This window comes from Rosa rugosa, chromosome 2 (genome assembly GCF_958449725.1).
Source record: "Rosa rugosa chromosome 2, drRosRugo1.1, whole genome shotgun sequence".
Taxonomy (NCBI): Eukaryota; Viridiplantae; Streptophyta; class Magnoliopsida; order Rosales; family Rosaceae; genus Rosa; species Rosa rugosa.
Window position 1 is genome coordinate 11,079,600 of NC_084821.1, and position 72,089 is coordinate 11,151,688.

Genomic DNA, 72,089 nt, shown 5'->3' on the forward strand with positions numbered 1-72,089 from the left:
AGTTCATGGCAAATGAGATGTCCGGTCTTGTGCATTGAGCTAAGTACAATAATGCGCCTATTGTACTAAGTAAAGCACTCTTGCCTCTAGCACATCTTCGTCATCATCCTTTGGACGAAAAGGATCCTTTTCAGGATCAAGACTACGGACGATCATGGGGGTGCTTCAAGGTTTGACCTTGTCAAAATGCCTAAGCATCTATCAACACGATGCTCAAGTTCCAAACCGAGACATAATCGTGTTCTCCCAAAATCCTTCATCTCAAACTCGGATTTCTAGTGTTCAGCGGTTTCCCTTAACTCTTTAAGGGCTTCTAATGAAGATCATGTCCAACATGAACCGCGATAGAATCCGAAACTTGTTATGGAAAACGCGTGGGCATATCCCTTCCCAATCAAGTAGTCATCTTAGTGAGCGTTTCAACCTCTTTGTAAAATGCGCCCCGTGGTCTAGAGCCACTTGACTTGGGTAAATGAAGTTCACCATGAACCTTCATGTATATTCCGTATCTAGATCCCTATAGAGATACGTAGTGACCACATTTGTAAGCTGCATGTTCAGTTATTCAGAAACTACCAAACTAACAGGGTAGTGGAGTGTAATGGCATCCATTACGAGAGAATATGTCTCATCGTAGTCGTTTCCAGGGCGTTTTATGAGAAGCCTTGCGCCATAAGGCGAGATTACCATCTCTTTTTCTCACTACGCTTTCTAACGAAGACCCATTAGTCAATAGGTTTTATGTCAGGAGGTGTTGGCATCACTAGCTCAGAAAACCTTCCTCTTCGTTAGAGAATCCATCTTAACCTGGATCGCATCTTTCCATTTAGGCCAAATCTCTCTACGTTGGCATTCACTCATCAACGGAGCGTGGTTCGATATCATCTGACTCAACAAACTCATGCGCATGCGCAACTACATCATCATTATGATGGAGTTTCTATCCCACGTCTCATGTACACTAGTGTAAGTTTCATAGAGCTCTATATTCTCAGGAATAGGTTCTGACGTTGAGGCGTCCCCCAAAGATAACCATAACCCGGAAGATACTCATGAGACGGATTTTGAGTGTCGATGATCAAAGGATTGGAGTGTGCCAAAGTATCCTTCGAAACCCACGGGCCTCCCATGCATCCTAGCTGGGGTCATGGCCTGTAACGCCAGAGTGCCACTCTCTATGGCGTTGGCGCCATGCCTACCTCTGTGTAGGGTGGCGCTACGTCCTCTCGTAGGGACGTCCATCCTTGCAGGCATGTTTGCAGCATATTTGTGTGATCTCGTCACTTTAACAGGGATCGAAATGAGACATAGTGGGGACAGACTAGGAGAATTCCTGTCATTCCTGTTGAACATTCGTGTTCTTATCTCCCCCTAACGACGGGAAGACTGTCTCATCAAAGTGACATCCGCAAATCTAGCGGTAAGGAGATCGCCTAGCAAGGGCATTAAGTGGCGGACGATTGTTGGAATCTCAAATCCAACGTAGTTGCCCATTCGTCTGTAAGGACCCATCATAGAGCGCTGTGGCGGCGCAATTGGCACATAAATGGCACACTCAAAGATGCATAAGTACAATACTTGTACCCAGCCACTAGCTGTAACGCAGAGATACATTGAGTGGCGGTGGGTCGTAGACGAATTAGCATAGCTGCATGCGATATTGCATCACCCCAAGCGGATTATAAGGAGATTGGTGCGCATTACCAATGTCCGGACTACCATCGTAGTCGTTTCCGCGAGACCATTTGGGTGTGTACATGGGAATATGATGTCCAACATCAGTCCCATTGTAATAACCATCGAAAGTCTTCGATGTAAACTCTCTAGCATCGTCAAGTCCAATTGACGGAATAGGATGATCCGGGGAGTGAGCCCGTTATCATATGATATTTTCTAGGAGTGTAGCATAAGCAGCATTACAAGTGGACAATGGCACAACACGTGGCCAGCGTGTTTGCATGTAAACCAACATTATGAGATATTTAAACGTCCGCAAGTTGGTTGAATCAGTCCACAGAATCCATACGAATTCTATGTAAGAACAGAATGAGTATTGTCATATCCTTTGCATAGGACGGTCTCAGTCCTAGTTTCCCTAATGAACGGGCTTTGTAAAACGAGCGAGAGGCTTTAGAAGCAACCAATGAGAATTTTGGTTGGGCCTGAGCGTCTGAAACGCTATTTTGAAGCAAGTTGGTGATTGCATCATCACCTGGGGCGCAATCACCATGATGGACGCCATCCATGGCGTCATGGATAAGGACTACGCCAGCCCTAAGCTGGTGGTGGACGGAGGCAGTGCCCTAGGCAGCAGCGTCGGTCACACTTAGTCCAGGAATCAACTTTTGATTCATGCTTCATTTCGCTCGAGAGAAAAGATGTCCATGTGAAGTCTTTCGTAGACGGATCATCATATCATGACTAGGATGACCTATCCTGTCTTGACAAAGCCAATATGTGTCTAAATCCAAGAGATCTTCTCTCATAACTTTTATTGGATTAATAGCTCGAATAGTGACATAGAGTCCACTAGAGAGACACATAAACTTCTCTAAGATGCGCCTTTGTTCGCAATCATTATAGGTATTGCAAAGGAACTCATTTCCGTTCTCTATATGCGTTTTCGCATGGAATCCGTTGGCTATTTATAGGTGCGATTGGCCCTAGGAGCGTAGAGAGTTTCTGTGACAGTAATTAAGGTGCCATTTGGCAAGTGGAACTTGGGCTATTCCATGTCCTTGAATTAATATTGATGGCCCAGCCATCGTAGTCACAAAAGTCATATGCTCAGAATCAAAAATGGAGTCATAATGAAAAGAACTCTAAATTTTATTCATAAGCCAACGGAGTTACATCATTGTCTCTTTGACCAAAGAAAATCTAATCCAAAATGCTAGCTAATGCAAAACAATGGTAGTCGTTTGACTTCTTTCGGTAACTCCAAAATAAATATGACCAGGTGAGTAGAGAGATGTCGGTGGAGCAAAGCTCGCTTAAGTACCACTTATCTCAAAACCTTCCTAGACATCACACTCATTTTGGATGAGCCTATGTGAAGAAAAACTAAACCAATAGCATTTAGTACATAGTGTGGCAATTGCCTATTACATCTCTTGGAAAATAAAGACTTAAACAGAATTGGCGATCTATTGATCCCAGCCAAATTTGTAGTCTTCAACCCTTTACTCTAGATCATCTTCTTGATCTTCTTGTTCCACATAGTGAGCTTCTCTTGCTTCACAATATGCTTTGTAGGCGGTGACAATTTCTTCATGAGCTCTACAAATGTGTGCCCAATGATCAGACACTCCACATCGAGAACATACATCTCTTTGCTCAAACTCCATTGATTGAGGCGCTTTGAAAGCGTCATTTAGATGGCTCTTAGTGTTGGTGGCGCCACCAACATGGCCAGAGGCGTTGCCTCCCTCTCTTTTTCCACGTTGACCTCTTCGGTTCCATGTTCGCCTATATTGGCGGTTACCTTCCCAAGTAGAGCGATTATATGGACCAGAACGTCCCAAAGTATCCCTAAGGTTAGGGTTTCGCTCTTGGCGTCTTCTCTTAGGGGCGCGACTATAATTGGATTCCGGAATATGCTCTATTTCCACGGATCTCGAATTATAGTTCTTCACAAGGATGTTGTCATGCTTTTCAGCGACATTCATAGTTCCAATGAGCTCATGAAACCTTGTGATCCGTCCTGCAGCAATATCGATTCGATAGTTCTTAGCAACCATCAATGCAGAAACGGGGAAGGTAGAGAGAGTCTTCTCAATCAACATCGCATTTGTGATCTCTTTACCACATAATTCCATTAAGGATTTAATGCGAAGTGCTTCCGAGTTATAGTCAAGAACTGACTTGAAATCACAGAAGCGGAGGCTATGCCATCTCACTTCTAGGTCAGGAAGCCGGGAGTCACGGACGTTGCCAAATCTTTCTTCGAGTGAGACCCACAGCCTTCTGGGGTCTTCTTCATTCATACACTCGGACTGGAGCGAATCATCCATATGACGAGTCATTAGGATGATGGCTTTCGCCTTATTTGCCTCTAAGGCTGCTCTATTTGCTGCCAAAGCTTGAGCTTGCTCAACAGTTAGCACGTCCTGGCTAGGCTCGAGAATCGTATCCAGGATTCCATCGGCCTTGAGATGCTGGCGGACATCACGAACCCACCTGTGATATTCAGAGCCAGTTGTTCCCAACGGAGCAAAGTCCAATTTGTTCAGGTTACTCATCCTGAAAGAGAACAAGAAATTAGGGTTAGTTTTGGAGCGTGAAAGGCTACCACGAAAACATATAAAATTTCTGAGCGTAGTCGCTTCCAAGAAATTAGGAATTTCCGAGCGTAGTCGCTTCCAAGAAATTAGGAATTTCCGAGCGTAGTCACTTCCAAGAAATTCGATTCCAAGAGGGGTTGGATTAGATCGAACAATGATGTGTGTGGTCGATCGTTTTCTTCTCAACAAACTCTTAAGTTTGGAGGACTCTACAAGCTCCAAGCTTGGAGTGAGCACGAACCCCCACAGTTCGGCTTTTGGTCTCCCCTATGAAGAAGAAAGGGGGGTAGAAGAAGGGAGGTTGAAAGTCCCTGAGAAAAGAAGAGAAATTGAATTTAAAAACTCTAAAAAACGGGAACGTTTAGTAAAAAATACCTCGAAATAAGTCGCCGGAAATTTTGGCCGGAAAAGTGGCCAGAAAAAGGTTGACCGGCGTTGACCTGAGGGTTGACCGGCGTTGACCGATGTTGACCGGAGGTGCTGACGTGGCAGGCAGAGGGACGCTGACTGTGTGCCTGCGTGGATGATGACGTGGCTCGGGCTGGACCCCTTCTGCTTCTGGGCTTCTTCCTGCTACTGGGCCTAGGCTGCACAGCTGCTTCTGGGCTGCAGCTTCTCCTTCCTCCTTTTTTTTTTCTTTTCTTTTCCTTCTGCCGGTTTTTCTGTCGGACTTTCAGTCGGCCGGTTCAGCAATGTTTTTGCCGGTTTTTGCTATAATTGTTCCGATTCTGAAATCATCTGGTGGAGGAGCTTCTTTGGATAAAATTTCGTGGAAATCTGAGGTCCGGAAGATGGTGAACCGGTGGAATATTTGCTGCGAGTTGTATGGAGCTTCCGGTGGCCGGTTCGGTGGGTTTCCGGCCGGTTCTTGGGGTGAGGCCGCCGGTTCTGGACTCCTGGGATTGAGTTCTTCAATGTGTGAGGTGGAGGCAGAAAAGGCTTCAAGTTTTTGTATTCAGATTCAAGGTTTTTAGCTTCTTGAATCAAGGTTTGGCTATTTGTTTCAGGGTTAGGGCTTCGTGCTGATAACGTGTTGTAGAGAAACTGAATTTGAGAGGAATTTGCTGTGTATTCTCATTGATAATAGGAGCCTCTTTATATAGAGGATTACAATGCATAGAATCTCAATCGTACAAGGAAAGTAATCGTACATTGAATAGGAATCTAGATCATTCTAATTTAACCCTATTACCACTAGGTCAAGTAACCTAGAGTTTGGGCCAAACACAAATTAGGGTTTACTTGAACAAAAACAAGTTGTTTTTTTTTTTTTTTGAATAAAGGGCTGGTGCGGCTGCCCTCAAGCCTTGATTAATGAAACTGTCGAATACAAGGGGGGGGGGACATTGAGCCTAAACCCCTGATTACAATAAACACCTAGAGTATTTTCCGAAATAATATCAGAAATATCTACAGGAGACTTGTATTCTAACAAGCACCAACTAGCAAAGAGTGCATAATTAACTACTCCATTTTCTTTAATATAGCAGTGACATAGCAGAAAGATAACTCGATATGTAACCCTAGAAATTGAAAACAAGTTGTTATTGAGTGATAAAAAAAGAAGCGGCCAAACCCTAGACCGCCCTAAAGCCGCCGGCATGCGGTCTCCATCTCTCGGCGCTATGATACATATCAACATTCTGGTGTGGAATTGTCGAGGAATTGTAAACCATGAAACCCAACATGCACTCATTAACATGGTGCAAGCAAAAAACCCTAGTTTGATTTTTCTCTCTGAAACTCTAGCATAACCTAGTTTGATGAGTCTAGGGTGTATCTATTACCTGTGTGAGATGAGTCTAGAGGGGTGGCACTACTATGGAGAGCTGATACTCCGGTGCGATTGAGAACGTATGGTCCACACCATATTGATGCTGAGGTAGGTCAACTTGGATGGCAAGAAATTTGGCGATTCACTGGAATCTATGGATATGCACATCACAATCAACAACATCGTACATGGAACCTCATTCAAACCCTAACTGCTCAACCATGCTCTCGTGCCTTGGCTCATGACAGGGGAGTTTAATGAAATCTTAAGCAATGAAGACAAGTCAGGAGGAGTACCTAGAGCTATGGCACCTATGAATCTGTTATGGCAAACCATGACTGCATGTGATCTACATGATATGGGATATGTTGGTAGGAGATTTACTTGGTCCAACAGATACACCAAGGAAAATTGCTGAAAAGATTTTGTGTATTCCCTTGAGCTTGAGAGTGCTAGCTGACCGCTTAATTTGGAAACCAGAAAGACGAGGTTATTATTCTGTCAAATCTGCATAGTGGTGTGCTAGAACTTTGGTAACGGACAATGTACTTGTCTCCACCTCATCCGGAGACCCCTATAAACTCTTATGGCAGCGGCTTTGGAAGGAAAAAGTACCAGGTAAAGTCTTAAACTGTGTTTGGAGAGCATGTCAAGATCTCCTACCTACTTGAGGAAAACTAACTTCCAAGGGATATCAGGGTGAGCTAAAATGCATCTCATGCTCCCACCCTTTTGAAGATGTAGCACATGTTTTTTGTGCATGCTCTATTGCTAAAGAAATTATCACAGGTGCCCCCTTTCATTTACATGCTTTCATCTCTTCAATTTTTAATTTCAAGGAATGGATGCTTGAGCAAGCAGTGAATCTTCAAACTGATGTTTCCCAAAAATTACTCATGGTTTTATGGGGTATTTGGAAAAATCGACATGACACTTTCTGGTCAAGTAAACCTCAGACCGCTGATACGCTCAAAGCAAGCGCATAATTTAACCCTGAAAACATCGTTAGTAGTATAAGCAAATAGGGATCGTTCTATTCCGGGGATTGAGGGTACACCTGTCATTGTCAAAAAAAACAAATAAAGAATTAAAATAATAAAGTAAAAAGTATTATGTACAAAAATAAAATAAAGAATAAAAATATATACAAGTTAATATAAAAAGGGGGGTTTTGAGATTATAGAATTGGAATTAAAATTAAATGAAATAAAGAAAGTGTAAAAACACATATACAAGGGTGGAACACAAGAAACAAAGATCAAAACTACAATCATATGAATGAAATCCAATTACAATTCCTATAGTTGATTATCTATGTCATGAGAAATAAGTTGACCATGTGAAACATTCGAAGCAAATGATTTCCCATATTTTACTTTCCTTGAATATTTAATCTAAGTGAAAGCACCTAAATTAAACCTATTGAACATGCAATCATAGTCTAGAAAACTAGCTAATCAAGAACACATTCAATGCATGAAGAACAAAGAAATGATGTCAACCAAAGTGCACAACCTAGTATGAAAAAGTCCATCTATTTGCAATCCTCCTTAATTGATTTCGACTTTTGTTCAAAGCCTTTACTACTTAAATCTAGCACCAATTACATGCATATATCCTAAGTTGGCCATCAAAGAACACATACATATAAAAGTTTTCCATAATCCAAAATCAATTAAGCAATCTCACATAAGCAACATAAAAATCAACATAAAGAAATCACAATTTTTATTCAAACATAGAAATTGGGCTTAAACTTTGCCCTTAATGTTATTGTTAACTAGAAACAAATTCCTACGAAATTAAATAAGGAAAAAGAATGAATTACACCGTGAGTTGGAGATGGAGATGGAGTGCTTGAAACGTTGAAATCTTGAATCTTGGAAGCAAGCCTTCAAGGTGGACGATGGAGGATATGATATTCCCGGCTCCTTCTTCTTCTTCTTCTTCTTACTTGAAAACGCAGAATTTTGCAACTAGAGAATGGAGAGAAAAATGGAATGGAAATGGAGAGACAAAGAAGATGAAATGGATGAAGGAATGTGTTTAGAGTGAGAGGAGAAGGTGTTTATATAGGGAAGAAAAAGAAGAGTGAAATGATAAATGGAAGAAAAATAATGAAAGTGGTTTGTAAAATATGGAAAAGATGGAGTAATGATGAAATGAAAGCAAGGCATGAAGGTGTAGAAGTATGGAAGTGATGATGATCTATTGGAGCAGAAAAATATATCCAAGGAAAAAGAGAAAAGCATCTAGCTTTCTTCATGTGGGTAGGAAACATGAACATGTGATGTTGAGCTGTTTTTTAGATCAGTTTCTGCCCCTTTATTCCTTCAATTATTTCTCCAACAAGCATTCCCAATTTCACTATGACCTCTTCATAAAAAATGTTCCATTATGAGTGTAGATCACCCTGGTAAAATTTCAGATTTTTATTCCATGTGGTTGGGCCGAAAATGCTGCTGGACCTCTTACAGGTCCAGTTTTCCAGTTTTGCTTCTGTAGAAAATTGGGTTGATTGTTTGAAGGCCTTCCACTCAACAAAAGTTCTTGCACTCTTCATAAGAAATGATCCTTGGGCTGTCTAGAATGGATCTGGAAAGTTTCAGCTCATTTGAAGTTCATTTGGTCCGGCGGCCGCTCCTTCTTCCTTGCTTGGCTTGGTTTCTCCTAGCCGGAGTAGGAAAATGTGTAAAATTGACATTTTAGTACATTTCCATTTTTCTCCACCATTTATAGGTAAGTGTGGACCTAATGCTTATTTCACCATCATTTACTCCAATGTACCTAAGAAAATAGAAATTGAGTTAAAAATCGATTCGTTAAGGAATTAACTAAGCAAAATGTGAGGAATTAACTATTAAAATACCACATTAAAATGCTCCTATCAAATTCCCCCACACTTAGCTTTTGCTAGTCCCTTAGCAAAATCAAAAACTAACAAACCAAAAAGACTATGACACAAAACAAAGAAACCAACGAAAAAAATGACTAAGTATGGAAACAAAAACACAAAGACTCAAAGAAACCAAAAACGTAAAACACAAAGCAAAACACAAAGAAAAAAAAAAAAACGTCACACATAAAAGAGTAAATTCAAAGACAAAGACCAAGATGTTGACATCACAAAGACCTCTATTGCCCTTTAACATATTGTCTCAGAAATCTCTTACTTTCACAACACCAAGATTAGCACTCAACCAAGAATCAATGTTAAGCATTCGAGAGTTAATTAAAACATATGATCCACACATACACAAGTAGGACTTGGTTGTAATAATGGTGATTGGGGTTTAGCTTAGCATGCTTCAGACAAGTATGATTCATATCCTCACAAGGTATATCCACTTTTTCTTCTCTCAGATCAAGGCAATGCTTAAAAGCTTATAATCACTCATTTATATGTGAGAGAACATATTTTAAGGCAGTCAAATAGCTCACATATATAAGAAACGAAAAGCACTTTGTGAATATAATTTTTTTTTTCAAAAGATCTCATGAAGGATATCAACTACTTGCACGAATGGACCCAAGCCATAGGTTCAACTCTTGTAACTCATCTCCACATCAAAGGCTGTCCCATCTTAAGGATCAAGAAGGTCCTCTCAAAGGTTGTAATGGGGCTAAGGCTCAAGGTTTAAAGAAATGAAAGGTAAGGATTATCAAAGTGTCCTAAAAACCTAGTAGAGCTCATATGAATGTAGAGATCTCGAAATATTTCACCAAGGCATTGCAAAAACGTCACTTCCCCATAGAGGTAATATAAGAGGGCCAAATGTCTTCATGTTGGGCCCAATCTTCAATATAAACTTCCCTTGAACTCTAGTGAAATGGACAAAGGCCAAATTTTTCTGTAGTGGGCCTTCAATTCAAAGCAAACTCCAAAATCACTAAGTATGGGGGATGAAAGTCCATAAACATATATATATTTTTTTTTTCTTTTTCTTTTTAGCCGTACACAATTTTTCTCTTTTCTTTTCATTTTTCACGGCTTCAACATATCTTTTTCTTTATGGACAAGTCTATCCCTACACTTGAACTTTCACCTCTTCTCAATCTTCATCCTTAGCACCAAACTCATGTAGTATGTCTCAAAAGATAGCTCCACTAAGTCCTTAGAACCAAGGGTAGGGTTGTAACTATACTAAGCTTCATGGTTAAGGATTTTAAGGGTGATGAACGAAAAGGCTCAAAGTAGGCTCAAAGGGGCTTATCTAGGGGGGTCCCACGACGAGCACAAATGGGGACACAAGTTTATTTGGCAATGGTGGTAATTCCTAGAGAACCTCTATCCCTTCCAGAATCAGGGCCATGTATTGATATCACGTCTCAACAAGCACAAGAGCAAATTCTAGCATTCTCTAGTCCATTAAACTTAATCTATGGCAAGCAGTCAATCAAGATGAAAGAATAATGAGATCATCAAAACATCGCCAAGAAATTAAGAATATATTTTTCATTTCACTCCAAGAAAAAGGGACATGGTTCAATTATCTCACATGGCTTTATGAATCACAACTCATCTTAACATGCTCATATTCTGTACCAAGGTCATGCAATCCATATCCACTACAAGGCACACATTTTTCATATATCTCAATTAACCAAAGAATACCATGTTTAAAATCATCTCAATGTTGTGATCCTCTTTTAGTCATGATTTCAGAGATATAGAATCATCCCAGACAGTTGAAAGGCATCCTAAGACTCAAAACAAAAACAAAAGCAACGAAATTTTTTATATTTCTGACATTTTTCGATTTTTTTGTTTTGTTTTCTTTTTATGACAAAAACTAACTACAAGCATTAATCCTTCCCCCCACACTTAAATCATACATTGTCCTCAATGTTAAACAAGTTAGAGCATGCAATGAACAATTATCATGTGAATGGAATGATTAACTCAAGAAAACCTAAAAACAAAAACTAAAAACGCAAATAACAAAGATACAATCAGAAAATAGTAATAGAGGAGATAGAGTTTAAGAGAGCAAATCTGCGTTGATGGCTCCTCCACAGCTACGGTTGAAATGGGTTGCCTCCCATGCAGCGCTTAATGTTTAAAGTCTTTCAGCCTAGACTTGTACCTCCATTTACTCCTTTGGAGGAGCGGTATGCGGGCGAGTGGCAGCCTTCTTGCTGGTTTCAGCCTTCGGAGGAGGGTTCTGATGGAGTGACATAAATAAAAAAAAAAAACGGGGGAGGCAAGGTTCGAAACCTTACCCTGCTACATGAAACCTTTGTCCCCAACCACTGGAGCACAAGCTGTGCTTAATATAATGTGTACAAATTTTATACTTATTATGTCATAAACGAACATAATAAAAATAAACGAGAGGCGAGGTTCGAACCTCAGACCTCTTGTACACGAACTTTACACTCAACCACTCGAGCACGGCTGCTCACGTTATTATCCATACCAATCCTTTTATTTAAACCAACTGTTTCAACTGTTTCAACAATTCGGCACAAAACATCCAAGACTGTTTCAGAAACTCGGCCCAACGTATCCAAAACTGTTACAGAAATCCGGCCCAACTCATCCAAAACTGTTTCAGAAACTCGGCCCATCAGGCCTCCACCCACAGCTACAGTGATGCCTTGATCCGAGACAGGCCCAAGTACGGCCCACTTGTGTCACGGCTTATCCCTTCCGTGATTTACGGCAGTCAAATCTGCTTTCGGCTACAGCTGTCCGCCACAGCGCCTCGAGATTCCCTCGGTCCCCTTACACGCTCTCCACGCGCCAACAACTTTTCCGGGTTTCAGGGCGACTTTAATCCAACGCGTAGAATGAATCACAGGAATCGTCCATCCAACGGTGGAGATCTGCTCACCTCGCTCTATAAATAGGTGCATTCTGAGGGCGCAACTGTTCACTCCAAAGGAACGAAAATCTCTCCTGAGTTCCAGCCCCTCTCTCCCAACTCTTCAGCTTTTCCTCTTCTTTCAAAACTCAAAATATTTCTTCTTCGATTCAATCCTTCTCTTCTGATCTTCTCTCCCATCTAGTTGATTCAATCCCATCTTTCCTCTGAACTTTCAGATCTCCAACACACCATCATCATCCTTAATCCCTTTAACAACAACTCCTTCAAACACTCGACAACTTTACTCTTCGATCTTCACATCCCCTCAACCCATCACCATGGAACCACGAACTCTGCAACTGATGGAGCTACAAACCCAGCAACAAATCGAGGATGGAGGAAACAACCAAGCAGCCGGGAGTAGTGCCAACACAGATTTCTGGCGAAGCCGTGCCAGGTGGGTTCCTACTCCAGATCAAATAAGGATCCTCAAGGATCTTTACTACGACAAGGGAGTTAAGCGCCCAACTACAGAGCATATTCACGAGATCTGTCTCCAGCTGAACCAGTATGGACATGTTGAGGGCAAGAACATTTATTTTTGGTTCCAGAATGTCAGGGCTCGAGAGAAGCAGATGAAGAGGTGCAATCAGGCTGCTCAAGTGCCCATGGGAACTAGTTCTCCTGGTACTGGTGGATCCATTGATCTCAATTTTGGGTCCACTGGTTCTACTGGTGCTGGTGGATCCATCGACATCAATTTTGGGCCAGCTGGTGGATCCATTGACATCAATTTTGGGTCCACTAGTTCTACTGATGATGGTAGATCCATTAATCTCAACTTTGGTTCCACCGATTCTACTGGTAATGAAGGATTTCTTGATTTAAATTTTGTTTCATATTCTTCCTCACACTTCAACACTAATACCAGTACAACTCTTTTGGCACAACAGGAGGACAAACATCCCTGCAACAACGAGGAGGAGATCACCAGGAGATTGAAACTCTTCCATTGTTCCCCATGCATGGTGAGGACATCTTGGGCATCATGAAGACTACTTCCGAGGGAGGTAGCGGTTATGGCGGTGACTCTCACATTTCCCTTGAGCTCAGCCTCAACTCCTACAGAGATGCAGACATGGCTTAGTATAGAGTATTATTATTATTATTATTATTATTATTATTATTTTTTTATTATTATTATTATTATTATTATTTTTTTTTTTGTAAATAGCTGAAATTAATAAGACTGAATGAATGCATTTTTTTTTATTTTTATTTTTTTTTTATTATTATTTTTTTTTTTAATTTTTTTTTTATTATTATTATTTTTTTTTTTTTGTAAAAAGCTGAATTTAATAAGACTGAATGAATGCATTTTATTTTATTTTTATTTTTATTTTTATTTTATTTTTATTTTTTTTTATTTTTTTTTATTATTATTAAAAAATATAGGACTCAAAAATATTTATAGGACACAAAATGAAAGACAAAAATATTTATAGGATTCAAAATGAAAGACAAAAATATAAATCCCTTCCCCCACACTTAAATATTGCATTATCCTCAATGTAATCAATTAAAAGCATGCAATGAAATAAGTAAGCATATAGGGATGGAATTTACGAAAATAACTACTAAAACAAAAAGAAAATGGAGGAGTAAAAGGGGAAGAGAAAGCAAATCTGATTATATTCTGAATTGGGTTGCCTCCCAAGCAGCGCTTGTATTTTACGTCTTGCAGCCAGACGGTACCTACATTAAATAAAGTTAGTAACTTAATATTAACAAAGAAATACAAAAAAAAATAAACAAGTAACTATGAATTACAAACTACAAGTATAATTTACAAGTATTTTGTACATAAGACACAAGTTAAGTACACAAGTGAGTATAAAACGTAAAAAGTATTTTTACAAGTATAAAGTGTGAAACAACAAAATAATTTACACGTAAAGAGTATGTACAAGTATTTCTTTTGTTATAAACATTATTGATATCAAATCTAATTCCAAGCGGTAAATCAAGTGGACGTGCGGCCCAAGTATAGTCGTCTAGACACAAAGTCCCTCCTACATCCGTTGGGCAACCTTACTGAAATGGCCAGGTAGGGGAGGGTGAACACGAGAGGAAAAATCCATTTTGGCATGAGCTAAGCCCATTTATAAGCACTTCTGGATTCAAAAACCCGTCATGAACGTTATCCCCTTCCTAGACACCATCTCACATAGGATATTCTTACTAGGATGTAAAAGGTCCTAAGTGTGTTAGACAGTTCAATGAATGTTAATAAAGGCCGCCCTCAACCTTAAGGGACCTGAACTAGGTACCAATAAGGGGTTTAGGCCAATATTAATAAACACGACTTCACCTATTCCTTCTTTTATTTACAACTCACAATTAAACTCGTATTCAACAATAAAAAAAAACAACCTAGTTAATTTAAACTAAGTATCAAACAGTTTATATACAACAATTATAAACAAAAACAAGTGATTTTTCAATCCCCGGCAACGGCGCCAAAAATTGATACGCTCAAAGCAAGCGCATAATTTAACCCTGAAAACATCGTTAGTAGTATAAGCAAATAGGGATCGTTCTATTCCGGGGATTGAGGGTACACCTGTCATTGTCAAAAAAAACAAATAAAGAATTAAAATAATAAAGTAAAAAGTATTATGTACAAAAATAAAATAAAGAATAAAAATATATACAAGTTAATATAAAAAGGGGGGTTTTGAGATTATAGAATTGGAATTAAAATTAAATGAAATAAAGAAAGTGTAAAAACACATATACAAGGGTGGAACACAAGAAACAAAGATCAAAACTACAATCATATGAATGAAATCCAATTACAATTCCTATAGTTGATTATCTATGTCATGAGAAATAAGTTGACCATGTGAAACATTCGAAGCAAATGATTTCCCATATTTTACTTTCCTTGAATATTTAATCTAAGTGAAAGCACCTAAATTAAACCTATTGAACATGCAATCATAGTCTAGAAAACTAGCTAATCAAGAACACATTCAATGCATGAAGAACAAAGAAATGATGTCAACCAAAGTGCACAACCTAGTATGAAAAAGTCCATCTATTTGCAATCCTCCTTAATTGATTTCGACTTTTGTTCAAAGCCTTTACTACTTAAATCTAGCACCAATTACATGCATATATCCTAAGTTGGCCATCAAAGAACACATACATATAAAAGTTTTCCATAATCCAAAATCAATTAAGCAATCTCACATAAGCAACATAAAAATCAACATAAAGAAATCACAATTTTTATTCAAACATAGAAATTGGGCTTAAACTTTGCCCTTAATGTTATTGTTAACTAGAAACAAATTCCTACGAAATTAAATAAGGAAAAAGAATGAATTACACCGTGAGTTGGAGATGGAGATGGAGTGCTTGAAACGTTGAAATCTTGAATCTTGGAAGCAAGCCTTCAAGGTGGACGATGGAGGATATGATATTCCCGGCTCCTTCTTCTTCTTCTTCTTCTTACTTGAAAACGCAGAATTTTGCAACTAGAGAATGGAGAGAAAAATGGAATGGAAATGGAGAGACAAAGAAGATGAAATGGATGAAGGAATGTGTTTAGAGTGAGAGGAGAAGGTGTTTATATAGGGAAGAAAAAGAAGAGTGAAATGATAAATGGAAGAAAAATAATGAAAGTGGTTTGTAAAATATGGAAAAGATGGAGTAATGATGAAATGAAAGCAAGGCATGAAGGTGTAGAAGTATGGAAGTGATGATGATCTATTGGAGCAGAAAAATATATCCAAGGAAAAAGAGAAAAGCATCTAGCTTTCTTCATGTGGGTAGGAAACATGAACATGTGATGTTGAGCTGTTTTTTAGATCAGTTTCTGCCCCTTTATTCCTTCAATTATTTCTCCAACAAGCATTCCCAATTTCACTATGACCTCTTCATAAAAAATGTTCCATTATGAGTGTAGATCACCCTGGTAAAATTTCAGATTTTTATTCCATGTGGTTGGGCCGAAAATGCTGCTGGACCTCTTACAGGTCCAGTTTTCCAGTTTTGCTTCTGTAGAAAATTGGGTTGATTGTTTGAAGGCCTTCCACTCAACAAAAGTTCTTGCACTCTTCATAAGAAATGATCCTTGGGCTGTCTAGAATGGATCTGGAAAGTTTCAGCTCATTTGAAGTTCATTTGGTCCGGCGGCCGCTCCTTCTTCCTTGCTTGGCTTGGTTTCTCCTAGCCGGAGTAGGAAAATGTGTAAAATTGACATTTTAGTACATTTCCATTTTTCTCCACCATTTATAGGTAAGTGTGGACCTAATGCTTATTTCACCATCATTTACTCCAATGTACCTAAGAAAATAGAAATTGAGTTAAAAATCGATTCGTTAAGGAATTAACTAAGCAAAATGTGAGGAATTAACTATTAAAATACCACATTAAAATGCTCCTATCAACCGCACAAAACATTGTGTGTGGTACAATGGCATGGTATTTTGAGTACAAGCAAGCCAACTGCTCTTCTATTAGACCTGCTGTGTTACGTCAAGAAAGAAATGGATTCCACCTGCACTTGGGATGTTAAAGTTTAATGTAGATGGAGCTTTTCTGCCAAATTACACTGAGGGAGGAGTTAGGGGTGTTCTCCGGGACTCTAATGGCCACTTTGTTGCTGCCTTTGCTCACCATGTTAACTACGTTACTTCTGCAAAGCAGGTTGAGCTCCTGGCTATTAAATCGGGTTTGCAGTTGTTGCATGAACTGCAAGTCAACGACTGTATTGTGGAGATCGACTGTCAAGTTGCAGTAATTGAGATTCATGAGCAGAATTATCACAGTTTGGAACATTGAAACATAATTGATGATGTTCGCTGGTGGCTGCAAGGTAGAGCAAGGATCTCTATTATTCATACACCTAGAACTGCAAATGCAGTAGCTCATAGGTTAGCTAGTGAAGCATATGAATCTGTGGATCGTTTAGATTGGCAGGGCATTGCTCCAGATATATACTTAGAGAGTTGTAATTTAATTTACTTAATTTCAATGAAATGAAAATCCCTTTATTCAAAAAAACAATAGAAATGGTAATTAACAAATTTTTTAATACGGTAATTAACAAAATTTTAATTGATGGTTATTTTTTTTTTTATGTTTTATTATCTTTTACTCATATTAAGTTATGGCTTTCTACCTGCAATAATAACCTACTACTCTATGGTAGGACGAAGTGGGATTTGTCCCGGTATGCACACTCAGTGTGCCTTGTCTGGTTTAGTGAGGCGGCGAGCTATTTGCATGATCAAATGGACGCAACCTCCTAGTGGCAGAATGAAACGAAGTGTCGCCGGATTTACTTCCGTGTGGCAACATAGTGGGAAAGCTATGCTATTTGTAATGATGCTTCTTCGTGATAGAGTTATCTTTCTGGTATGTCACCACAATGTCAAAGCAAATGGAGTAGCTATTTGTGCACTCGTTGCTAATTGGTGCTTGTTAGAATACATAGATTTTGTGGAGAATCTTAGTAATATTTCAGGATATTCTCTCAATGCTTATTGTAATTTGGGGTTTAATCTTCATGTCCCCCCCCCCTTGTATTCTGCAGTTTCATTAATCAAGGCTTGAAGGCAGCTGCACCAGCCCCATTTCAAAAAAAAAAAAGAAGATAAAATCCAAGTTATTAAATACAATATTTAAATTACTAAAAAAAGAAACATAGAGTGTGAATTGTAAAATGAGGAGCTTCGATTTCACTTCCCTTTATAAATTCCTACAGATTTTCTAATTTTATCTGTATTTCTAACTACAAGTTTTGAAAATAGAAAGAGAAATTTTATTCACACATTGCTAAATGATAGATACACATCTCTTACTTAATACAAAACCTATTAACTTTTTTATTTTAATATTTTACTAGAAACACAACCCCAAACTTCCTAAACTATCCTCATTCACAATACGTACACAATATCTTTTCATTAAATACATATCCTTTTTTTTTTTTGCTGAAATAAATTGAGATAAATATCTGGTAAGAGACTACCTATTTTTTTTCTTATACAAGAGAGACTACCTATTGCATTGCTGCAATTGAAAAAAAAAAAAAATGAGACCCAAAGAATGGCATATTACACTAGAAGACTCAACATCAATTCCCCAATGGCTCAATGTGAGAGTTTCGGTAAATCACATGGTCATCACTAAAGTTAATACAATGGCACCCAAAGAATGTTTTAATTGCTTTTCACTTGTTGGGTTGAACATACTCAAATGCCAATGGGGAATTGAGGAACCAAGACAATATTCATATGCCAATTGTTGAGATTTGTGAACTACTGATGATGAAATTGGAGCGAAACAAAACAATACATCACAAGAGTTCTTGATGAATTTTTCAACGGTTTTCACTTGCTCTTGTTTGTCCATATCATTTGGACAGTTAATACATTTTTGAAACTAGATTGATAAGAAGGCTCGATTCCATGCATGGTAAATTATTGAGAATCAAATTCATGATATCCATCTGCGGTAGACTTGGAAACAAAAAAAAAACTGCATATATTTCTTAATTCCAACTATGTTTCTTTATTGTTAATATAAATATCTCTTTTGGTAATTTAACTTACCCATAAAATGTGATTTTGGGTGTGTGAAAAAAAGGATGTGTATTTAGTATTTAGAGGTGTGTGAATAAAATTTCTCAAATAGAAATGCAAATGGCATGCTTCTTTTCACTTTATTGTGAGGTAATTCCTTGTCTCGTTTGGTTCACGGAATTGAAGTATAGAAAAAAGAAACTTAATCATTTCTTGTGTTTGGAAAAGATAAAGGAATTAATTTCATTTCTCTGAACCAAATAAGTGCTTTCACTATGCCAAAAAATGCTTCAGACGACAGACCATATCTGTCGTCTGATGAAGTAAAAATCTGTTGTCTAAGTGGCTGCCGTCTCTAAGCCATTCAGACGACAGATATTCTCCGTCGTTTATAATCTACTCAGACGACAGATTCAGTTTAAGTTCTGTCGTCTGAAGTACCTAATATTGAAGAATCGGAGTCTATCTGTCGTCTGAAACACTATACCACTACATATTAATGTTGTCTGAAGTAGTATTCAATCTCATTTTTCTGTTGTTTGTTTGCACTTTCAACCATTGTTTTAGTTATGTTCTGTTGTTTGAAGTTGGTAGAAACAACATATCAACACCTACTTCTGTTGTCTGAAAGCAATTTGACCTCTACTTTTCTGTTGTTTGAACGTGCTAGAAACAACATATCAACACCTAGTTCTGTTGTCTGAGAGCTATTTGAACTCTACTTTTCTGTTGTTTGAACGTGATAGAAACAACATATCAACACCTACTTCTGTTGTCTGAGAGCTATTTGAACTCTACTTTCTGTTGTTTGAGCGTGATAGAAACAACATATCAACACCTACTTCTGTTGTCTGAGAGCTATTTGAACTCTACTTTTCTGTTGTTTGAACGTGATAGAAACAACATATCAACACCTACTTCTGTTGTCTGAGAGCTATTTGAACTCTACTTTTCTGTTGTTTGAACGTGATAGAAACAACATATCAACACCTACTTCTGTTGTCTGAGAGCTATTTGAACTCTACTTTGCTGTTGTTTGAACGTGATAGAAACAACATATCAATCACCTACTTCTGTTGTTTGAGAGCTCTTTGAACTCTACTTTTCTGTTGTTTGAACTTGATAGAAACAACAGATGATCATTTGTTTATGTTGTTTCTATTTTCTTGATACAACATAAACCTGCATATATCTGTTGCCTTTCAACCATTTCAACTATATCAGTCATTTACAATCATCAAAACCAGAAAATTGGACTAAAATCTGCATTGAAAATGATGGCTACGTTTCATTAATTGCATCAACATCATCCAAAATACAATCCATAGTTCCAAATCTAAACCTAGCCAACAGTTACATAATGATCAAGAGAACCAAAAAACCATCTCATCGATCTCGATCATTTACCTAATATTGCACTAAGTCAAAAACGACCTATAAGGTCAAGAAAGAGTAGCTAGGCAAAGCAACTGCATGCATAATTTAGGTTCATCAACACTTTCCATCAGTTATATATAAATGCACAAAAGCAGTTGCTGGTGCTACTCATCTACCTTAAACAGAACCAAAGTTAGAACTTCATAACATGATTTGCCCATTCAGCTCGAACCACATCAATATCCTTCTGTGTGTAAGCAAGATTTGATTTCCTTTCCCACTGAAACAAGCAAATGCAGCAAGTTATTATGATGCAAATGCAGCAAGTCCATTATAACTTGGTAGCAAACCTGAAATATGCCTATAATATGAACCTTATCATGTTGCATTTGCTTCTCAAAGTTACTTGCAGCAAGTCCAGTACCTTATTATGTTGCATTTGCTTCTCAAAGTTACTTGCAGCAAGTCCAGTAAATCAACCTTATTATGCCTATACTGGACTTGCTGCATTTGCTTCTCAAATTTACTGGACATAATAAGGTTCAGTAACTTTCAGTAACTAAAATATATATGCCTATATGCAGTTGATCATTCTTACCTTGGTAGCAAACTCCAAGTTCTTGTCCTCCACAATTTCTTTCATATAACGCATGACAAAATAACCACAAGTCTTAGAATCAGTTTGCTCCGGAATACCCTGAAAATAATAAATTAAGATTAACCATATGAGGAAGTACGACTTAATGGAGACTATAAAAATTCCAACCAACTTACAGCAAGATTCTTCCATTGGATTATTTTCCTTCCTTTCCTACCCTTTTGGGCATTGAAGATTTTAATAGAGCTTGAAAATGATGATCACAAAAATTATAATTAGCAAGCAGCAAGTTCAGTACATGAAGAAACAACATCAACTGATCAATATGGTAAAAAAAAAAATTGGGAAGTAGACTTACTTGTCGACAATACTTTTCCATTCACCAGCACAAAGTCGCCTTTTTAGCGGATCCATGAAATGCACGGCTTCTTCATCCGGGTTCACCACCGACAACATCCAATGAGCACTATAGAAAAAGATGTAAAAATTATTTTTTGATAAGTCCATTACATCTATACATAGAAGCTATCAACAAGCAATATAACATGCCTAACATTGTAGTAATACTGATTACATACCCTGAGTTATATGGAACCAAAAATATTTGCCCCGGTTTCCCTAACATGTACCGATTTGACATAGACCGTGCCCGTTCAGTGGGATTTCCACACCCAATTATACCGGTGTGTGCAGGGTCCATAAAGCCAACCATATCAAGCATCTTAGACTTCTTCAGGACTCCATAAATGTAGCTACAAATAATATTGCAATATTAAAGGGCTAAATAAAAAAAAAGGCTTCTGATTATGAAGATCAAGCAGAGTATAGTCAATTACTGAAGATAAGAATAAGGTAATTGAAAACTGATATGTACCTCATGTAAAAAACAATGACTCCTCCAGATACTTCCAGCATGTTAGCCATGTTATAGATATCCCTTCTAAAGATGACGGCTTTCCTAGAATGGCCGAAAATTTCCCCACCAAATGTTGTGTGGATTGTGGCGCCATCCATCAATTCAGTCTTGGCCCACATACACAAGTCCTTTACTGGTAATGGCAGATTCGTCGGCAAGTTTTCCAGGTCTTCATTGTCATCATCAAATGAATCTCTGATTCTCTTCTTCGGATTAGCACGCTTTGTTATCTAATTTTGTAACGATAAGACTACATGTTATCAACCCTTTCCAATATTAACATATACTATATATATGAAACAAATTTGCATATTAATTGAACATGAATAAATAAAAGAAGAAGATGGATTCACCTAATATATCGGCATTCATGGCAGAAGGTTCTCCATGCCATTTCCATTGCTTATATCTAACATCAATACCATTAAAGTATATATGGTCCTTGATCACTCCAACAGAAAATTCATCATTGTTACAACACTTCAAACAAGGACAGCATATTTTTGATATGTCGCGTGCATTTGCTAAAGCGAACTTAAGAAAGTCTTCAAGTCCTATCTTAAACTTCAATGATCTTCTATCAGCATGCATCCATGATTTATCCATCTTATATATAAACACATTATACAATTAGGAACTATATTATCACCTAGGATCAGAAAGCTTAAAAACGTACATATCACTATTAAACAACTTCACCACACACACACACACACACACACATATATATATATATATATATATATATATATACACACAGAGATACATGAAGCAACATTAATTCATAAACATACAGCAGAGCTTAATTAACATTCGAATGTAGCTACTCCATGACAAACATGAGCATCAATATAATAGAAAATTCCAATAACTCGTGAACCTAACTCTAGGAGAAAATAGTTCATTCCATGAAAAAAATTCAATTCTATAACACAAAATGAAACATTGTAACCAGAACTATAAAATTCCAAAAATTCATGTGCTTCTAGAACAGAAAGTTCACAAAAATAAAATGAAGAACGAACTATGTGATGATTATAAATGCTTACCTCAATTTGTTTAAGTCAGAGCTAAGCCAATCATCCGCTTCCAATGCTTGCCTAATGAGCCTAACTCCAAGCTTTCACTACATAGCACCCACAGCAAAAAAAAAAAAAAAAAAAAAAAACATGATCAGCAGTATGTAGTATAGAACAAGTTCAGATTGCACAAATAGAACACGACAAAAAATGAACTGGATGTAACAGAATAGCTTAAGGGAAAGATATATTTCTATTTGGATATGCGTATGAAAGGGAGAGCCAACTAGAAAGTGCTGAAAGTGCTTTTTTTATCAGAAAACAGAATGCTGAAGCATGCAAGTCTGCAAAATGATTTAAGTGCAAACCAAATGAAATGAAGCTCAACAATAACTGATGAAAGTGTATTTCATGAAATAACTTGAAAGGCAGTTCATCTATGTACTTTTACAATATGACTGCTTCATGAATTTGAATCAAATCCATTGTTCATGGTATTCAAGTAAAATTAGTTTGCACTCTGTCAATACTAAAACTTAAAGATCATAATCTCACATAAATGAAAAACACTCAAGTCTCACCAAGAAAGATAAAATGTCGTGCTATAATCTTCAAGTTATACTGATTCATTCACTTCACCAATTAAAACTAAATTGGGTGAACCATGCATGCAGAAGGATGTTACGACAGAAAAGTAAACAAAAACTAACGATCAATTCCAGTTATTCAATAAAAGGTTCACTTACATTGGCTGCTTCACCCCAGATCAAACAGTACATGGAAACAAACAGTAGCTTTTTCTCCTTCCTAACTGACTGCAAACTGCACAAAATTGATTGATTCCATTAGTCACTAACTCACTATCATCAATCACCATCATTTAATAAACAAGAAAATATCAATTTATCATCGGAAGAGTGAAGTAAGAAAGGATATATATGAAATCAGATCTAGAAGTCCATACTTGCTCCAAACTGGCTGAATGCACAAGTAGTTACACCACTTTATATAGTTGTCTAGGGACTTTAAAAATATATTTTGCACCGCAGCCTCATCCAATATCTGCACAATACAAGGACACAAGTCACAATTTGTGATAAATAAATTAAATCTTACAACAAGTCTTCAATAACACATGGCACTGTAATGAAATAACTAGAAATCTCATGAAGAGGTCCAATAAGTTCTTATGGAGACTGTTGAAGTAAAATAAGATGTGTACTTTTGTTTAACCACCTTTAACGATATGAATATCATATTAAGATAGAAATTTCATTTTATGTAAACCCCCACTGAGGCCAGCACGTCAAAGACAAACTTGTCCACAAAATTTCTTGTCTTTTCCAAATTATAAAGTGCAGTATTATCATGTCATTTGTCTGAAATACATGAAGAGCTTCTTATAGATATCACTTTCGCATAGGTACCAGACGAGTAGGTAGATATAATTCATTATATTCAAGTTTAAATGATGTATATGCCATTAAAATCATGGATAGCTAGCATCAAAAATAAGATTTACAAAAGATCCCCACCCCATCCTTTACTTCCAATAACACTAAACTCAAGACAAAACATATATTCATTGGCAACACAACAATGCCGCCCCATCATGTACTTCTCAGTTAACTATCTCAATTAGCATGGAATATTGATGAGAGACTTACAGGTTCAGTTTCTTCAGGAATGCGAGGACGAGTTCAAGGTCAGCAGAGCCTCGGGGCTGTCGGAGGAGGAAGTCGAGAAGCGCCGGGCGGTGTACGGATGGAACGAACTGGAGAAGCACGAGGATTAGTCGATCCTGAAGCTCCTGATGGATCAGCTCAGTGACACGCTCGTCCGGGTTCTGTTGTTCGCGGCGGTTCTCTCCTTCGTTCTCACATGGTACCGATCTGTTGGTCGTCTGGGATCGGAGATCGCTCTGATCTGGGTTGGTCGTCTGAGATCGGAGATCGCTCTGATCTGGGTTGTTCGTCTGAGATCGGAGATCGCTCTGATCTGGGTTGGTCGTCTGAGATCGGAGATCGCTCTGATCTGTTGGTCGTCTGGGATCGGAGATCGCTCTGATCTGTTGACGATTTGGGGTCTGGCTCTGATCTGGGTTCGCTCCAATCTGTTGCTCAATTGGGTTCTAGGTCGACTGCTGGAGGAGAAGGGTTCTAGGTCGACTGCTCGAGGAGAAGAAAAGAGGCGTCTATTTTTTTAACTAAGTGTTATTAGAGAACTCGGGGTATCTAGCGCTAGGTCATTTAGTTCAGCCAGTTTTTTTTAACCAAGTTTTAGTTCAGCCAAAAATGTTTTTTTGTCCAGACAAGGAGAAATAATTTCTCCCTTTACTCAGACAACAGATTCTGTTGTCTGAATTTTCTAAATTATAACAAACTTGAAAAAGTTGAATTGGTGTTGATTTTGATACCATTTAGACGACATAAATAGTTAAATCTGTTGTCTGAAGACGTTCAAAAAAATCAGACAACAGAAAAAACGTCTTCTGTCGTCTGAGTGGTATGGTCTGAAGCATTTTTTGGCATAGTGTTTTTCAATCTTAACAAACTAACAGTAAAACATCATATTCAAATATGTGAAGGTAAAAGGAAATAGCAAATCAATTACATAATACAATTTTGGAGTTTTATGAGAAAACTTTTTATATGTCATTTTCAAATCTTTGAGATTTGTACTGGATCCTATCACACGTCCTTATAAGTTAAACTTTATGAGACAATAAGGACACTTCTTTTTTCAGAAAACAAATAAAACACACTACCTTTAGAATTCATTTCCAACTTTGTTTCAGGCACTTAAATAAAATAAAAAAAGCATAATTAATTGCTAATAGAAAATACAAATAAATAATAAGTTTTTCTATTGGAACCTCCAAATTTACTCACTTGACCTCCTGTACTTTTTACACCTCCTATCAAATTTTCAAATACTAAATTTACTCACTAAACCTCACTCAAGTTCCTGAAATAACCTCACTCATAATTTGCAAACGAACTATTAATCACATATTCATTCCATGATCCGATTACATAAATCTCTTATCCAATAAAAAATAAAATCAAACACAAGGTATTGGGTCTCAAAAATAATTTCTAATAAAAAAGAATTTGTAAAAGTAAAATGCAATTGGAATTGGTCTACTCATTTCATTTCATAGCCCCTTTATATAGGGAGAGAATTACAACGGAAATATCAATTACAATGATGACATTAACTACTGATTGGTCCTTGATCCATACTGATTGATGGTGATTGCTAATTACTTGATTCCCTCTCCGTCAATCACTTTGACGAAGGCACATAATGTGTTTTTCCTTTAACACTCCCGCTTGTGCCAAGTCAAAGATGAAATGGTGCATGAGTTGTTGCCTCACTAAAAACCTTGCCAAGTAACAATAAAAACCTTGTGGGACAAAAAATACACCTTGGTCGAAGGAAAAGAGCACAACGCACCTTTTACATTTGAGGATGACATGTGTGTGTTAGACTCCCCCTAACGTCTACACCTCCCCCTGATCCTTACATTAATCAAGGGAGCTTGGAAAGTCTTCACATTCCTATGCTTTTCACATGTTTCTCAAATATGGCCTCAGGCAATGATTTGGTGAACAAATCTTCCATATTCTCCTCAGACCTTACTTGATTCACTTGAATCTTGAGGAGGGCCTGTTGTTGTTGATTGTAGAAAACTTTAGTGATATGTGTTTTGTATTATCACCCTTGATATGCCCTAGCTTCATCTGTTCGATGCAAGCTGCATTATCTTTATTAATGCAAGTAGGCTCTTTAGTGGTAGAACTCAAACCACTAGTCCCTCGAATATGTGTGATGATAGCTCTTAACCATACACACTCACGAACCGCCTCATGTAGAGTAATGATCTATGAGTGGTTCGAGGAGGTAGCCACAAGGGTTTGCTTGGTTGATCTCCAAGATATCGTCGTGTTCCCACTGGTAAATACATAACCAGTTTGGGAACGACCTTTATGTAGGTCAGAGAGATACTCAGTATCAGCAAAACCAACCAAAACGTCATTTGGCGTTTCGGTGTAGAGAGTGGCGCTTTCGCCATCAACATTTCCTTTAGGGATTGCAGTTCCATCTGTGGTCCCTCTTGTCTCTCTGTAGGGAAAGAACAGTCCCAAGTCAATGGTTCCTTTTAGGTATCGAAAATGTTTTTGATACCATTCCAGTGACGTTGCGTTGGCGCTGAGCTAAATCTAGCTAACAAGTTCACTGAGAATGCAATGTCTGGTCGAGTACATTAGGCTAGGTACAATAATGCGCCTATTGCACTTAGATAGGGAATTTCAGCTCCCAACACCTCTTCGTCATCTTCCTTTGGACGAAATGGATCTTTCCTTGCATCCAAGCTTCGACCGATCATGGGAGTGCTAGCAGGATGCGCTTTGTCCATGTTATATCGCCTGACTTTTGGACATACGCAGACTGGTGGATTAGTATTCCACAAACTCGGTGTTCTAGTTCAAGGCCTAGATAGAATCGAGTTTTCCCAAGATCCTTCATCTCAAATTCGGATTTCAAGTAGCTCGCGGTTTCTCTTATTTCATCAAGAGTACCTATTATGTTCATATCATCGACATATACAGCTACAATTGCAAATCCTGAAATTGTTTTCTTTATGAATACACAGGGGTATACTTCATCGTTCTTATATCCCTTCCCAATCAAGTAGTCACTTAGACGGGTATACCACATCCGCCCGGATTGTTTTAATCCGTAAAGTGAGCGTTTCAACTTAATTGCAAACGCACTCCGTGGTTTAGAGTCACTTGGCTTGGGTAATGTAAGGCCATCTGGCACTTTTCATTGATATCTCTGAATCTAGATCCCCATAGAGATATGCAGTAACCACATCCATGAGCTGCATTTCCAGTCCTTTGGAAATTACTAAGCTAACTAAGTAGCGGAACGTTATAACGTCCATTACGGGAGAGTATGTCTCATCGTAGTCAATTCCAGGGCGTTGTGAGAAACCTTGCGCCACAAGGCGAGCCTTGTACCTCAGGACTTCATTCTTCTCATTACGCTTTCTGACAAAGACCCATTTATGTCCTACAGGCTTTACACTTGGTGGGGTTAGCACTACCAGACCAAATACCTGTCTCTTTGTCAGAGAATCTAATTCTACCTGGATTGTTTCTTTCCATTTAGGCCAATCTGCTCTTTGTTGACATTTTGCAACAGAGCGTGGTTCGATATCATTGTGCTCTATGATTCCTTGAGCAACAGTATATATCATCAATGTGTATGGAAGATCTTTCTATCAACTCATACGCACTCTCATAATCCTTTGAGATTTCTTTGTTCTCTGGAATCATTTTAAACATCGGAGCGTCCTCCAGTATTGATTCATGGACATAACTGTAATCAAAGACAATCTCATGAGAGAGATTCTATACATTGATGATTAGTTTGTGCCTTACTCGCCCTCTTCTTCCTTGGGTGAGTGTCAATCGAACCAAGTGGCCTCCCCCTCTTCCTTTGGGGAGCCACGGCCTCAACCACACCTCCACTAAGTGCGGTTGCAGTGCCTCTATCTGCGGCACCGTGCCCCTTGTTAGGGACTTCTAACCTTGTAGGCACATTTGCAGCTGGTATATGTGATCTCGTCACTTTTGCGATATCAGTAAACGCATCAGTCATCGAATCTGCTACGTTCTGAAGATCGATTATTCTTTTCACTTCACTTTCACTTTGTGAAGTGCAGGGATCAAAATGAGACAGAGTGGGGACAAACCACGACAATTCCTGTCGTTCCCTTGGAAAATCCTTTTTCCTATCTCCCCCTAACGACGGGAAGACTGTCTCATCAAAGTGACAATCCGCAAATCTAGCGGTAAAGAGATCGCCTGTCAAGAGTTCCAAGTAGCGGATAATTGTTGGGGATTCGTATCCAACATAAATACTTAATCGTCTCTAAGGACCCATTTTGATGCGCTGTGGGGGCGCAATAGGCACATATACTGCTCAACCAAATATGTATAAGTGTGAAATGTCAGGCTCATATCCAGTTACCAACTGGTACGCAGAAAATGGTTGGCTAGCTGTGGATCTGAAACGAATAAGTAAAGCTGAGTGCAATATTGCATAACCCCATGCAGATATAGGCAGGTTGGTGAGCATAACCAATGCCCTAGCCACCATCTGTAGCCTTTTGATGGTGGCTTCTGCGAGACCATTTTGTGTATGCACATGGGGTACAGGATGCTCTGCATCAATCCCAATAGATATGAAATATTCATCAAATGCTTTTGATGTAAACTCTCCAGCGTTATCAAGCCTTATAGACTTGATAGTGTGATCAGGGTGGTGAGCCCTTAAGCGTATAATCTGTGCTAGGAGTTTTGCAAATGCAGCATTTCTTGTGGATAATAAAACGACATGTGACCAGTGTGTCTAAGCATCCACCAGAACCATAAAGTACTTGAATGGTCTGCATTCTGGATGGATAGGTCTGCAGATATCTCCTTGTATCCTTTGTAAGAATGGAATGCTTTGTTTTGTATCTTTAGCATAGGAAGGTCTCGATCCTGTTTTTGCTAAAGAGCAGGCTTTGCAAAATGAGTGATGTGCCTTTGAAATAGTCAATGAGGCATAATGGGATGAAGGTAGTGTTTCTGGTACTTCAGAAAGCAATGACTGCATTTGAGTAGTACTAGGACCGACACCTTGCAGTGTGGCGGATTTTTCTCCCATTTTATTTTTCACTCGAAAAAAAAGGATGTCCGTATGAGTTCTTTAAAATACGGATCATCATGTCATGACCGGGGTGCCCTACGCGGTTGTGCCAAAGCCTGTATGAGTCAGTGTCCCACATTTCATTGTTGGTGACAACATAGGATTCAATAATCCGAATCGTAGTGAGGTAAAGTCCACTAGATTGACTCATAAGTTTCTCTAAAATGTGTTTCCTTCCACATTTATTAGAGGTAATATAAATGTATTCAGTTCCATCCTCACAATGTGTTTCTACATGATAACTGTTGGCATGAATATCTTTGAAACAAGGTTCGATTAGCTCTTGGTGCATACAGAGCATATCTCATATTCTTTAGAGTATTTCTATTTTAGGTAGAATGATAGTCTTTTCATTCAAATAATTTTTCTCTAGATGTATTGCTTTACATCTTTATAGTGCTATTTCGAACCATGTAAATATGTGTAGGAAATAAAATCGAATAAATTCAGTGTTTCAGAATAAAATTCGAAATTTATTAATAAGCCAACTATAATCAAATCAAGGTCATGTTCAGAAATCTAATTCATCAAACCATTATTGAAATAAACTTTAAGACCAATTCACAACTGTTTTTGGAAAATAAAATAAATAAAGCAGATCAGTCAAAATCTGGGGCATCAGTTGACTGAGCAAGTTCCTTGTTGCCATTAAAGTCTGCAATTGTGAGGTTGACGTCTGTGTCATGGCCTCCTTCTTCCATATAGTGAGCCTCTTGTTCTTTAGACTCCCTATACCTCTTGTAATTGGCTGCTACTCTGTTGCTTGCTTGGCAGTTCTTATACCAATGTCCAATGACTCCACACCTACAGCATGGTTCATTGCCAACTCTATCCTGTTTGACTGAAGGGTTCTTAGGTGCCCTTTGCACCTTGTTTCCATGACCACTAGGGCCAGCACCACCATCTCTGCGCCATACATTGGGAGGGCCTCCATGACCCATATCACGACCCCCACGTCCCTTGCCATGTGGTGCATTGTTGCCACGTGGGTAGGGATCAGCACGTCCAACCCCCTTTGCATTGAGGTTCTTTCCACCTTTCACTTTGCCATAATTAGCCTCGGGAATTTTCTTTGTCCCAACAGGCCTGGCATTGTTGTTCAAAAGAACCTCATTATGCCTCTCAGCCACTTGCAGTAGGTTGATCAGCTTATTGAATGTTGTGATTCTTTTGTTGTCATACTCCAGCCTATACTGGTTCGCTAGTATAATTGCTGAAGTAGGAAAAGTAGAAAGAGTCTTCTGGATCATATCATCTTCTGTGAGTTCCTTTCCACATAAATTTAGACGCCTTCAGGCGCAACATATCCTTGTTGAAGTCATTGACCCTTTTATAGTCAAGCAAGCGGATTTCATTCCACTGAACGGTTAGTTCTGGGAGCAAGGTGTCATGAATGTTCCCAAAACGTCCCTTAAGGGCATCCCACATTTTTTTGGGTGTCTTCAACTGAAGGTACTCCCAGCGTAGGCTAGGATCAATATGTCGCCTCAGAAACATTAAGGCATTTGCTTTCACCTTGTTAGATAGTTCATCATCTTTGGGGTCGGTAATGGTGGCAGTGTAGTCTTTTGCCACAAAGGCAGTTTCTACATCGGAAACCCAACGATGGTACTCAAGTCCGTCTGAGTCCAAAATGTCAAATTCAGGTCGAGCTGGATCAGCCATCTACGTAAACAAGAGAGAAGAAATAAATTACGCAGTCATAAAGACATCCACGTTAATTATTTTCCATAACATATGAATTAGATTTCAAGACCAAGATTCGTAATGGTCACATTTTTCGATGCTATGTGAAAATGCTTTATCACGGTAAGTGTGTATAATGCGCATGAATTTTCATTATCATGGCAAAATGGAATTTATATTTTGCATTACAAAAATAACAATAGCACATTTAATAATAAAGAAAACATAGCATATAAAAATAAATTACATGGCATGCTCAAAAAAATTCACAAATAAACACCAAAATATGTGTTACACATACTAATAGAAATAATATATCATGCGTAAAATAAAAATCACGAAACATGCTTAAAAATTCATAATAAAAATATAAGCAATAAAATATAAAGCATGCTTAAACATAATTATAAATCATGCTTAAAGATAATCATATAAAACATAAATAACAAGGCATGCTTAAAATGATCAAAATTATCTTAACTAAACATGCTTAATAACAAAATATAATAAAAGCTTGAACCATGAAGTATAAAGCATGCTTAAAAAAATAGAAAATATAAATAAAATTCACATGCTTGGTTAAAATCATAAAATAAAATAAAGAAAACATACTTGATTTCGAGAAAATAAAACAATCCTAGCGCACGCGCATGTTGATGCAGACGTGCGTAGCGATGTTTTAGGACTTGAGAAAAAAAAACTGGGCTGCTTCCTCTTTTTTTTCAACAATGGGCCACAAGGCCTTATTTTTTTCTTTTTCTTGGCCACAGGGCCTGTTTCCCCTTTTTTCTCTCTCTCTTTTATTATTATTATTTTTTTTTTTGTTTTTTTTTTCTTGGCCATAGGGCTTAATTTGCTTTTTTTTCTTCTTTGGGCCAGGTCTGTTCTTTGGGCCCGGTCACCACTTTTTTTTTTTTCTTTCTTTTCTCTTTTTCTCTCTTCTTCCTCCTTCGTGTCTTCTTCTTTCTGGTTCTCTGTTCTGGTTTGTCAATCTGCAGAGATCAGAGATTGTGGACTGAGGCCGGTGCTCTGGGCTGCAGGTGAGCGAGCGTTGGGTAGGGGCCTGAGCGGAGTGTGCAGCGCTGGAGATGGCTCGGTGGTGCAGCCGTGCAAGGCTGCAGGCCGGTTTGGATCGGTGCTGCAGTTCACTGGAGGCCCGTGTGGGCTGGCAGGAGGAAGAGGTCGGGAAGGGAGGTAAGGCCGGTCTGGACGCGGTCGGTCTTGGACGGGAAAGAGAATTTTTTTTTATTTTTTTAGTGCGGCAGAAGAAAAAAAATTCTAGGGTTTGGCTTTTCAAATTATTTTCTTGGTTATTTGCTCTGAGCGTGCTGATAACGTATAAAAGTAAAATGCAATTGGAATTGGTCTACTCATTTCATTTCATAGCCCCTTTATATAGGGAGAGAATTACAACGGAAATATCAATTACAATGATGACATTAACTACTGATTGGTCCTTGATCCATGCTGATTGATGGTGATTTCTAATTACTTGATTCCCTCTCCGTCAATCACTTTGACGAAGGCACATAATGTGTTTTTCCTTTAACAGAATTGCATTTTTTAAAAAACTTTTTTTTTTCTCTTTTAGATGTGCAAAAAAAAAAAATGAAGAGTAATAATTTTTTCTTAATGTTGATTTATTTTCTCTATTTTATGTACCTCATGATTAATTATTTAATAGTTATTCAAGTAAATTCAAAATATGTGTCTGGCCCAAACTCTAGGTTACTTGTGCAAGTTGTAAAGGGTTTATGTTAGATATATTCTCAGAGATATTTGTAGATATCCAATCATTGTTCGATTAGCTTTCCATGTACAACTCTAATTCTATGCTTGTAATCATCTATATAAAGAGACCCTTATTATCAATGAAAACCATGACTCAATTCTCTCCCTGTTTCAGTTTTCCTAAAACATGTTATCAACACGAAGCCATGACTCAACTCGCGCTAGCCTCCTTCCCGCCGTGCGTCACCGCGTCCCACCTCTGCGCCACCATCCCACGCGCCACCGCTTGCTGCCACAGCGAGCCACACCGCTGCCACACTGCCGCCACACACCTGCCACACCACGCCACATCGCTGCCACAGAGTGCCACAGCGCACTACATCACTGCCACAGCGCGCCAAACCGCTGCCACACCGCGCCACACTGCTACCACATCGCGCCACACCACTGCCACACCGGAAACCCTAAGTAGAGGTATGTTTTAAAGTTTCTGTTCTTTGGGGACTTGCAAGCTCCCTTCTTCTATCTCCCTTTCTTCTTCATAGGGGAGACCTAATTAAGCCAAACTCTGGGGATTCGTGCTATCTCCAAGCTTAGAGCTTGTTGAGATCTCCAAACTTAGAGTTTGTAGAGAATTTATGATCGACCACTTACATCATTATTTCGATCTAATCCAATACCTCTTGAAATCGAATTTCTTGGGAGTGATTACGCTAAAAATTTTCTATTGTTTTCGTGGTAGCTTTTTCCTCTCCGAAACTAACCCTATTTTTTTCATTGTTTTCCTTTTAGGATGAGTAACTTGAACAAACTGGACTTTGCTCCATTGGGAACAACTGGCTCTGGATATCACAAGTACGTGGGTTCGTGATGTCCGCCAGCATCTCAAGGCCAAAGGAATCCTGGATACGATTCTTCAGCCTAATCAGGACGTGCTAACTATTGAGCAAGCTCAAGCTTGGGAAGCAAATAGAGCAGTCTTGGAGGCAAATAAAGTCGAAAGCCATCATTCTAATGACTCGTCATATGGATGATTCACTCCAAAACGAGTATATGAATGAAGAATACCCCAAAAGGCTGTCGGTCTCACTCGAAGAAAGATTTTGTGAGCCCCTGAAAATTTTAGTTAATTTCCGAAAGTAATTTCTCGCCAATAAGATTTTTTCCGCAAGGTTATTCATTTGGAGGAAATGACTTTGGAGATTGTTCTAGTGTCGAGACCACCTATTGGGCCTTATGATTTAAGTTTGGGCCGAGATTCTTTCATTTGGGCCTAGAAGGTTACCGAAGTTTAGTAAGGCGACCGTTTGTTGAAGTTTCGAATACGATAAATTGAGTTGTAACAAAGTTTTGGATTTTGGATTTTTACGAGATCGAGTTTTGGGCCTAGAACGAAGTCGAGAATTAACTTAGAAAGTTTCCGACAAAAAACGAATAAATGAAGAGTTACGAGCCCTAAAACTGAAAGCAATCAACTAGAAGAGTTTCGTAATTCGTCGCAAGGGCAAGATGGGTATTTTGCGCACATTAGTATAAATAGGAAAGTGAGAAAACCCTAGCATCATTTTCTCCTCCCTCTCCTCTCTCGGCCGCATCGCTCTCTCTCTCTCCCCCGACCTCTCTCTTTCTCGTCCTCCCACTGTAGCACCGAAAAACCTCATCTCCGGCAACCATCTCGCAAAACCACCACCTCCAATCGATCCAGCACCCAAATCCGACCCAAGCCCAAGCCTCACCATCGACATGCACCGCCTCCGGCCTCCACCCGCGACCACCCAAAGCTGCGACGTTGCTGCCTCTCAACCTCCATCGATTTCCGTCCGCCTGTTCAATACACAATCGCCTCCAGTGAGCTCAAAGAGCGCCGACCATCAAGCCCCAAACATCCCATCACCAGAAGACGTCGAATGCACATCGCCGAAAATGGAGCTTTGCATGCCTTTGTTCTTCAATCTCTAGTCTAAAACAAGCCAAACCACCACCATACGTGGAGTCAGCATCTCTCCCTTGACCAAAACCCGATAACCCCGACCTCCAACTCAAACCAGAGCCTCCGCACGCGCTACACGCGCCGCCGCCGGCAGGTGAGCCACCACAGCACCGTTAGCTGCTCATGGATGCCGGATTTCCACACGGTTTCGATTAGGTAATCATCGTACCCTCTTTTGGTTAAAACCCTTAAGTTCGATGTGGATTGAGAAATCCTAATCTACTGTCGTTTGATTTGAGAATTGAGGTTTGAGGAGTTCTGCATTTTGGAGGACTTTAGGTCTGTGAAGTTCGGGAATTTGGAGTTTTGGAAGAGAGGAGCTGTTGGGTCAGTTAAGTTGATGTTGAGGAATTGGTAAGAAACTCGAGACCTTGTTTTGGATAGGGATTGGTTGAGAATGGATTATTGATCTTGTTTTGTCTATTAGGGATCTGAAAGGTTGATGGTGGTGGGAATGCAGCTACAACGAAATTGGTTTCTGTTTTGGAAAAGAAGAAGCGGTGAGTATTGGTCTCTGAAAAGCTATGGGATTTGGTGTGGTAATTGTACCTTGAAATGGAATTTGGTATGCTGCTTGAATGGTTAATGCTCCTTTGAGTGATTGATTGTTGTGAATTTAGCTTAAATGTGGACAAGCATGAAATGGCTAAATGTGTGGAGAAGATTAGTGTTATCAGTTAAATTGATGACGGAGTTTGAATTTGTCACCTTGTAAAGTAAATGGTTGTTGTGAAAGAAAATAAGGAGTCAATTTTGAGTGGGATTCGGAAATGAAGATGGTAGATTTTATTTGATTGAGTTAAATTCGAATATTGGATTAAAGCTCATGAAACAATTTACAAATGGAAGTACTCGAGTGGTATCATATCTCGGAGTGAACATAGTAAATAAAATCATTCGAGAATGGTAAATTATCCTATGTCTTTTATTGAAAGAATGCTAAACAAAGAAAAGTTAAATAAGTTGATCCGAACTATGCTTTAAGGGACACAATTAAGTGCTAAGTTTGATCACCATATCCCAAATGATCAAATGTTACATCATTTGGATTGTTTGGGAATGGCTAATAGATTTTATCCACAAAAAAAAATTCCTTCAAGCATAAGTTCTAGATCGTTGTTTTCATCAAAAGATCATTCAACGAACTTAAAGGGATTTGAGTAAAAGATTTGGGTTACTCGGTTAGTTGAGTTGTAATGTTATGAACTTACTCATTGATTCGATTTTATTATAAAGGACTCGTGCGTGTGCATTTGGAAGTGGACAAAGTGTTGAAAGTCAAGAACAAATCTAATTGTGGATGGGCACTCCATATCCAGGTAGGGTGAGCTGTCCCTTCCTTGTTAGAGGTTTTTCGATATATACGGAATGCTCTAGTATAATAGTATGTTGCCTGCAAGTACGTTTTTGGTTGTTCATTAGTCTATGCCTCGTGATGTCTGTGTTTTCATAACTGATAATTGCTGATTGCGAAAACCGAGGCTAGACTTGCATGTGGAGATACTGTACCCATTGTATGTTTGTACTTGTGACCTGAAAGTGAATGAGACCTAGACGCGTTGATTCCTAGGGATCCCACGGTGTCGATAACCGTGAACCTCCGGAGGGGGCTGTGCTCCTTTGTTTGTCGAGGAAGGGTGAGTACCGACAGTGAACCAGTCATAGGAGACTCAGGGCCAGGAAATGGACACTTTCGCTACTTGTACTCATAAGGACTATAGAGTAGTTGGCCGGTTCTCGAAGGATGACGAACCGGGTCGGTCACCGATTTGTTTTAGTTTAGCCGGCAGGTAAGTATCTCGGAGCTCCAGGTTGTGTGAAGCATGCTGCATATGTTTTATAAAAGAGAATAAATGTTTGTGGTTGCCTCTGTTTAAAGTATTTTCGATAAACGTGCACAATATTATGTAGTAAATATTTTCAAGTATATTATTTTTTCAAGTATATTATTTTTCAAACCTAGCATGGTTGGGTCGGCCCTTACTCGGCATGCGAGGACGAAAGCCCACCCCTACAACAGTGTGCAGGTTTTGAGCATGTGGTCGGGGAGCGTACAGGGGAGGCACATGACCCGGCTTGACGTATTTCTCTTTGACTTTATTAAATTAAGGTCTTAGTCCTTTACCGGGTTTTGAAGTCCCTTATCTATTTACTTTCTTACTGACTTATTTATTTGTTTCCTACTCGCTTATTTACAAAACTTCGAGAGGCCCGTAACCCTGGGGCGCGTCTCTCATACTGGTTGTTACGTAATGATTGGTTTTCCAAATTGGGCTCTGATTGTAAGCCCAAATCTTTAGCCCACTTTAAATTCCGCTTTTGAAAATATGTTGTTCGGTTGCTAGAATGATTTGCTCCAAGAAATTATTTTGTAAACCAACAAACTATACCCAAAAGGCCTTGCGGTTTCGGGTTGATGAGTCATCGGGATTTCATTCGTGACATGTCGGTTTCTCATTGGCTCGGGGTCGCGACGCTGTGGGACCCCCCTCTCGTGTCACCACAGATTTGGCAACGTCTGTGACTCCCTGCTTCCTGACCTAGTTGACATGGCATAGCCTCCACTTATGTGATTTCAAGACTGTTCTTAACTACAACTCTGAAGCACTTCACATTAAATCCTAGATGGAATTATGTGGAAAAGATATCATAGATACGACGTTGATTGAGAAGACTCTCTCTACCTTCCCTGTCTCTGCTTTGATAGTTGCTAAGAACTATCAAATCTATATTACTGCAGGACGGATCACAAGGTTTCATGATCTCATTGGAGCTATGAATGTTGCTGAAAAGCATGACAACATCCTTGTGAAGAACTATAATTCGAGGCTCGTGGGAACATAACATATTCTGGAGTCCAATTATAGTCGCGCCCATAAGGGTGGGCGCCAAGAGCGAAACCCTAAATCTAGGGACATATCTGGACGTTTTGGTTCATATTCTCGCTCTAATGAGGAAGGTAACCGCCAAAATAGGTGAACACGAAACCGAAGTGGTCAACGTGGAAAGAGAGAGGGAGGCAACGCCTCTGGCCATGTTGGTGGCGCCACCAGCACTAAGAGTCTTCCAAATGACGCTTTCAAATCGCCTCAATCAATGGAGTCTGAGCACAGAGATGTATGTTCCCGATGTGGATTATCCGGTCATTGGGCACACATTTGTAGAGCTCGTAAAGATATTGTCACCACCTACAAAGCATATTGTGAAGCAAGAAAAGCTCACTATGTGGAACAAGAAGATCAAGAAGGTGATCTAAAGTGAAGGGTTGAAGACTTCAAATCTGGCTGGGATCAATAGATCCCCAATTCTGTTTAAGTCTTTATTTTTTCAAGAGATGTAATGGGCAATTGTCTTATATGTTGTGCTAAATGTCATCGGTTTAGTTTCTCTTCAAACTAGGCTCATCTAAAGTGAGTATGATGTCTAGGAAGGTTTTGAGATAAGTGGTACTTAAGCGAGCTTTGCTCCACCGACATCTCTCTACTCACCTGGTCATATTTATTTTGAAGTTACCGAAAGAAGTTAAACAACTACCATTGTTTTGCATTAGCTAGTACTTGGATTAGATTCTCTTAATGGTTAAGAAACAATAATGTACTTCGTTGGCTTATGAATAAAAGTTCGAGTTCTTTTCATTATGACTTCATTTTGATTTTGAGCATATTACTTTGTGACTACGATGGCTGGGCCATCAGGATTATTTCAAGGACATGGAATAGGCCAAATTTTACTTGCCAAATGACACCTTGATTACTGTCACAAAAACTCTCTACGCTCCTAGGGCAAATCGAACCTTATTGAGCTATTCGAGTAAACAAATTCCATGCAAAACGCATGAAGAGAATGGAAAAGAGTTCCTTTGCACTACCTTTAATCATTGCGAATAAAGACGCATCTTAGAGAAACGTATGTGTCTCTCTAATGGATTTTATGTCACCACTATTCGAGCTATTAAATCCAATAAAGTTATGAGAGAAGATCTCTTGGATTTAGACACATATTGGCTTTGTCACGACAAAATATGTCATCTTATTCATGATATGATGATTCGTCTACTAAAGACTTTATACAGACATCTATTCTTTCGAGCGAAACGAAGCAAGAATCAAAGATTGATTCCCGGACTAAGTGTGACCGCTGGCGCCGCCGCCGTTTCTGGCGCCACCGCCGTCCACCTTGATGACGCCATAGTAGGCGCCATCCATGGCCATGACGCCATGGAAGCCAATTCTCATGGCCATGATGCCATGGATGCCACTTCCTATGGTTATGACGCCATGATGGGTGATGTAGTCACAAATTTTGCTTCAAATAGCGCTTCAAACGCTCAGGCCCAATCAAAATCCTCATTGGTTGCTTCCAAGACCCTTCGCTCATTTTACAAAGTCTGGCGCCACCGCCGTCCACCTTGATGACGCCATAGTAGGCGCCACCCATGGCCATGATGCCATGGAAGCCAATTCTCATGGCCATGATGCCATGGATGCCACTTCCTATGGTTATGACGCCATGATGGGTGATGTAGTCACAAATTTTGCTTCAAATAGCGCTTCAAACGCTCAGGCCCAATCAAAATCCTCATTGGTTGCTTCCAAGGCCTTTCGCTCATTTTGCAAAGCCTGTTCCTTATGGAAATTAGGACCAATGTTGTCCTAGGCAAAGGATACGAAAATACTCATTCTGTTCTTACATAGAATTTGAGGGGATTATGTGGACTGATTCAACCAACTTGCGGAAGTTTAAATATTTCATAATGTTGGTAGACAAGAAAACATGTTGGTCACGTGTTGTGCCATTATCCACTTGTCATGCTGCTTATACTACATTCCTAGCACATATCATATGACAACGGGCTCACTCCCCGGATCATCCCATTCAGTCAATCGGACTTGACAATGCTAGAGAGTTTACATCGAAGGCTTTCGATAATTATTGCATATCACTGGGACTGATGTTGGACATCATATTCCCATGTACACACCCAAATGGTCTAGCGGAAACGACTACGATTATTAACCCGGACATTGGTAATGCGCACCAATCTCCCTATATTCGCTTGGGGTGATGCAATATCGCATGCAGCTATGCTAATTTATCTATGACCCACCACCACTCAAATAATCTATGCATTACAGCTAGTGACTGGGTACAAGTATCTCGTACTTACGCATTTTTGAGTGTGCCATTTATGTGCCAATTGCGTCATCACAACGCACTATGATGGGTCCTTATAGAAGAATGGGCAACTAAATTGGATTTGAGACTCCAACAAATCGTCCGTCACTTAATGCCCTTGCAAGGTGATCTCCATACCACTAGATTTGCGGATTGTCACTTTGATGAGACAGTCTTCCAGTCATTATGGGGAGATAAGAACACGGATGTTCAGTAGGAACGACAGGAATTGTCTTGGTCTGTCCCCACTATGTCTCATCTCGATCCCTGCTAAAGTGACGAGATCACACATATCTGCTGCAAACATGTCTGCAAGGATAGACGTCCCTACGAGAATATGCAGCGCCACTCTACAAGGAGGTAGACATGGCGCTAACGCCATAGAGAGTGACACTCTGGCATTACAGGCCATGGTCCCAGCTAGGATGAGTGGGAGCTAGGCCCGTGGGTCTCGAAGGATACTTTGGCATAACTCAATCCTTTGATCATCGACACTCAAAATCCATCTCATGAGAACCTTCCGAATTATGGTTATCGTTTGGGGACACCTCAACGACAGAACCTATTCCTGAGAATATAGAGCTCTCTGATAATTACACTAGTGTACATGAGACGTGGGATATAAACTCTATCATGATGGATGATGTAGTCGCGCATTTCATTGCGCATGAGTTTGTTGAGTCCAATGATATCGAACCACGCACCGTTGATGAATGAATGCCAACATAGAGAAATTTGGCCTAAATGGAAAGATGCTATCCAGGTTAAGTTGGATTCTCTAACGAAGAGGAAGGTTTTTCGAGCCACTGATGCCAACACCTCCTACATAAAATATGTTGACTAATGGGTCTTCGATTGTTAGAAAGCGTGATGAGATAAGGAGATGGTAATCTTGCCTTATGGTGCAAGGCTTCTCACAAAACGCCCTGGAATCGACTACGATGAGACATATTCTCTCGTAATGGATGTCATTACACCCCACTACCCTGTCAGTTTGGTAGTTTCCGAATAACTGAACATGTAGCTTATGAATGTGGTCACTACGTATCTCTATGGGGATCCAGATACGGAATATACATGAAGCTTCATGGTGAAATTCATTTACCCAAGTCAAGTGGCTCTAGACTACGAAGTGCGTTTGCAATGAGGTTGAAACGCTCACTAAAGTGACTACTTGATTGGGAAGGGATATGCCCGCGCATTTTCATGACAAGTTCCGGATTCTATCGCGGTTCATATTGGACACGATCTTCATTGGAAGCCCCTTAAAGAGTTAAGGGAAACCGCTGAACACTTGAAATCCGAGTTTGAGATGAAGGATCTTGGGAGAACATGATTATGTCTCAGTTTGGAACTTTAGCATCATGTTGATAGAAACTTAGGCGTTTTGATAAGGTCAAGCCTTTAAGCACACCCACGATCGTCCGTAGTCTTGATCCTGAAAATGATCCTCTTTGTTTCAAGGATGATGACGAAGATGTGCTAGAGGCAGAAGTGCCCTACTTAAGTATAATTGGCGCATTATTGTGCATACCCCAATGCACAAGACCGGACATTTCATTTGTAGTGAACTTGTTAGCTAGATATAGCTTTGCGCCAACGCGACGCCATTGGACTGGTATAAAAGATATCTTTTGATACTTGAGATGTACGATTGATATGAGATTGTTCTATCCCTACATAGAGATGACGGATTTGGACCCATCATACACCAGAAACGCCGCCAACACTGGTCTGCGTTCTCTATCCCCATCCCAAAGTAACATTAGTGTTTTAGAATGTTTAGCTGATGCTGGGTACCTCTCTGACCCACACAAAGGTCGTTCCTAAATTGTGTTCACCATGGATAAGACCGCGATATCTTGGAAGTCTACAAAGCAGACCATTGTCGCTATATCTTTGAACCATGCATAGATTATTGCTCTTCACGAAGCAGTTAGTGAATGTTTATGGATTGGATCTATAATTACTCATGTTCGAAGCAATTGTGGTTTGAAGTCTACCACATATGAGCCTACTAGCATTTATGATGATAATGCCGCTTGCATTGAACAAATGACACTATGCCAGAAAAGCAATCAGACGACAGAGGAGATCTGTCGTCTGATTAAAAAAATTTATGTTGTCTAGTACGGTGCCGTCTCTTGGGGCATCACACGACAAATTTTCTCTGTCGTCTTATTTATCAGACTACAGAAATTTGTTAGGTCTTCTGTTGTCTGATGAAATCGAGACATAAGGCTAGTGAATTCAAACGACAGATAAATGTGATGTGATCTGAAAACAAATAACAGTTCCTTGTAATTTCTATGATCTAATGCTTATTCCAAAGACAGAAAAATGTGGTTTGAATGCTCCAAAGTAGAAGATATGAAATCTTATCTGTTGTCTGAATGGACTTATAATAACATTTTAGTGTTGTTTTATTCACATTCCAATAACAGTTAACTGTCATTAGCATTCAGTTTAGATTACATTTATCTATCGTTTTTAGTAGCCTACAATAACATTTATATGTTGTTTGAGTGTACAAGTAACAACATATTTTTTTCTTGTTTCTGTTGTTCTTAGATATGTCAAACAACATATTTGGATTTCACTTTGTTGTTGCTTTTTATTTTAGATGACAATTTTCTGTTGTTTGAGTACACAAGTAACAACATATTTTTCCTTGTTTCTGTTGTTCTTAGATATGTCCAACAACATATTTGGATTTCATTTTGTTGTTGCTTTTTATTTTAGATGACAATTTTCTGTTGTTTGAGTACACAAGTAACAACATATTTTTCCTTGTTTCTGTTGTTCTTAGATATGTCCAACAACATATTTGGATTTCATTTTGTTGTTGCTTTTTATTTCAGATGACAATTTTCTGTTGTTTGAATGCACAAGTAACAACATATTTTTCCTTGTTTATGTTGTTCTTAGATATGTCCAACAACATATTTGGATTTCACTTTGTTGTTGCTTTCTAATTCAAATGACATATTTGTATTCTCATTGTGCCACAATTATGTAAATCTGGAAACTACCCAATGCATTCATCAAATATGGAATCCATTCATAAAAATACCAATATTTGATTAATCTGTTACTGCAGCTATACATACATCCATAATGGAGCTAAACTTAGTAAACATCAGTTCAATAACCTATAACAATTGGCATGATCAACAAATGGAACCCAAAAAACATTGATATCTCATATTATTGATCATGTTTGGTGAAGGCAGATTTGTGTGGTGCATCAGTCTCTTCAACAGCTGGTTTCGACATTGTTTTTTCGCCTCTTTTCATTTGCAGTGCCTTCATCCTTAGTGTTATTGCTTTTAGGGGTGGGCATTTTGTACCAAAAATGCGGTTACCGACCCGAACTGCACCGAAAAAACGGTTCGGTAACCGCACCGAACTAAAACGGTTTCGTTTTATGATCACACCGCACCGAACCGTATAAAAGCGGTTCGGTTGCGGTTTCGGGTCATAAACCGCCCGATTTAAACCGACCCACACCGAATTTATTTTAATTACATTTTATTTATTTATTATTTCTCTATTGATGGAAATGTTGGTTTTCAATATATAAGAAATCCATTTTTGATTAGGTTTTCAATTTGTAATAAGTTGCTATGTTTGCTTGATCATTGATATATATATATATATATATATATATATATATATATATATATATATATATATATCTGTGTGTGTGTGTGTGTGTGTGTAATAAGTTGCTATTGTCTTTCTGCAAGTTGCTTGATATTTGGGTGACATTTGCCGATTTGTATGGACTCTAAATGCATTCAAAATTTATTTATGCCTTATTGAAATTGTTAGGTAAAAATAAGCCTGATTTTGGCCCTCTCTTTCTAGTTGAAATTAATAAATTGCTCCAAACCGAAACCGACCCGCACCGCACGGAAAAATGGTGTAACCGAAATAATCGGTTCAGCCCTTTTGTAATGCGGTTACGGTTTGATATATCGGCCAACCGAAAAAAGCGGTTTGATTGCGGTTTGGGCCTCAAACCGAACCGAACCGCACCGCGCCCACCCCTAATTGCTTTAGCTTTGGCTGTGTTGTTAGACTGGGGAGTCATGTCTTGAAAGAAACAGATCTGATCAATAGTCAGCAATATGTATATCACACAATTAAGTAAAGGAACCAAATGTCAAAAACTTAACAGCCACATCAACTCACCAAGTAAACAAATATTAGAACAATTCTAGCATTAACACAATGATCAGTTATAGCAAAAATTTCACAGAAAAAAAAAACAAAAAAAAACACATGTTCAGTTTGTCACCTGGGGTCAGGTCAAGGCAGAATAGAGAGGGGTTTTTTTCCAAGGCGTTGACGTCAATTGGGGTTCATATCCATGGCAGAACTGGTACGCTCTTTGGCTTATAATCTTCTTATATCACCCTAACCAACAAAACCATCGATACCATTTAGATTGAAAGATATATCTGAAGGGGGGGGGGTTTCAAACTCTAAGCTAAAACACCAGTGAGCTCTATATATGAAGGAAAGTTAAAAGAATTTGATTACAAAAATTCAATGGATTCAAAATGTTTAAACTTTTCCATACCAAGAATCGAAATCATATCAGGTACAATCTCAAGTACTAAATATGGATTTGCTCCAAATCATAAACTCATGTAGGGTATATCCAACATCTTATATAGCAGACACAATTAATGATGAAAGGAATGCCAGAGAGACCTACTTAAGGCACTCCAACTTTGATGCTTCAAATATGGCTAATTGGGTGTTCTGTATAACTAGAAGGTGTATCTCATGCATGCATATTACTGGCACCTTTCATCATATTATGATCGACATCCTGACTTATGAATTGGTGCGCTGTAGCTTTGCATTTTGAAAACTAAATGACAAAAGGCATGTCCAGAAGCTTGAAAGCAAAACAAAGACAAGCAATATATTTAAGCCTTTTCATGAATTGGTGGCATGATTAAACAAAATTAAATTAATTCAACTGGCGGTGGTATATATGATCAAATAGAATAAATTGGTAGAGAAGAGTATGAAAGGATGGGTTCATACCAATTTCAGACTCAAACACCAATTGCTCGCTTGAGAGTTTGAAGAAACTGCATATATATAATATATTGAAAACAATTATATGAATACATGCATATATGAATCATGAGCGAAAGAAAACAAAAGCACCCTAGAGGACTGACCTTCCTTAATTCAAAGCTAGGTGGGAATACATATATGTAGTACAAAATCCACCAACTATACATTCTGTCACATAATTAAATCACAAAGTTTTGCACGTTGATTAGTTTCCTCTTACTTGAGACAACTTGCAGTCTCAGTTGACCCAGCTTGCCTTGCCATCTCAATCAAGCAAATACAGTTGTAGAAAACATGTAGCGGTCCTATGTATCACAACTCATGTTCTGCAAAAGATAGGTATTGGAATTCAGGAGAAAAGGAAGACACATAAAGACTTAATAATGTTTATTGAGCAATAGTCATACCAAGAAAAATCAAACGAAAATCAAGGTTTCAGGATTTTGTTCATTACTAATTCCATGTTTCGAGTGAATTAGATTCGACCACAAATTTTCAGTACAAAAAACTACTTCAGTAGTAGAAAAAAAAGCCAAAGGAAATTGACAAGCTCTAGAAAGGCAAATGCATGGTCACAGTTTGTATTCCTTTTGTTGCTTTAGTGTCATCTTCAAATGAGGTTTAGTCTAGACTGGATATTAATAACAGGAAATAGCAGTGTACTGCAAAAAATTGTATCCACCTTAACCTCTTGTTAATCAAAACCAAACTTATGCAGTACGTTGAAACTACATTGAGATAAAAAGAACACTTTTATATGAATTGAATGAAACTAAATCGTCTTTATTCTAAAGATAATCGAAGCAAACACATCTATACTAAAATTGATTTTATGCAAAATAACAGTGATGAAGCAAATAGAATCGGACTTTGATCCAAGGTGACAAATATTTGTAACCTTTTGTTTAACTGTAGGGTCACTATAGCATGAAACCATTAATCTCATTGCTCAGATTATCCCAAACTATTACATACTGTTAATGTTTAGATCCGTGGGGGTCTAATTAACGATAAGTAAAGAGAGAGAGAGAAAGATTGACACGAGATGTATAGTGGTTCGCCTCCGCATGAGCGGGAGACTACGTCCACTCGAAAGCTATACTAGTGTGTCGAGCCTTGCGGCCTAACAGGATTACAAGAGATGTAATGGGATGAATTAATTCTAAGTGGGAGGAGCAATCCTTATATAGGTGAAGGATTGCTCTCCCTTTACATTGTATCCGATGTGGGAGCCAAAACCAACTATTCCTTAGTCTAATTAACATGCAGAAAGCTATGTTATGGAGGCATGTTGGCAAGGGCGGGAAGGTGGCTTCCCGGTGGCGGATTTGCGACTTCCGGATACCGCCGCGTAGCCTGAACATAGGGCTACACGATGTATGTCTCGGTTGGGCCATGCCATGTCTTGTGGATGTCCCAAAGTGGGTGTTACTTATGCTTGGTGATGTAGTAAATACTCCATATTATTGGAGGTATGTACAAGTCCCCGAAGTCCCCAAGTAAGAGGAGCTTCTTGGTTGGGGAGTTCAAATCATGAAGTCATCAAGCATAAGTAACCGGGCGGTACGGAGCCCCTACAAGTCCCCGAACTCCGTAAGCAAGAAGGGACTCGTTAACCTGCACAACAAAAACAAAAAGCAGGCATACGTAGAATGCTCGTTGCATTGGGCAACAAATGTGAGTTGCAGTGATATGCGTTGGCATATATAAACGTATGAGGTGCGTGATACATGTTGATGTATACACGCGAATGGCGCTGAGTACGATCGATTATGACGTACAAACTCGAGAGCGCGTATGGCCGTGTGAGCATATGGATTGCATATGATAAATGTAAGTTGTATGAGCGCTGCGAAGGTAAGCGTTTGTAACGTGTAAATGATGAGTACGTGAACGCTTGTGTTGGTTTGGTTGTCGCTCGTATTAATGGAACGCGAAAAGAATTTGATATGTCGCGGGCGACAAATGGTAGAAAAATTCCATGTTCCATTAACGTGTGGTGTGTCGAGTAGAATGCCGGGAAGGCGTGAGCGGGAAGCACAAGGGGGATGAGCGCAAGCTAAATGGGATGCCGGGAAGGCATGAGCGGGAAGCTCGTGAGCGGAAGCTCAGGGGGTGCTGGGAAGGCATGAACGGGAAGCTCAATGGGGTGCCGGGAAGGCATGAGCGGGAAGCTCGTGAGCGGAAGCTCAGGGGGTGCTGGGAAGGCATGAGCGGGAAGCTCAATGGGGTGCCGGGAAGGCATGAGCGGGAAGCTCGTGAGCGGAAGCTCAGGGGGTGTCGGGAAGGCATGAGCGGGAAGCTCGTGAGCGGAAGCTCAGGGGGTGCCGGGAAGGCATGAGCGGGAAGCTCAATGGGGTGCCGGGAAGGCATGAGCGGGAAGCTCGTGAGCGGAAGCTCAGGGGGTGCCGGGAAGGCATGAGCGGGAAGCTCGTGAGCGGAAGCTCAATGGGTTGGGCCCCTGCTAGGCCCGCTAGAGAGTCCCCGACTCCCCAGCCATGTTTGTTGAGGGGGAGCTGCACGGAGCAGAGGGTGTTGGGAAGCGATCCCAATCTTTGGTACCCAAGCGTCGGGGTTAACTGCCGGATCAATGGCTGCCGTAGGCTGTGTTAACTAGTCCCTTGTTGCCGGATCAATGGCTATTATGAGGCGTTGCCTGACCGCTTGGCGGTTTTGGTCGTAGACCGTGGACTCGTAAAGTTTGTATGTGCACGAAAAAATGACAAAACACACAGAGGAAGCATGTATAGACATGGCATGTGCGGTAGCTCAAATTGCAAGAGCGTAAGAGATAAGATGTAGTTACTTATCTTGTGCCAATTTGGAGGCTAGCGGAGTTTAGCCGAGCGTGACGGTCCGTTGCCTGTGGCGGATAAAGTACTCCGATGATGTCCGTCAACCCGTAGTTGAGGTTGAATGCTCAATAGAAATAATTGAATTTCCTTGCAAAAATGGATGATTAGTATGCGGATTTGTAAAATCGACACCAATAATTTGCATATGTTTTTGCACATGTACTTGGAAAAAAAAAAAAAAATTTGAGCAAAGTGTATAAACAAAGGAGTGGTAATGATAACGAATGACATGGGCGGTGGAGCCTTTATAGTCATATTGATGCCAAATATAAACAATGAACCACAATGAAGACATTGGGCCTGGACCAAAAGTCGTTGCTATTGTGCAATTATAATGTTGAGTAGATTAAGGGTGAGCATGGTATTCGTGCATGGTAGTTCATATAATGAACCCCCACGGTTAATTCATATGTGGGCATGTTCTGCTAACCAATGTGGATCGCAAGTATATATATATAGCCATATGTATGCATAGCTCATACTATCACTTGCAATTATGGTGCTATACAAGACAAGCACAGTCATGAGATTTGGACTAGGCACGTGCAATTATGACACTAGTTTGTCAAAGGAAAGCATATATGAAGGTATATGCACATGCACCACAAAGCAGCCCATAATACTAAACATATATGTGTGAGCTGTCAGCTGTGTCTGTAGCCATGTATGCCACGGTGAGCTGCACACATGCAAGTGCTTTGAGTTACATGTGAAAGTAGCATACGGGTGAGCTGTGAAGCATGCATACGTGCACACATGCATATGTTCTGTTTAAATTGTAAGAGCTGCAGTGATATATTAGTAGGGTGAGAGAAACTTAGCTCTCTGCATGGAGGGTGTGCCGCTAGAACTGGAAACACCGCTGCAGATTTCCAGTTGGGAGGTTGTCCTCTAGATGCCCAGGCGAACTGCATGGGTTTATTGAAGCACTGCCACGACGTGACGTCCTTCACTGCAGAATGGGGCTCCGCTGCGAAGTGAAGTCCTCCGCTGCAGTTTTAAGTTCGGCGGAGGATCTTGGCGGAGTACAGGGCGTCCAGAGTACACCGTGCTTGGGTTTTGCGCGCTGGCGGTGAGGAGCCCTAGCGGAGGTGGGAGCTAGCCATGCAGAGTTGTAACTGGAGGAATGAAGTTCTGCCATGCTCAGCGGAGCGGAGGTGAGGGAAGCTTCAGCAGCGGGCGGAGGCTGCAGTCGGCGGAGAGCGCAGCAGTGAGCTAGCGGAGGCGTGCCGGAAGAGCTCGATGGAGGCTGCCAGCGAGCTATGCTGCGAGGAGTGCAGCGGAGCGGGGGATTAGGTGCTTGGCGGTGACCTGGAGCTCGGCGGAAGCTCGAATGTCGGCGGTGCCTGGGCTTGCTGCTGCTGAGCCCGGGGAGGGCTGCTGTTTGCCTAGAGTTGAGACTAGCGGAGGCGCTGATGTAGCTGAGCGGAAGAGTTGAGTGTTGGGCGGATGACTGGTAGCGGCGCCCAGCGCTGCCGTTGGCAGTGGTGATGTGGCACCGGACTGGTGGAGTCTAGCGGAGGTGGCTGGCGGAACGCGGAGTTCAGCAGAACATGAGTTCGGGGGAACCGAAGTCTGGCGGAGACCCGGTTCGATGGTTGGCTGCCTTGATTGGAGCTCGGAAGCCGCTTGATGGAAGGTTGGCGGAGGGGGAAGTTGGGCGGAGCGGGGCTTGCTGGGTCTTGAGAGAGCTGCTGCCGGCGGTGATGGCATGAGCGAGATCAGTGGCCAGCCCCGATGATGATTGAGAGCGCTAAAGTCTGATGGCAGATCCCTGGGGTGTCCAGAGCAAATCTCTGGGTGTCCAGAGAAGATTTGCCAATTTGTTTTTGTTTTTTTTTTTTTTTTTTTTTGAAGTTCAGCGGAGACTTTCATGGGTTGGGCGTTGACCAACCTTGACTGGCGTTGACCAGACGTTGACCAGACCCTGATGGGCGTTGACCGACTCCGCCGGGCGTTGACCAGCCCCGTCGGGCGTTGACCAACCATTGACCGCCCCATATGTTGGTGTTTTGAGCAATTTCTGCAAATTTTGACCACTCCTTGGGCGTTGACTAACTCCGCTGGGCGTTGACCACGTGTTGACCAGCCCGCAAGGTGCAAATTTCTGCACACTCTGCTCTAGTTGCCGCCAAGAAACATTAATTCAAACATAAACTCAAAGAAGGAAGGAATTTCTTCAAGCTCCGCTAAGCAGACTTAGCTCACGGTAGGTGACGAAGCCACTGTGTTGGCTTCCCACAGACGGCGCCAATGTTAATGCTTGGATCCGTGGGGATCTAATTAACGATAAGTAAAGAGAGAAAGAGAAAGATTGACACGAGATGTATAGTGGTTCGCCTCCGCATGAGCGGGAGATTACGTCCACTCGAAAGCTATACTAGTGTGTCGAGCCTTGCGGCCTAACAGGATTACAAGAGATGTAATGGGATGAATTAATTCTAAGTGGGAGGAGTAATCCTTATATAGGTGAAGGATTGCTCTCCCTTTACATTGTTTCCGATGTGGGAGCCAAAACCAACTATTCCTTAGTCTAATTAACATGCAGAAAGCTATGTTATGGAGGCATGTTGGCAAGGGCGGGAAGGTGGCTTCCCGGTGGCGGATTTGAGACTTCCGGATACCGCCGCGTAGCCTGAACATAGGGTTACACGATGTATGTCTCGGTTGGGCCATGCCATGTCTTGTGGATGTCCCAAAGTGGGTGTTACTTATGCTTGGTGATGTAGTAAATACTCCATATTATTGGAGGTATGTACACATACTAAATTCCCAAACTATAACATCCCCAACATACTAAACAAACTAATACTCAAGCTATTTAGTTTGTTGCTTCTCCTCAGACCCGATCGACCTCTCAAATCTAAAAATGTTTAAGTGGCAAACTTTCAAATTGAATGTTGACCTGGGTGATCCTCCTATGCCCAACTTAGCAATGACTTTAACTTACAGATCCCTACTACCATATTAGATCTGCTTAGCAAACACATTTCATTACTCTGGAACACACTTAATGGCTTCCAAATTAAAGCAACCTAGCTTCTAATTGGAGGAAGTGGATTTGAATAAAGTGCTGAGAATGTTTTTGATTTGATTTCAGAAAGAGAGATAACACCATAACAGAGGTTAAAATAATTCCCCTTCATGTTGGGGGTATCAAAGAATAAAAACAGAAGTACCCAATTGAAATCAAGACTGAAACTTTAGTGTAGAATCCAATCCAAATCACCAAACCCATAAACTAAATGAGGATAATCAACAAAATCTACTTACTGGAGACTTGTCCTTTCGACTTGAACAGCGGTCACAAACCTGAAAACTCCTCTCTGCAAATGCATATGCACATGTTACATGATGTTTGAACATGCAATTCTCTAATGTTCAGTATATAATATGATGATTTGTTTCAATCAATGTCATCGTAACTAGGTTCATCAACAAATGTAGCAGTTGCTTTAATCAACAAGAAAAACCAACCAACAAACAAACTAATGGCATTTGTATTCTTCTATTATACAAATGTCTAGACCTACAGCTATCTCTGAATCAAATAGCATAAACACACACCAAGCTTATCATTTTCAATGTATATTTCTAGTTTTACCCAGAACATACTTAAAGCAGACTTTTGTTAACTTGTACCAATCTAAAAAAAAAATTGAAGATCCCATTTTCTAATTAGAGGCTTCAGATCTTCCACAAAGCATCCGATGGAATATGGATGCAACAGGATCAATGACTGGTCTGTAATTAACAAGAAACACTTGAGAGATGGCAACTATCACATCTGCTGATTGGAAGAGTTCAATAATTATGGCAACGATAATTACCTCAAGAATTCAGGGAAGAATGTAGAAAATGCAAAATCTTCACTTGGATCACCCTTGAGTTTTGTTTCTGGTTTTCTCTGCCAGTATCTAAGGTAAATCCAGCTCATATAGGTGCCAAATATCAAGATTGGAAGATATGTTGCTGACTCAGCTGTCCAGAAGCTTATGGCAATGGACAGCAGTAGTGAGAGAGATGGTAACCACTGCACAATATTGAAACCAACACCAAATCAGAGTTCTACAACTATTCATCAAGCAGCAGAAAGTTTCCATCAGAAGTTAATTTCATAAGCCCACACCTTAGCTTTTATTTTCAATAAAGGCAACTCTTGGTCAGGTATCATTTGCTTAATGCCCACCAAAAAACCTGAAAGGACTCCATGGAAGCCAGAAAGAGGCATATATCTAGCACAAAAAATGAACCAAATGAGATCGCATTAACTAGGATAAGATAGAAAAGGAAAAAAAAAAAACAATGCTAGCATATTTACAAGGTTTCTATTCTCTTCTTGATCTGTTGACTCTAGTATCTATTACACTTTTTGCTATCTATATTAGAATGACTACTAGCTCATCGTGACTTCTTCCATCTATAAGTTGCATAATTGAGTTTGTCAATGCTGGAAGGATGGGATGGGATGGGGTTTAACTAATTGTATGATGTCCTTCTTATTCCTAACATGCAATAGGTATCTTGAGGTAAAGGAAATAAAAAAATACAAAAAAAATAAAAAGACTTGAGCATGAAGGACTGAGATATGAACCACTGATATCCGGATAACTACTATTTATTATTTCTCTCTTCTTCTTTTTTATTTTTATTTTGGGTCAGTTATTTCTCTGTTTGTTTAAAGGTTTCTTGGTACTTACAGGTAAGTTTCCTTCCTTGTAATGTAGTACAGTGCAATGGCAGTGATGAAAATGCATATGGAAGTTAGGAAGTTAACTACAAAGATAAACTTCAAGAACTCCCTGGAACCCCAGACAGGTTCAAGCAGCTTCCCTATAAAAAGAAGACCAAGAGTGCTTACAACAACCTGTTAAACAAGTGTGAGAGTCAGTTTAATAATAAATTGGAACTGATGGGGTACAAGTATCTCCACCAGTTTATAATTATAGCACAATGAATTTGTTTACGGAAACCAGAATCCTATACCCCAAATATTGATTGTTCAATGTAACCGGATGTGACGAGGTTCCAGACAAAAGGAATCGTCCTACAATACAGAAGTTTGAATTAGAGTCAAGTTGTGCATCGTTCAAGTCAAGAAGGTTACAAACCTAAAAGATACAAGTAAGTCTTAATTGGAGTGTAGGATAACAAGCATAGTGATACAACAATCAAATCCCAAAACATTCTGATTTTAAGTCTAGTATTATACAAGCGAACTTCAGGACAGGTAATACGACGAAATACACATAAAAGTGGGTTGAACAATGCAGAGGGGTAGTAAAATTGATGAGAGTACTTCGATAATAACATCATACCACCTATTTAAACCTCTGCACTTTTACATTTCCCCTGTAATACACACAAGGAACATATTTCTATAATTAAATTGAGAGAAAAGAATCAAATTAGTATTGCAAATTGCTTTCATATTACCTTATGAATCACAAAGGCATCCAAAATTAGGAGGTCATTGTTAAAGAAGGAAGCCTTGTCATGTTCTGAAAGCGGGTCAAAGAGGAACCAAACTAGCACTACCTCTCTAACCAATTCTACAAAAATAAAAATCATGAGCAAAATCAAACCAGAAAAACCCCAAAACCAGAAGAACCCTAAAAGCCCAAATTAAAAAAACATTGTCTTTGGGAGAAAAGCCTTCCGGGGACTGGATCTGAACGGAGGGTTAAGCAGGAAGAGGAAGAGGCGGAGGCGATGTAGAGGTAAGGCCGTCCATGGCCTGGACGGTGTTCTCTTTCATGGCGTCACCGTGGTACTTGACTACATTGGTCTTGGCCCTGAACTTCTGGATGAAGGGTAGGGATTCAGAGAGAATCTGGGGAGGCTGCAGGGTTTTGAGAAAGAAATTTATGGGAGAGATGGAGACAAAGAGAAAGGGGATTTTGTTGGTAAATGAGAGAAAGAGAATGAGAGAGCGAACGAGCAGAGATGGGAAAAGAGAAAGAGAAGAGCCGTGCAAAAAACGCGAAGTCTTTCGCAACTAAGCCAAAAAGAAAAAGAAAAAAAATATAACTTACCTTATTCAGACAACACAATTTCTTAACTGTGTTGTTTGAATATTACTCTATTGACTATTCAGCTATAGGGTTTGGGCATTTGAGAGGGAAAGGCCTAAAACTTCTGCAAGGGTTCAATATAGAAAATTTTCATCTTTTCAGACGACATTTAAGTGTCGTCTAAGTCTGACCATATCTTCAAAATGAAACAAGCATTGTTTCTCATTGTATTCAGACAACACATTTAATTTATGTGTCGTCTGAGTTTAGTCTAAAACACTCAGACGACAGAAAATGACCATTCTGTCGTCTGAACTCTGTTGTCTGATAGCTTTTTTGGCATAGTGTGAAGCAAGGCTACATCAAAAGCAACGACACCAAACATAATCTGCAACAACAGACTCTCCTCAAGATCAAAGATAGTATGGCAGACTTTTTACTAAGTCATCGCCTAATTCCACTTTCGAGAAACATGTTGGTAGCATCGTTTGCGGAAGTTATCTGAACTCCCATGACCGTAGTCGTCAGGGGGAGATGCAGACATCAGGGGGAGATGTCTACATGTATGGTCTTGAAACGTGAAGGGTGTGTTGTACTTTTTTTCTCTTTCGACCGAGGTTATTTTTGTCACACTGGTTTTTGTTACTCAGCAAGGTTTTTGACAAGGCAACGAGAGGAGCACCACGTTTAGGTGACACAAGGAGGAGTGTTCAAGTAAATCCAGAAAATGTGTCTGGCCCAAATTCTAGGTTACTTGTGCAAGTTGTAAAAGGGTTTATGTTAGAGATATTCGTAGATATCCAATTATTGTACGATTACCTTTCCATGTACAATTTTGATTCTATGCTTGTAATCCTCTATATAAAGATGCTCATATTATCAATGAAAAGCACGACCCAATTCTCTCCCTGTTTCAGTTTTCCTAAAACAATAGGTTTTTTTTTTTTTTTTGCAAATATAATGGATAGACTAGGATTTAGGTCATAATAGGATTTCTTTTGTTCTCCCTCACCAATATGCATTCAACATATATGATGATATAAATTTTTATGTCACATGATCTTGATTATAGTTTTAATTCTTATTAAATATATATAAATGTTTTAATGAGTATGTAGTGAAATTGAAAAAAGAAAATAGATAAGGAAAATAATAAAATTCAATATAATATTATTGGATTGGAAAGTCTAGAGAAATTAAATATAATAATGTTTTAATATGATTATTGTCCTTAATAGTCAGTTTATAGGAGGTTATATATGTTATTTAATAATTCATGATAGAGTAAGGTCAACTAAGCAGATTTTGGAGGTCCCAGAAACACACACACACATTTATTATTATTAAAGGAGAGGATAAATTCGAATTTGTGTCTTTTTTTTTATCTAATGAACAACTTATATACAACAACTATTTTATTGTGAGTCGAACTCACGATCTCTCACTTATAAAGTAGAAACTTATGCCACTAGATCAAATGATAATGGGCTCGAATTTGTGTTCTTGATTTGCCTGCATTTTATTAGAGAAAAATGTTTTCTTACTAAGTAAACTAAATACTAGTTGGATTTAATAAATGAAAAAAATTCATAGTTGAATTAAAGCGTGTTGTGAAGTTGTTGGGGACTTTTAGTCATTAATTATTATTTTTTAGTTTTAGTTCTAATTTCAATTAGGGAGCATATTGTTGAAGCAAATATTAGGGGTGGGCGCGGGTCGGGTCAGACCGGTTTTGGGCTAAAACTGCATCCGACCCGTGTTCTTCGGTGGACTGAATATTAGGATCGGAAACTAAATGTTAATGGACTGGGCCGAAAAAATCGGGTGACCCGAACTTTCAAGTCGGCCCGGTTCAGTTTCAGTTGATCGGCGTCGTTGCTCATCATCGTTGGTAGTCAGTCATCATCGTTGGTAGGCGGCGTTGTGCAGAATTGCAGATCGAAGGTTGAAGGGTCGGGCTCGGCGTTGTGCAGATCAAAGGCGTCTGCAGGCGATGTTGGTAGGGTGAGGATCGAGCTCGGCGTTGTGCAGATCAAAGGTGTTGGTAGGCGGCGTTGGTCGGCGACGTGGTAGTTGTTGGTCGGCGGCTGTGAGAGACTGAGAAAGTGGTTGGTCGAGAGAGATGAGAGGCCGAGAGAGATAAGAGGAGAAATGAGAGGCTGAGTTAGAGTCGGGGAGAGAAATCAAGTAAGGTCAAGTTCACATGAAACCAATCAGAAGTTGACACCTATTAAAAATAATGAAAATTAATAATTTATATAAATTCGGCCGGTTCGGTTTATTCCGGTCGGTTCAGATTGAGAACCCGGTTCCAGCCCGGTTCGGTCCGGTCCGGTTTAATGCATTTTTCTTCACTGTTTTTTCCGGTTCAATAACCGGAACCCTTTTTCTGGCCCGGTTCGGCCGGTTTTCTGCTCCCGGTTCGGTTTCTGCCCACCCCTAGTTAAAGGTGATGCTTTGAATGTAATCACTGCCTTGCAGCGATCTAGTAGGGACCTTAGTGTTATTAGAGCAGTTCTTGATGGGATCAGGTTGATGCTCAGTGAGTTTGCACATGTCTCGTGGAAGCATGTCAAGAAACGTGGGAATCATATGGTTCATGCTCTTGCAAGAGCTTCATTGAGTATGACACAATCAATATTTTTCCAAGAGGTTGGCCGTCCATGGAGTTAAGGTTTGGTAGAAGCAGAGTGCTATAGTTTTTTTTTTTTTTTCCAATCAGGGTAGCTCCTTTGGAGTGTTTATAGTCCCATATTCAAGTTTATTAATGAGTATTTTATTTGAAAAAAGGAATTAGGGAGCATATTGTTGAAGATAATGATCAAGATGAGGTGTTTTCTTTCTAGATAATTAATTTGTACCATTTCACCTTGTGTTTATATTCTTTATTCTCCTTTGGAATCAGAAAAAGATGATGAAATTTAATTGAAAGTGAGGATTTCATAAAGGTGTGGCTATTGCCACCATACTAACTACTTTCTTCACCTAACATTCTCTTATCACCTTACATATATTTTTTTTAATTTCAAGTTTACTTAGTTCACCCATTTACAATACCTAAAATACCCTTTTCCAATGTAGGGTACTAGAGTTTAACTCGAATTCTTTTTCTATTGGCTTCCTCCGCGACTCGAATTCTTTTTTTGTTAGCATAACATGAGAACAATTGAAGATGATAAATGCTAAGAAAGAAAGCGTTAGGGTTTAACGATGAATGAATAAATTAAGAATTGAGTTTAAGCAAGTTCTATAGGGTGTAATAAGAAAAATAAATTATAATTTTTAATCAGATATTGTTCTTTACTGTATTTTTATATTAGGATATTTTAACTTTTCAATAAATCAGAAACTTATAGGGTGAAGAAAGTAGTTCGTAGGGTGACAATAGCCTCACCCATTTCATAATTTCTAGAAGTCAATTCCTTCATTTGACATTCTCGGATTGGAATTTTTAAATTTATTTGTGGGAAAAAAAGGAAGAAATTCATTGCCCAAATTCTTTACTTCAATTTCCACGAAAATAGTTTTCATTTTGAATTCCTTCATAATATTCAATTTTTAGGTTTTTTTTTTTTAATAAAGGGCTGGTGCGGCTGTCCTCAAGTCTGGATTAATGAAACTGTCGAATACAAGGGGGGCACATTGAGCTTAAACCCCTGATTACAATAAGCATCTAGAGAACGTCCTGAAATACTATCATGAGTCTCTACCAAATAATTGTATTCAACTAGGCACCAACTAGCAAAGAGCGCTCTATTGGCAAGTCTATTTGCTTTGATATAGCGGTGACATAACACTAGGCCAATAACCTCAACATACAACACTTTTTGCACAACGAAAAAAAAATTTGTTGTGTGATGAGGGAAAGTGAATGATACAACACATTTAAAAAACTTGCGTCGTATAAAGTTGTTAAAATTCTGAAGTTTTTAGCTAGAAGGTCATTACACAACACTTACAAGAATAATTTGTTGTGTGAATGAAAAAAAAAATAGTGGCAGAATTCCCTCTTAATTTGTACATACAAGTACATTTGCAAGCATAATTAGCTATAATGGGCCACACTCATTGTACCGCTAAAGGTACTAATTCCAACCAAAGGAATGACATACAGGTACACCGCCAGGCGGGCTACAACCTCAGCGTCGGATCACCCCCAGATCACCGCCGACACGCCGCCACGCGCCGTGCTAAAATGGCATCAGTAGCTCCCAGAGCTGGGAACTGAAACACTTCAGTCCCACATCGAAAACAAAGAGAAGAACCTCCTCGTCCTCACCTATAAAAGGTTCTCTCCTCTCTCCTCATTAATTACGCATTCAATACTTACCTACTGTTACTTTGTCAACATAAATACATTGACTAACTTAGGCATCGGAGAGTTGAAGACCGCCCAGCGCGGTCTCCCTCTGACGCCCTGTGTATTTTACTTGACAGGTAGCGGAAGCTTTGAGAGCATAACAAATATCGATCTGCCCACCGGATCAGCGTTAACAAAGGTTCAGCTACCGCCAAACTTTTAGACATTAACATTGGCGCCGTCTGTGGGAACCCTTGAACAAAAGGTCATCCCACCACAATCACCATGACTAACGGTAGCAGGGGAAACGCTGAGGAGCAGGCAGACCATTCCGCCATCCCCCAACCCTCCGAACCAGCGGTAGGCGTTAACCGTGCACTATTCGCAACCCCGGCCAACCCCGGCATCTAGGCAAATCCAAGCAGCAGCCGCCCGCCGGGCCAAGATCTCATCACTATGTACGAGCTAGCACTGGCGGATCTTCATAAGGCAAACAGAGAACATGAGGAAGAGCGCAGGGAGAAGGCTGAGGCCCAAAGACAGTTGGCTACGCTGATGTCACGTTTTGATGAACTGAAGAGGACGCTGGAAGCTACCGCCAATCCAGCGCAAAGCGAACAGTCACGTAGCACCAGGCGTAGTCGACCCGACACTGGCACATTAGTACCAGGGCCAGTCATACAGATGCAGGTACCGCTGGACCCACCTGAGTTATTGGGGATGGGACCATCGCCCATCCCCCAACTAATGTTAGAGCAGGAGGCGGAATCATTGCCACACACCAACCGCTCGGAAGATAGGGCAAGGACTGAAGGCAATCCGCCTGCGCCGAGGCAGGTCCAGCGGAATTTTCAGGCTGATTTCGCCGGCGATGTAGCTCCCAGATATTGGAAAGGATGCAACAACTGGAGCAGAGGTTGATCCGGGCGGAGTCGGGCGCCCCAGCGCCAACTCAGAATCCACTTTTCGCTTCCAGACCTGGGCCCTTCACTGCTGCGATTCTGCAAGCTATCAGACCAGCATATGCAAAAACCCCAAAGATGCCGCATTACGGCGGAATGTCTGATCCCTTCGTCCACATGGACACCTTCAAGAAAGTCACCAACAACAAGGGATTTGACGACGCCACCCTGTGCCACTTGTTCAAAGAAACATTGGACGGTGAGGCGATGAGCTGGTTTTTCGAGTGTCCGCCAGGGTCCATTGACTCATTCCATGCACTATCGCACGCCTTCCTCTCTCGGTTCATCCTATTGTCCGCCGGACATCACAACACAAGTCAGCTGTTCGCCGTCAAGCAAGGGGCGGACGAATCACTGAAGGCCTTCGTCACAAGGTGGCGGGCGGCAACGTCTCAGTGTCGTGACCTAGACAAAACAATGGCATTGGCGGCCTTCAAGCAGGGACTTCTCAAAGGGCCATTCCTTTATCACCTCAACTACAATCATCCTAATGCGGCATATGACCACGTCATGAGTGAGGCGGTCATCCATGCCCAGGCGGAATTCCTCACATATGGAGAAACCCCACCGCCACCGGCAACTCCAACAAAGTCAACACAGCCATCCTCCAGTCATCAGGAAACCGCTAACAAGACCCCTTCAGCACCTCCAACTGACAGGAAGAGGGAGTAGCAGCAGGGCCACCACCAGAACAAGCGGTAGAGGGACCAGCATTACAACAAGGGCAACCGCCCAACCCATGGGGATAACCGCAACAAGCAAGCGGAGTCCTCGCAGCGGTATGCAGTGTTCACGGTCCTCACGGCCTCGTATGAAGACATCTAAAATCAGTGCAAGGATCAGATCCCACCGCCACCCCCTCCAAAGTACCCAAAAACGGGCAAACCCAGGAACACCGGCAAGTGGTGCAAATACCACGAGGACAGCGGCCACAATACCAACAGCTGCAATGCTCTCAAAACGGCCATTGAGACCTTGTATCGTGACGGCAAGTTGGAGCAGTTCAAGGTGCGCCAACCGCCACCTGTGATCGCCAATATTGAGACTTTGGGCCGTATCAACACCATCGACGGCGGTGCCCCAATCACTAGCATGTCCCACATGGCAAGGAAGCGCTATGCACGCGCTAATCACCCAAAGGAAGTCTGCAACATCCGCTACGAAAGATCCGCCAAACTCCCAAGATCAGGTTGGGAACCTATTACCTTCTCAGAGGAGGAGGAGCGCGGAGTGCATTTACCCCATGACGACCCATTCTTGGCAAATTTTCAGTGGGGAGAATCTTGGTGGATAGCGGGTCCGCCGTCAACGTCATCTTCAGCGGTTGCTACGACCATCTCAAGCGGAACAAGAAACTACTCCAGGATCACGAGCCACTGCTCAGCTTCTCCGGCGACGTCACACAACCGCTGGGGTCGGATTACATGCGACTGGTTATTGGCACTAGTCCATGCATGGCGGAGGTGCATACGGAATTCATTATTGTCGATTGTTTCAGTTCGTACAACGCCATCATTGGTCGACCAGCGGTTAACAAGCTCAAATGCATCATTGCCGGGTACATGCTTCTCATGAAGTTCCCCACACCCAACGGCACGGGCTGTGTGCGAGGAAGTCAACAGTTGGCTCGGGAGTGCTATTTAACGACTATAGCGCGCTCAGCGCGCCGCTATGAGATCCTGACAGTGGGCAACCACGCACCGCCCCCAAATATTTTCGAGGACCCTAGAGATGAGGAGAAAAAATATGTAAAGAAAGAGCCGGTCAACCCGGACAAGTCGTTGAAAGTTGTCTGCATCTCGGACGAGCACCCTGAGCGGACGGTCCGCATAGGCGCCCAACTAGACCCAGAGGTGGCGGCAGAGCTCACTCAATTCCTGCGTGATAACGCCGTCGTCTTTGCATGGTCCTACGCGGACTTGCCAGGTATCTCTCCTGAAATTATCAGTCATAAGCTGACCATCAAACCCTCCTTTTATCCCATCAAGCAGAAGCGGAGGGCCTTTGATGAGGAAAAGTACCAGGCAATAGGGGAGGAGGTTGCCAAGCTCCAGGGCATTGGATTCATCCGCCAAGTCGTCTATCCCCAGTGGATCTCCAATTTGGTAATGGTCAAGAAGCCCAGCGGCAAGTGGCGGATGTGTGTCGACTTCAAAAATCTCAACAAGGCATGCCCAAAGGATAGTTTCCCGCTACCTCGTATCGATCAGCTAGTCGATGCAACCGCTGGACATGAGCTCCTCAGCATGATGGACGCTTTCTCCGGGTATAATCAGATCAAGATGCACCCCGGCGACCAGGAGTGTACCACCTTCACCACCGATAAAGGCCTCTACTGCTACAATGTCATGCCTTTCGGTCTGAAGAACGCCGGTGCAACTTATCAGCGGTTGATGAACGCCATGTTCGCTGAGCATCTGGGAAAAATCATCGAGGTCTACGTGGACGACATGCTAGTTAAGAGCATAAAGACCAGCGACCATGTGGCAAACCTCAAAATCATAGTAACCATTCTCCTGGCCTATGGTATGCGCCTCAACCCAGAAAAATGTTTCTTTGGGGTCACCGCTAGCAAATTTCTGGGTTACATCGTCAGCGAGCGAGGCATCGAGGCTAACCCGGACAAGGTACAAGCCATCCTTAACCTGGCGGACCCCGAGTATAAGGTGGACGTCCAATGCCTCCAAGGCAAGTTAACCGCCCTTTCTCGATTCATCTTCAGACTCACTGATAGGTGTGCCCCATTCTTCAAACTCCTCAAAACGACTCACAAGAAAGTCATCAACTGGAACCCAGAGTGTCAGGCGGCGTTCCAGGGCCTGAAGGAATACCTAGCGGCAGTCCCTCTCCTTTCTGTCCCTGTGCTAGGAGAGACACTGTTCGTCTACCTAGCGGTCTCGGTATCGGCGGTAAGCTGCGCCATTGTCCGGCTGGAGGGCCAGGACGAGCTCCCAGTGTTCTACGCCGGCAGAGGCATGAACGGAGCAGAAACAAGGTATCCTCCCTTGGAGCAACTAGCCCTCGCACTCATCGTTGCCGCCAGGCGCCTCCGCCAATACTTTCAGGCTCACACAATCCATGTGTTAACCAATCAACCGCTGAGGCAAGTAATGCAGAACCCTGAACACTCGGGGCGCCTCAGCAAGTGGGCCATTGAGCTCAGTGACTTTGATATTGATTACAAGCCAAGAACTGCCATGAAGGGCCAGGCAGTGGCGGACTTCATCGCTGAGCTCACCGAGCGTCAGCCAGAGCCAGGAGCGGAAGTGACAACCGCTGAAGAAGCAGCTCCTCTGCACTCAGATTGGAACCTGCATGTGGACGGCTCCGCTAGCGCCAAGGCCAGCAGCGCCGGAGTCATCTTAACAGGACCCGGGGGACTGGACGCGGAGTACGCGTTGAAATTCAACTTCAAAGCTTCAAACAACATGGCGGAGTACGAAGCACTCATCGCTGGCCTGCTCCTCGTCATTGACTCAGGGGCTGACAGCGTCAACATCTTCAGTGACTCTCAATTAGTCGTTAACCAGGTCAACGACAGCTTCCAAGCCAAGGACCAGCAGTTAGCGGCATATTTGGGGTACGTCAAGACGCTGCTCAAAAAATTCAAATTTCACACCATCACACAAATCCCCAGGGAAAAGAACCCCAAGGCTGATTCCCTGGCAAGACTTGCAACCGCCCAGCCACATCAGAGTCCAGCGGACACAAGAGTGGAGGCCTTGACAAGCCAAGTATCACAAAGACCCTGGCGGAGATCTTCAGCATTGAGGTCAGTCCCAGCTGGATGGACGAGATCATTGCATACAAGCGCAGCGGTACATTGCCGGAGGATAAGATCCAGGCGAGACAGCTCAAACGGAGAGCAACCCGCTATAACATCCAGAATGGCAAGCTTTACCGCCAGGGATTCACCCATCCCAACCTCCGCTGTCTAACCCCGGAAGAGGGAAAGGTTGTTCTAGGAGAGATCCACGGCGGAGAATGTGGAAACCACTCGGGCGCCAGATCCTTGGCCAACCGCACAATGCGACAGGGCTACTTCTGGCCCACACTTGGTGATGACGCCCAGCGGATTTCGAGGTCTTGCCACAAATGCCAACAGTTTGCAGATCTCCCACATGCACCGGGAGAACCGCTGTCAATCATCATCGGCCCATGGATTCACTCCACGTGGGGCCTCGATTTGATGGGAAAGTTCCAAACCGCCAAGGGCCAGTTCAAGTACATCATTGTTGCCATCGACTACAACAGCAAGTGGATAGAGGCGGAGCCACTGACGGCAATAACTACCGCCAAGGTAATTCACTTCCTCTGGAAGAACATCTACTGCCGCTATGGTGTCCCACATACAATCATTACAGACAACGGCACGCAGTTCAACAACAAGGAACTCATATCCTTTACCGCCAACTTGGGCACCAAGTTGAGTTTTGCATCTGTCGCCCATCCCCAATCCAACGGCCAGGTTGAAGCAACAAACAAGATAATCAAGAAATTGCTAAAAAAGAAACTCGACGACGCCAAGGGTTTGTGGGCGGAGAAGCTTCCAGAAGTTCTATGGGCCATCCGGACAACTCCAACCTCCGCCAACGGCGAAACACCCTTTTGTATGATGTTCGAAACAGAGGCTGTCCTACCTGTTGAAGTAACTCAACCTACCGCTAGGGTCGAAGGTTACTGCCCAAAGACCAACAGCGACGACATCAACCTGGACAGGGACCTCCTAGAAGAAAAAAGACACAAGGCTCACTTGCACAACTTGCAAAACAAACAGCGAGTATCGCGTTTCTACAACGCCAGAGTCAAGGCCCGGAACCTCCAATTGGGGGACTGGGTAATGAAGGAAGTCATTCCACCGCCAACAAAGCTCCGCCCAACTTGGGAGGGTCCATACAAAATTGTGGAAGTCGTTAGCCCAGGCACCTTCTACTTAATGGGCAAGGATGGCGTCTCGTCGACCCACCCTTGGAATACCGAACACCTTCGGTATTACTACAAATAGTCATGCCGCTACCCAGGAGCATCTTGACTTAGCTAAATTTTTGTTCAATATTTAGCTAAGGGAAGCTACCCAATGGGTACTACCCCACTTTTGTACACGCTGATCAATCATCTATCAATGAAACGAGGAATTATTCAAACCATTGTTACCAAGTCTAGCACTGAGGGCAACTGGCAACACCAGCAATCGTCAGCGGACCACGTCCGCTACGTAGTGCACTTGGACCAATCTTAATTCCTTTAATGTTTCATTGATTGACAAAAGAAAAATCCAAGTCAAACTCCTAGCGGTACAAACACATCATAACAAACACAAATTCAAAACTTCATTCCATTGCAAAATATTTGTTACAAATTGTTATGCCTCAGCGGCTACAAAAAAAAAAAGAGAAAATATGGTGAAGGTTCCAGCATCAGAGGTTGCCCTCGGCATCTTCTGCTTCAGCATGCGGCGGCGGGATGGCGCAGCTCGTTTGATCAGACCCTCGGGCTGTGGGACTTGGAGTTTCTATCGTGTCGTCCGCCCGGGTGTGCACCGCCAGGAAGCCAGCACGTGACACCTCCGACTGGGTAGGAGGAGGAGTCTGCTGGGACCCTTCCGCTGGGCGTACGCCACTTTCTCCACTGCCTGAGCGGGCACCTCCCGCTGGGGCAGTCACAACGTTCTTCTCCGGCGGGGCACTCTTCGCCGGTGGCACATCGGGCTGGGACGCTTTTGCGAAGTCAATGGCGCCCTTCCGCTGCAGCAGCTCTACGTTCGCTAAGGCCCCAGCCTTCGCCGCCTCAGTCATGGCCTTCTTGTACTCCGCCAACTGTTTGAATGCCTCAACAGCGGCGGCCGCGACAGTATCCCCTTCAACCCTCAGGCGGGCAACCTGACCCTCTAGCCGCTTCACCTCCGTTATTCTGGCGGCGGACTCCCGCTGCACGATAATGAGCTTCTTATCCTTAGCGGCTATCCGCTCCTGCAGCAGGGCGATGTCCTGCTCCAACTTGGAGACGCGTTCATTCCTCTCCAAGTCCCACTCGATGGCCACCGTCAGCTTGCCGCGGGCGTCCGCGGCGTCACACTCCGCCTTTGCCAGACGCCGCTCCACCTCTGCCAGCTTCTCCTTCGCCTCCGCCAGCTCCCTCTAGAGACTTTGGATTTCCTCCCTAAGCTCCCCTTCGACCAGACGCTGCTTCTTCGCCGCCTCAAACATGTCGTGCAGCCCTGCTGATATTTGACCAAACGCCGAGCTGTAGGGCGACTGGTCTATCGCTGTGGGGCGCGAGATCCCCGCTAGGCCGCTGAACCCTAGCCGTTCGCAGAGATGGAAGAGGAACTCCCGCTCACCATCCGTCATAAACTCTGCATACGCGGCAAATGAGTCCAATTCATTGGAGGCAGGCGCCTCTCCCTCCACCACGGCAGCTTTCGCCAGAGCTTGACGGGCCTTCTTCTGATGGCGGGCCCCGATTGTCTCCACATCTTCCCCCTCTTCCTCGTCGGGGGAGTCAATCTGCCGGCGCTTTCTCTCAAGCGCCCTTGGGTTCCCGACGGCGGCCCTCGGTCCTTTCGCCGGCGGCTCCTCCCTTGGCGCGATGACGGTCTCCGCCGGCTGCAGCGTTCTTTCTTTATGGGGACCACGCCTGTTGGCGGGTACCCTCTCCTTTTGTGAAGCCGCTGTTGCGGCCCCCTTTTTCCCGCCGGCCACAGAAGCCCCCGCCTGAACGACAGGCAGGCCGTCGTCACCTAGATGAGAGTGGTGCGGCATTGGCAGCACCACAGGAACCTCGGACTGGCTCAGCGCCAGTGTCTCGGGGTTCACCAGAGTCTTCTGGGCCGCCAGACCCTCGGCATACATCGACTCCAGGAAGTTGTCAACCTCCGCACGATCCATTGATTTTTCAAAAGCGTCGCGACTCGCTTTGTTACCCGGCGGATGTTCTAAAAAAAAAAAAAAAAAAAAAACCAGTCAACCTGGGTTACTTATTACAAAAAAAATAGTATGGCGGAGATTTCTTACCAACGGAGCGAGTTAGCCGCTGATCGACCAGCAACTCCCAACCGGTCAGAAGTCGGAAGTCCAGCAAGTTGCGGTTCCGCCAGCAACCTCTGATCCGTGCTACGCGACACTCTTCTTCGCGCGTTAGGTTATACCGCAGTCCCGCTGCACAAACACATTAATCATTAGTAAAAATACAAGTCTGCAAATACAAGAACCCGCCAACTACCTTCAGCGGAAACCGGTTACCAACCTCGGATGGGTTGGAACTCCGACTTAATCCTAAACGTCGGCCCTTCCTCGTTCGACCCAGCCTGATACTCCCACCCCTCTGTGGCGACGCAGAAGGTCCCCCGCCAGTAGGACATTGAATCCCTTAGATTCTCGATCAGCTTGGGCGCTCCCTGGCGGCGGCTCAAGTTCACTTGCCCTCTACAACCCTGGCGCTTCACGTAGCCCAGCTCGTAGAAGTGAAGCACCTCCGCAACAGTAGGCCCCTCACATCCGGACAACCGCCACAGAGAGTTTAGCGCAAGCATCAACCGCCACATGTTGGGGCAAATTTGACCAAAGGCCAGGCCAAATTCGCACACCAGGATTTGAAGGTTCGGCACCAACGGAAGTGTCACTCCTTGGCGGAATATAGCCTCGTGCACCACGACAAACCCCTCCGGAAGAATGGATGCCTTCTCGTCCACAAGCGGCGGACGCAGCTTCACCGAACCGAGCAACCGGAACATCCGCTTCACCCGATTGACGGCGGCGACATTCATCCGCCCTCCTGCCTCGTCAACAGCGGTGCCATCCTGGAGGAACCACGCTGACTCAGCGTCCTCCCTCGCTGTTTCTTCATCCCCAGCGGAGCCGCTGGCAGCGCTGTTGCTTGCCAACCGCTCGTCGCGCCTAGCTTTGGCAGCAGCGGCCTCACTCGCCCTAGAGCTCTCTGGACGTGAACCACGACCCATGACTACTTCCCAAGGTATGGTCTGTAGCGGCTCAACCTCTAGCGGTTCTGGCAGTGAGGTTCCTGCATGGGCAGACGGACGTAACGAGTCAATAAATATTTTATCCGCCGCGCTGAACGACACGTCAGACCCGGAATCCTCACTGCTCGATATCTCTATGACGTTAGCCATCCCAAACCCTAAAACCCACACCAGTTAGCACAAACACAGATCTAGCTTATTCTTACATCAGTTATAGCCAAGAACATCAGCAACAGTTTACCTAGAAAACACCCAAACAAGAACAAACAACCCCCAAACACTTAACCCAGATTCGAACATCTAGTAAATCCCGAAATCCCAACTGTGTCAAAAACACCAAAACCCATCCCAAAAACCCACTTTACACACTTAGAGCACGCCAAACAAGAACAGAACACCCCAAAATCCAGAAACCCAAAAAAACAACAGAAGCAAACACACAGAAATTTAATGGAACAGGAATGAGATTCAGAGAACCAACCTCAACCGTGAAATCTTTGGTGTGATTGAAGGCGCGTGTTTCCACCGATAAAGGCCTCGTCCCCAAGATCCGATAACTCAATAGATTTCGTCCCCCGGAGCTCTCTTCGAAAATCGCACAGAGCTTGAAGACGACGACTCAGGTTTGATGTTTTCACAAAGTGTCAGATCTCGCTAAAGTTCCCCCCCTTTTATGTCAACATCAACGCGTTCTAGGCCGTCAGCTAAAAAACGACATCACACACCAGCCGTACACGTGTCGCAAGTCTCCACTTACTCTCCGGATTAACCGAGGCGTCGCCTCGGTTACGAAATCCATAATTACTAGCATTAATGGCAAGAAGACGGCCAGGCTTAGGAAACAAGCCTCCGCACGCTAACCCTCTACGGGTTGGACACGTGTCAATCACCACCAGGCGAAGCGTCTGGTGGAAGTCACCACTTGGGATGAATTCACCAACCGTCCGAAGTCTCCGCTGAGCGAAACCCCGCTCAGCAGAATTTCTCCCTTGTCATCTCCCAAGTGACGAGGTCTCTGCTGAGCGAAACCCCACCAGCGGAACTTCTCCCTTGTCATCTCCTAAGTGACGAAGTCTCCGCTGAGCTAAACCCCGCCAGCGGAACTTCTCCCTTGTCATCTCCCAAGTGACGAAGTCTCCGCTGAGCGAAACCTCGCCAGCGGAACTTCTCCCTTGCCATCCTGCAAGCGGGGGGCGTCTTCCGCTACACACCTCTAGCGGAATCCCCTTTTCATCTTGCAAGCTGCGTGCTTTGTTCAGCGCAATATCGCTCAATAAAATACCGACAGGCACGTCTACTGGACGTTGCCTCCTGCTGCAGTCAGCGGGGGGATATCCGCCAGCGGTGGATCCCGAGGCCACGCCTCACTCTGACAACGACCGCCACGCGGAGTTACGATCAGACCGTCCCTACGGGACACGGGGACTTGTCAACAGTCTACGACGGCTCTGATCAGGCACGTTGACCCCCGTCACTTGGGTACTAACGATTGGGCTCGCTACCCAACACCCTCTGCTCCGTGCAGCTCCCCCTCAACAAACAATCCGCCGACCATCCGGAGGTCTACCTTGGCCGGGGAGTGGGGGACTCCCTGGGGGGCCTAGCAGGGGCCCACCCTAAAGGGTATAAAGCGTTTGCTCACTAAAATCCATGGTTGACAACGCACTGACGCTAATTATGCTCTTGCAAGTCTAGCGGAAGAAAACGCTTCAAACCGCCGAACAACTCCCCAACCAAGATTGCCCTCCTTGACTGGGGACTTGGGGGACTTGTACATACATGTACATTTGCAAGCATAATTAGCTATAATGGGCCACGCTCATTGTACCGCTGAAGGTACTAATTCCAACCAAAGGAATGACATACAGGTACACCGCTAGGCGGGTTACAACCTCAGCGTCGGATCACCCCCAGATCACCGCCGACGCGCCGCCACGCGCCGTGCCAAAATGGCATCAGTAGCTCCCAGAGCTGGGAACTGAAACACTTCAGTCCCACATCGAAAACAAAGAGAAGAACCTCCTCGTCCTCACCTATAAAAGGTTCTCTCCTCTCTCTTCATTAATTACGCATTCAATACTTACCTACTGTTACTTTGTCAACATAAATACATTGACTAACTTAAGCATCGGAGAGTTGAAGACCGCCCAACGCGGTCTCCCTTTGACGCCCTGTGTATTTTACTTGACAGGTAGCGGAAGCTTTGAGAGCATAACAAATATCGATCCGCCCACCGGATCAGCGTTAACAAAGGTTTAGCTACCGCCGAACTTTTAGACATTAACATAATTTGACTCAAATTTGGCTCAAAATTGGTACTACATAGTACAACAGAATAGTTATATCTGTTGTATGAGAGTGACATGCAAAATATCATACAACAGTTTTTTACTCTGTGTTGTATGATCAAGAGGGAAAGGTTTGGATGTGCCTATGTTTGCCCCAAAATAGCACTCATTCCCCCCAAAACCTATAGATTTTGATTGAAATGTATCTGGTGATTGATAATCCCACAACCAAATGACTTATTTGTGTTGTATAAACGAGTACCTAGCGCCAAAATTGATACTTTGAGTTCACATAAGCGGGAACATTTAGAAGGCTGGGCCTTCATTCCATCACTTGTAAAAAAAAAAGAAAGAAAAAAAAAGAACCTATTGTCTCTCCCTCTCCCCAGATCGCTCCTCTCTCCCTGTCTCACTCTCAGTCTCTTCTTCATTCCTTACCCAGAAATCATAGTCTTCCTCTCTCTTTCATTCTGAAATCTCAAATAGGGAAATCCCAATCTCAAATAGGGAAATCAAGTCGAACCCTCAATCTGAAACCCAAATTTCATTGACCTAACTCTCGTCTCCACAATTAGCCGGATTTACACCAGAAAATAAGACGAAGTTCATGGAAATCCTACTTCAGCTGCTCTAGCTCCTTCCTAGGTTCACGCACATCAATTTCAATTCCTCATGGTAAGCCTACTTTGAATTACCGATAATCTTTGGTAAGCCTTCTTCTTTTAGGTTTTTTGTTTAATTTTAGATTGTTTCAAGTTTGGGTTATGGTTAAGATATTTTATTTTTACGAATTGGATCCTCTATGTCCTCATTCGATTTTAGGGTTTGTTGCATTCTCGTTAATAATATCACTAGTTCCTTCAATTTCTTCATTTGGGGTTTTCGCTTAAGAAGTCTGTGTACAAATTCAGTTCTTCTCAGATTAGCTTTGATTAAAGTAATTTTTGTAGTGGGTTTGTGTTTGCATAGCTTTACTTGTCCGAAGTTTAGGACGTAGTGTTAACTTGTGTGCTTTGATGTTGATTTTTCTTTGTCTAATTTTTATCGGTGCTTCTGTATATGAAGGGCGCTAAAATGAAGGTTAGAAATCAACAAGGGGTCCGGTGATTTTCCAGTGAAGAGACCCACAAAGGAGGAAGAGACCGAGACTGGCAAAGAGCCGGATTGCATTTATGCTGTTATTCCTGGATAATGGTTGATTTGTTTTGTATGATAATGGTAGCATTGATATATGATAATGGTATTATTGATATTTGACCTTTACATTATCTTTTCTTTTTGAGCTGCTGGTTTGTGTTTTTCTTCGGGGAGGTTGGAAGTTGTTTTTGAAAAGGTAAGGGACTGTACCCTTTTTGGTGACCAATCTGCAGCTTTGCACTTTTTGTTTTTCTATTGGTATGTTCTTATATTTAATTTAGAATTCGTTGTCTTATATTTAACTTTTTGCTGAATATGTTGATAAGTTTGAAAAACATGCTTCTCAACCTGCATTCATGTTAACAGAAAGGATTAGTTTCTCGTTTGAGGCCATTTTTGTTGCTTTCTCAGTAGTGTGGGATTTCTTTGTTCACTGATTGTGGACTTGTAGCTTCTTGTTTAGTATTCTGAATATTTTGCATAAGCTGGATTCTTGTTTTCCTGTGAAATAGGTACTACAGCTTGACCAATGTGGGCGCTGTCTGCCAGATTATATATTGAATTCTACCTTAGCTCGGTCATCCAATTGCTTGCCCGCTTTAACTTCTTTATCCCTCAGTGGTGCATGTCGTCTTTCGGATGTCGAGTTAGGTGCACTTGTTTCTTCTGCCTCTGCACTAAGATCTCGGAATCTCAGCCGGTGCTCCCTTCTCACTTCCTCAAGTATCGATGCTTTAGCTAATTCATTGGAATAAGTGCTGAGGAACTATATTTAAATGATTGCCAAAGCATTAATGCTATGCTGATATTACCAGCCTTAGAGAAGTTTGAGCATTTGGAGGTGTTGTGGATGCCCGGCATTGAAAATGTTTGCGATGATTTTATTAAGAAGTTTATTACTACTCGTGGCCACAATTTGAAGGAGCTTATTTTGACTGATTGCATGTGAGTTTTTATGTCATATTAACTCATCTCTATGTATAACGTTTTCAAGAAATATGTTTTTGTCATCTTTTATTGTAGTTCCATTGATTTTTTGTTGATATTATGCTTATGATGGTTGATTTCGATTTGCTGCAGAAATTTAACAGATTCTTTTGTGAAGGTCATAGCTGAAACTTGTTCTGGGTTATGTATGCTTTACCTAGTTAACCTGAATAAGCTGACAGATTCTACTTTAGGATATCTTGCTGTTGATACCCAAAAAAGCACGAGACATGTCGTACGCACATTTCAACCCTAAAAGGGAAATATAAATGCAATCCACATTTGGAACTATAAATTACATATCGAGCAGTCATGCCACACATGTGGACCCAAGCCACAACTACGCTATTGGGGCTTGCAGAAGTGGGTGTGGTGTGGAAGGTTACGGAAACACATAATGCTCGTTTATTGATTTAGTGTCGTTGGTGATTTCGGTCTTGGGCCCGAAATTCAAGCCCAATGACTTAAATCAAGAACGAAATGGTGATTATGAGAGTTGGACAGCCTCTCTTTTGAAACCCAAAGCCCATATCAGAAAAGCCCAACTTCTCTTTTCTTATTCTTTTTCGTTTCTGCCTCATCTCCTTTCCTCGCAGCAACCTAATTAATATCTTACATTCCTCCACTAGCAATCTAATACTTAAAGAGCTAGCCAAAATCCCTAAGTACGACTTATTCTCTATGTTAATCATTGATAGAGAAACCTCATGACCAGTTAAGGGAATCGTTCCCTCTTTAGAATTTC

At 41.6% G+C, this 72,089-nt stretch overlaps 2 protein-coding genes, 2 long non-coding RNA genes and 1 pseudogene across 4 annotated transcripts; 1 reads left to right on the forward strand and 4 right to left on the reverse strand.

Moving 5' to 3' along the window:
* Window positions 1-13,311: 13,311 nt before the first annotated feature.
* Window positions 13,312-16,318, reverse strand: LOC133732664 (uncharacterized). Its single transcript, XR_009857257.1, has 2 exons — window positions 15,262-16,318; window positions 13,312-14,490 (listed from the first exon to the last, which is right to left on the reverse strand). It is a non-coding gene; the product is annotated as an uncharacterized LOC133732664 (long non-coding RNA).
* A 3,525-nt stretch (window positions 16,319-19,843) lies between these two features.
* On the reverse strand, window positions 19,844-24,425 carry LOC133733459 (uncharacterized). Its single transcript, XM_062161080.1, has 10 exons — window positions 24,041-24,425; window positions 23,338-23,435; window positions 23,120-23,195; window positions 22,404-22,480; window positions 21,313-21,584; window positions 21,017-21,190; window positions 20,797-20,904; window positions 20,615-20,684; window positions 20,439-20,537; window positions 19,844-20,120 (listed from the first exon to the last, which is right to left on the reverse strand). Exons 5-10 carry the CDS (start codon window positions 21,471-21,473, stop codon window positions 20,034-20,036), a joined length of 699 nt encoding a protein of 232 aa, XP_062017064.1. The 5' UTR covers window positions 21,474-21,584; window positions 22,404-22,480; window positions 23,120-23,195; window positions 23,338-23,435; window positions 24,041-24,425; the 3' UTR covers window positions 19,844-20,033.
* A 19,127-nt stretch (window positions 24,426-43,552) lies between these two features.
* LOC133733069 (uncharacterized) lies at window positions 43,553-45,303 on the reverse strand. Its single transcript, XR_009857475.1, has 4 exons — window positions 44,928-45,303; window positions 44,788-44,834; window positions 44,027-44,145; window positions 43,553-43,837 (listed from the first exon to the last, which is right to left on the reverse strand). It is a non-coding gene; the product is annotated as an uncharacterized LOC133733069 (long non-coding RNA).
* A 5,981-nt stretch (window positions 45,304-51,284) lies between these two features.
* Window positions 51,285-65,715, reverse strand: LOC133730333 (rhomboid-like protein 19). The gene is made up of 8 exons (XM_062157948.1): window positions 65,295-65,715; window positions 53,115-53,230; window positions 53,010-53,056; window positions 52,665-52,725; window positions 52,379-52,545; window positions 51,808-51,913; window positions 51,509-51,711; window positions 51,285-51,422 (listed from the first exon to the last, which is right to left on the reverse strand). Exons 1-8 carry the CDS (start codon window positions 65,713-65,715, stop codon window positions 51,353-51,355), a joined length of 1,191 nt encoding a protein of 396 aa, XP_062013932.1. The 3' UTR covers window positions 51,285-51,352.
* A 4,579-nt stretch (window positions 65,716-70,294) lies between these two features.
* Window positions 70,295-72,089, forward strand: part of LOC133730334 (F-box protein At3g58530-like) — an 11,102-nt pseudogene continuing 9,307 nt past the window's right edge.

What these genes read in the sequence shown, in the direction of transcription:
- LOC133733459 (XM_062161080.1), bottom strand. Translation starts at nt 21,473, where the DNA reads ATGTGGGCCAAGACTGAATTGATGGATGGCGCCACAATCCACACAACA. An exon ending in TTGGTTCCATATAACTCAGG is followed by an intron (nt 20,905 to 21,016) that starts GTATGTAATCAG and finishes CTTTTTCTATAG; the next exon opens with TGCTCATTGGATGTTGTCGG. An exon ending in TCCAATGGAAGAATCTTGCT is followed by an intron (nt 20,538 to 20,614) that starts GTAAGTTGGTTG and finishes TATTATTTTCAG; the next exon opens with GGTATTCCGGAGCAAACTGA.
- LOC133730333 (XM_062157948.1), bottom strand. Translation starts at nt 65,715, where the DNA reads ATGCCGCACCACTCTCATCTAGGTGACGACGGCCTGCCTGTCGTTCAG. An exon ending in TTGAACAATCAATATTTGGG is followed by an intron (nt 52,546 to 52,664) that starts GTATAGGATTCT and finishes CTTGTTTAACAG; the next exon opens with GTTGTTGTAAGCACTCTTGG. An exon ending in TATTGAAAATAAAAGCTAAG is followed by an intron (nt 51,712 to 51,807) that starts GTGTGGGCTTAT and finishes AATATTGTGCAG; the next exon opens with TGGTTACCATCTCTCTCACT.